The following is a 72,089-nucleotide window of genomic DNA, read 5'->3' as shown; positions in this document are numbered from 1 at the left end:
ACTTTTAGTATACACACACTAATTCTCAATTAATTGCTCTCTTCTTAATTTACTTCCTTACATTCATATATATTATCATATTACTCTTTTATTTTTCCCTTCTTGAGAAGCTGATTATTGTATAATCTGTATTTGAAGCAAGAGATCAAACTTATACAGTTAACTTTCCCTCTTTTTTCTAGTCAAGATAACTTCAAAATGTACAAAAGAACAACCAGGAAATCATGAGGAAAATATGTGAAAGAGAGAGAGATTTATGAAGGAGATGAGATAATTAAATAAATTTTGAGGTTAGAAACTGAAAGAATCAAAATACTGAGTGTAGTAGAGAAATGGAGAGAAGTATGAGCTGACCACATTAGTTCTGATATTTTTCTTTAGAAATCAGGTATTTAAATATGACCTTTGACATGAAATGATATTCACAGTGTCCTGGATGGCCAGACCCAAAGAGGTAGATAATATCTTCATATTGGTGCCTTCAGCATGAATGGTAAAAGGAATGACATCACTTCTCAAAGCAAAGTCTACATCCTAATTTCTAGAGACTTTAAACATGACCTTGTCTTAGAGGAGGAAAAGAGGGCTTTGATAATGGAATTAAGACTTGTATCTTGAGATGAAAACATGTCTTTGTGAGTCCTAAATGCAGTGATAAACATACTTAAATGAGAACAATGGCTGGGCAGTGGTGGCACACGCCTTTAATCCCAGCACAGGAGGATCTCTGTGAGTTCGAGACCAGCTTGGCCTACAGAGCAAGATCCAGGCCAGGCACCAAAACTACACAGGGAAATCCTGTTTCGAAAAAACCAAAAGATAAAAAAGATAGAGAATAATGAACAGAAAGAAGGTGTGCAGTGAGAAGGCCACATGGAGATGAGAACAGAGGCTGCTTCCAAAGAGCCACAAGTCAAGAGTTGCATCATCTGCCAAAGCCTAGAAGAAGGGAGAAATCTAAACCAACAGCCTTTGATTGGAGCAAGGCCGTTCTTATAAACAGAATTTTGGATTTCAAGTCTTCAAAACTGTGAAAGAATGTCTTTTTGTTGTTTTAAGCTTTAATATCATGGTAATTTTAATGGCATCCTTAACAAATGTATACATTACTTAATTCTGCAGTGTTGTTACAAAATAAAATCAAAAGAACATGAAAGTAGACTAATAATACTAACAATAACAATATTTTCTTCCTGCTTGCTTTTGTATTGAAAACGTTCCCAATTTTTGGAGGTTTCATTTGCTAATACATGCAAAAGAAGAGATACATGAATTCATTTGAGTGCATTCAATGTAAATAAAGTCTCACAACAACTGAAAATAATGCAAATTCAGGAGATATGTATAATATAACATGTAGATATCCCTATATCATTATGGACCCTTTGCAATGGATACCATTTCAAAATCATAAGAGTACAGCATAAGTTCAGGAAACACTGAAGTCATTTCATTTATTTCTATCACCCAATATACAGGAACAGCATCAATGTTATAAAAATATGATGATTAATAATGATTGAAATTATCTGATTCATTAACTATTTTGAGAAAAAATTAAATATTACTTGATAAATCTGGCATGAGCCTGACAAAATACATAGTAGATTGTATTTTTGATGATATAAAATTGGAGTCATTTCTTGTCCCTTTAATAGTCCATGCAGTTCTATCCATATTCAGCTTGCTACAGCTGGAGGGAATTAGGAATATGAAGAAAGAATTGAGAACCTGGGAGGTTGTTTTTATCACCAGTAGACAGCAATGGTGTTGAATTGTCAGTTTGTTGTAGGAGAAAATGTGCCAATATGGCATTACTGAATTTGTTTTTCAGTTTGGGAAAGGGATCTCATTAGTCCTAAATTTTACCTTATTATTAGTCCAAGTAGTCAAATAGTAAATAGCATTGCTTATAATGAATTGATTTTTTACTGCCATTTTAATAAAAAAATACACAATAACTTCAGCAAATAGTTTTAGACATATTCTCAAAACCAATGGCAGATGTGAGAAAAGCAAACTGTCTCACTTATATCTCCTGACCATGGAATCATGCTAGAATCATATTGCAGAAAATAGAACTGAGTTATTGTGTTCAGGCTACTATCATGCCTCTAAGGCCCAAATACCTGCCTTAGTTCTTCAGCAGAAAGAAAAATCTGATTTGAATACTGATATCTGGAGATGTCTAATTAATTCTGAGTTTGCAAAATAAACACATTTTCTTTCAAATAGAAGGAAGATGTTTCATGTATTATTCAGCACAATTTCTTCATTTAACCAGAAGAAAAGCTCCTATGCTTAAGAGCTGAATAGATGTCTCAAAACTCATGTTGCAAAGTATAATCAGTCTCATCTACCTTAACATCAAACTATAAATTCCTCATGAGGTAGAGTAAAGTAACATTTTCTATGGCTGTAAATGATAAAATCATATGTTTCTAAAATAGAACTACCTACTTACAAATGTATGTCAGGACAAAAAACTTCAAGAAGAGCAAAAAATATAAAAAAATCCAAAAATAAGTAATCACAAAACCCCACAAGAGACAAAACCATAAGAACACACACACACACACACACACACACACACACACACACACACACACACACACAAAACTACTCACACACTCACACACTCATACACACACACTCACACAACCATACATATAATGTTATTCTGGTCCTTCAACAAAGTTTATACTGCTTTTGGTTTTGGCTATGTTCCTGGGATCTAATTTGGTTCTGTTACTTTCCCCATGGAAATGATGCTCCCTTTGCCTTTAAGAAAAGGAAAGCACAGAAGATGATAGAAAGAGGTAATTTTATAAATAGAAATATAGAAATGATGCTATAATAGATTAACAGACAAGACAGTCCATTCTGGGCAGTTGAGAAAATACAGTCTAGAGTAGAAGACTATGATGTTGAGATTCATGAATAGATGTTAAGTTGGGAAAGAATAATAGGAAAGTAAATGTGTAAAAATAGATTTTACAAATTTCTTAAAATTGGTGTGAATATAGCCAATGACATAGGAAACAGTGTCAGGGAAGTAAGTGGACACCTGGCTCACACATCCTCATGATGAAGTCATGCTGAAAGCATACTCAGAGAGAGAGCTGAGGAAACTGACCCTTACAAGTTGTGTTAGGAAGCATAGTCATGTAATTAGCCATGGACATTGAAGTATTTCTAGTAAGACAGAAAAACTGTCAAATTATGTTTTAGAGAATTATTCTGAAAGTAGCAATCAAAATACTATGGTGGTATTTTATTTGTACTGAAATGTGATTTTAATTGTATGTTAATAAATAAAGTTGCCCGGGGGTCAGAGCTAATAGCAAGCCATAGCAGAGCTGGGTGTTCGTGGCGCATGCCTTTAATCCCAGCACTTGGTAGGCAGAGCTAGGTAGATCTCTGTGTGTTCAAGGATACAGCCAGCATTGGAGACACACTGGAGACACATGCTCCAATGTGTGTCTGGAGGTCTGTACAGACAGGCAGTGATGAGGCAGTCACGTGGTTGGGTTTACAACCAATGAGAAGGCAGAATAGAAAGTCTATATAAAAACAAACAGACAGAAAGTAGGTCTCTTTTGGAGAGGTCTCTTGGCTGAAGAGGATAGCTGCAGCAGGCGGGTAAGACTCTTAGCTCTGATCTCTTGGCTTTCTTCTTTGCATTGGTTCTGTGTTTCTTATTTAATAAGACAGTCGGTTACATCTACAAAATACACTTAAAGAGAAAGACACATGGTGAGGAAGACTTAAGCAACAGAGAAAAGAAAATAGGTTTAAACCTAAGAAAAAATAAGAAATAAGTTAAAGGTCAACCAATTTGGTGAGAGGAGTAGGAAAAGGAAAATTCATAAATATTTTACTTTTTGATAGCATGTAATTCAAAGGAGAGTAGCAACTACTGAGATGAAGGATTTGAGAAGGAAAGACATTTATTATGTGGAGGGATAAGTCCTTTTAACCTCTAATTTAAGGTGCTGCTGGGACATTTAAACTGGGATGTTTTGCAAAATTGAAATAGCACATAAGCAGGTGACTGATTATGAAAGTCAGATAATAAGTCTGGTTTGAAGATTCAAATTTGTGGACTCTCCATCATAATGGTCCCAGTGTAAAAGGTAAAGAACTGGGATTGATGATGGTGAGATGTAGAATGGAATTCACAGATATTCAAGGAAGTAATTAAGTTTCTGTCAAAGACTATGAGGACAGGAAAGAAACTTGAGAAAAGAGAAAGATTATGCAGATGATTATGGAGAAAACTTTGTTACTGAGAAATTGTTAGGGAATGCTTGTTATTTAAAAGAAAAGGGATGGATGGCTGCCAGAAAACCAGTTAGGCTGCCTGCAGACCTTCCCCCATATCTCTGCTCCCCCAGACCCAAGTCTCACTCTAGCACTGCAGCAGAATACCAGCTGTAGCTTTCCCTCAGCCCTGCCCACCTCTCCTGTGGATCCCACAGATCATCACCTCCTAACATCCTTCACCCACTAACTGCTGTAACCCAGACCCCAACTACAGCAGGCACCCCATGCTAACCCAAGGACTGCCCCTTCCAGGGTGCCAAGTAGGCTGAAGAGAGACCTCTGCCTGTCTTACTGCTCTTGAGATCCAGTCCTCTCGGTCTTATTCAGCTCTGTACCTGAAAACTAGCAATGGTCTCCATTTCTTCTCTGATCCTACCCCCAAGGGATCAAAACAACCTTCTCTTCCAATGTTCTTTCCCCCAACTCATTCCTAATAACCCAGCCCCCAACACTATTCCCCAGAAACACATCAGATGGACAGGCCAGGAAAATAGGTAATACATACTAATCACAGTCTCTGAAAATCAAGAGAGGAAACAGAAACCAATGAACAAAACACCCATGCAACAAAGACAAATCTAGAAATCAAAACTTTGACCTTTAATCATTTCAAACCCAGATGTCGAGGTGCCAGCATATTAACACAATTAATGGTAGCCAAAGCAATGTCTCCACTAGAGTCCATCCATCCCATGACAGCAGGCCATGATTATTCCAACATGCCTGAAGCACAAGAAAAAGACCCTTCACAAGCAGCATTTGTGGATATGATAGAGGTATTCAAAGAGAAAATGAATAAATCCCTTAAAGAAATCCAGGAAAACAAAATGTAAGGAAATAAATAAAACTATTCATGATCTGAAATTGGAAACAGAAACAATAAAGAAAACCCAAATTGAGGGAATTATGGAAATAAAATTTAGGAATTAGAATAGGAACTACAGAGGAAAGCTTCACTAACAGAAAATAAGAGAGAGAAGACAGAATCTCAGGCACTGAAGATACAATAGAAGAAATGAATACATTAGTCAAAATGTTAGATCTGAAAAACTGACACAAAATTTTCAGGAAATCTGGAATAGTATAAAAAGACCAAACCTAAAATAATAGTTATAGAGGAAGGATAAGAAACCCAGCTCAAAAGCCCAGAAAATATTTTCTATAAAATAGAACAAAATTGTCCTAACCTAGAGAAGAAGATGCCAATAAAGGTACTAGAAGCATAGAGAACAGCAAATAGATTGACCCCAAAAGAAAGTCCCCTCACCATGTAATAATCAAAACACTAAACATATGGAACAAAAAACAAGTTAAAATCTGCAACAGGAAAAGACTTAGTAACATATAAGGCAGACTGCAGATTTCCTAATGGAGATGATAAAATTCAGAAGTACCTGGATGGATGTGTTGCAGACTCTATGAGACCACAGATGCCAGTCCACACTACTTGATCAAGCAAAAATTTCAATCACCATAGATGGAGAGAATAAGATATTCCATGATAAGATCAAATTCAAACAATATATATCTAAAAATCCAGCCCTATAGAAGTTGCTAGAAGGAAAACTCCAACCTAAGGAGAATAACAACACATATGAAAACATAGAAAATAAATAATCTCACACCAGCAAAATCAAAAGAAGGTAAGCAGACACACATGCACTACCACCACCACTACCAAAACCATGAAAAAATAAAATAAGAGGAATCAACAATCACTGATCATTGATATCTCTCAATATCAATGACCTGAATTCCCCAATAAAAAGACACAGACTAACAGAATGAATGTGAAAACAGGATCCATCCTTACGCTGTAGGCAAGAAACAAAGCATACCATCAAGGAAAGACTTTTACCTCAGGGTAAAGCTGTGGACAGTGGTCTTCCAAGCAAATGAAAATAAACTGGTATAGCCATTTTATTAGCTGACAAAATAAACCAAACCAAAACTAATCAAAAGAGATGGGGAAGGACACCACATACTCATCAATGGTAAAATCCACTAAGATGACATTTCAGTTCTTAGCATCTGTGCCCAAACATAAAGGCTCCCAGGTTTGTAAAAGGTATAAAAGGAACACTGTTGTTGTTTTGTTTTGTTTTTTGTTTTTCTTTTGACAGCGTTTCTCTATGTATCTTTGGAGGCTGTCTTGAAATTCACTTTGTAGACCAGACTTGCCTCAAAATCACAGAGATCCGCATGCCTCTGCCTCCCAAGTACAGGGATTAAAGGCATGTGCCACTACCACCCGGCCTAAAAGGAACACTGTTACAGCTCAAATCATATATTGACTCTCATACACTGAGAAGTGGGGCTTCAATACTCCACTCTTATCAATGGATAGATCACTCAAACAAAAACTGAACTGAGAAATACTGGAGCCAACATAAACTATAAACCAAATGAACCTAACATATATTTATAGAATATTTCACCCAAACAAAAAGAATACACCTTCTACTCTGCATCCCATAGAACTTTCTCCAAAGTCAACTACATACACTGACTCAAAGCAAGTCTCAACAGATATAAGAAAATTGAAGTATCCCCTTGTATCTTATCAGACCATCAGGGATTAAAGTTGAGTATCAACAACAACAGAAAGAACAGACAGCTTACAAACTCACGAAACCTGAAAAAAAAATCTCTACTGCATGAAAAATGGATCAAGACAGAAGTAAAGGCTGAAATTAAAGACTTTCTAGAATTCAATGAAATGAATAGAAGACATTCCCAAACTTAGAGGACACAATGAAATCAGTGCTAAGAAGAAAGTTCATAGTACTAAGTGTCTGCATAAATGCTATTTGGAGAGATCTCATACTCGCAACTTAACAGCACACCTGAAAGCTCTAGAACAGAAAGAAGTGATCACATCTAAGAGGAGTAGAGGGCAGTAAGTAATCACATTGAGGGCTGAATTCAATAAACAGAAACTAAGATAACACTACAAAGAATCAATGAAACAAAGACTTGGTTCTTTGAGAAAATCAACAGTAATAAAAGGGAGAGTGAGAATATCCAAATTAACAAAATCAAAAATGAAAAGAGGAACATAACTGAGGATATCCAGAGAAACATGAGGACACACTAAAATCTATATGCCACAAAATTAAAATATCTTTAAAAATGTGGTTAATTTTCTGGATAGGTACCACTTACAAAATTAAATCAAGGTCAATAAACAATTTAAATAGACTTATAAACTCTAGTGAAATAGAAGCAGTCATTAAATATCTCTGAGCCAAAAATAGCCCAGGATCAGATGGTTTCAGCACAGAATTATACCAGTTTGCAAAGAAGAGTTAACTTCAATAATTCTCAAAGTATTCCGCAAAGTAAAAACAGAAAGAACACTGCCAAATTCATTTTATGAGACCACAGTCACCCCGATACCCAAACCACATAAAGACACAACAAAGAAAAAGTAGTACACAGCAATTTCATTTATGAACATATATGTAGAAATTCTCAATAAAGTACTTGCAAACTGAATCTAAGAACATATCAAAAAGCCATCTACCCACCATAACCCAGTAGGCTTCATCCCAGAGATGCTGAGATGTTTCAGTATGAAAATTGGTACAGGTAATCTCCCATAAAAACAAACTTAAAGGAAAAAAACACATGATCATCTCATTAGATGCAGAAAAGACCTGTGACAAAATCCAACAAAAATTCATTATAATAGTGCTAGAGAAATTAGGGGCAAAAGAAGCACACCTAAACTTAATAAAGGCAATATATAGCAAGCGTATAGCCAATATCAACTTAAAGAGAGAGAAATTCAAAGCAATTCCACTAAGGTCAGGAGCAAGACAAGGTTGTCTACTCTCTCTGTAGCTATTAAAAATAGTACTTGAAATTTTAGTAGAGCAATAAACAACTGTAGGACATTAAGGGGATACAATTTGGAAAAGAAGAAGTCTAAGTATCATTATTTGCAGATGATATAATAGTATACAAAAGTGACCCCAAAAACTCTACCAAGGAACTTCTACTGCTGATGAATAATTTCAGCAAAGTGGCTAAATACAAGATTGACTAAAAAAAAAAAATCAGTAGCCCTCCTATATACAAATGACAAATGGACTGAGAAAGAAATGAGGGAAAGAACACCTTTCACAATATCTTCAAAAAATATAAAAAATCTTGGGGTAATTCTAACCAAGTAAGTGTATGATAAAATCTTCAAGTCTTTGAAGAAAGAAATTGAAGAAGAAATCAGAAGATGGAAAGATCTCCCATGCTCATCGATTGGTAAGATTAACATAGTAAAAATTACTATCCTATCAAAAGCAATCTATAGATTCTATTCAATCCCCATCAAATTCCAATGCAATTCTTTACAGAACATAAAAGGACAATTATTAAATTCCTATGAAAATCAAGGCAAACAAATAAAAACAAAAACAAAAAATCCAGGATATATGATTAAAACAATTCTGAACAATAAAAGAACTGATGGAGGAATCACTATCCCTGATTTCAAGTTGAACTATAGAGCTATAGTAATAAAAACTGAATGATATTGGAATAAAAACAGACACATTGATCAATGTTACCAAACTGAAGCCCCAGACATAAATCTACACACCTATGGACACCTGATTTTTTTTTTTTAATAAAGAAGCCAAAAATACACATTGGAAAAATGACAGCATCTTCAACAAATGCTGCTGGTCAAATTGTATGTCTGCATATAGAAGAATGCAAATAGATCCATACTTATCACATTGCATAAAACTCAGGTACAAGTGAATCAAAAACCTCAACATAAAATCAGATACACTGAATCTGATAGAAGAGAATGTGGGAAATAGCTTTGAACACTGTCATGGGAGATGACTTTCTGAGCAAAATACTGATAGCACCAGCACTAAGATCAGTGATTAATATATGGGACCTCATGAAACTGAAAAGCTCTTGTAAGGCAACTGAACAAGGCAGCAGCCTACAGTATGTGAAAAGATTTTTATCAACTCTTTAATACAAATTGCTAATCTGTCTTATTAATGAAAATCCCAGAGCAAGATATTGGGGTAAAAGCTGAAAGATCAGAGAGCAGAGTAAGCCAGCCAGTACTTCTTACCTCTATGAAGTGAGTTAAGTCTAAAGATCCTCAGTCTAAAGATCATGAGTTCTTGTTTCCTCATGCCTTATATACCTTTCTGTGTCCTGCCATATTACTTCCTGGGATTAAAGGAAAGACATAAAGTCTCAAGTGCTGGAATTAAAGGTGTGTGCCACCACACCTGGCTCTGTTCCCAGTGTGGCCTGGAACTCACAGAGATCCACATGGATCTCTGCCTCCTGAGTGGTAGGATTAAGGGTGTGTGCTATCACTGCCTGATCTCTATATCTAATTTGGTGGCTGGCTCAGTCCTCTGATCCCCAGATAAGTTTATTAGGATATACAATATATCGCCACACAACTCCCTATCTGATAGAGGAATAATATCCAAAATACAGATAGAACTCAAGAAACTAGGTATCAAAAAATCAAATAATCCAATTAAAAGGGGGATATCTTAACAGAATTCTCAACAGAGCACTCACTTGACTGAGAAGCATATGAAGAAATATTTAACCTTGCTAGCCATCAGGGCAACAGATTCTATCTTACACCTGTCAGAGTGGCTAAGATCGGTAACACCAGTGACAATTCTTGCTGGTGAGGATGTGGAGCAAGTGAACACTCCTCCATTGCTAATAGGAATATAAACATGAACAAGAACTATGGAAATCAATATGACAGTTCCTCAGAAGGTTAGGAATCAGTCTATATCAAGACCCAGCTATATCACTCTTGGGCATATACCCAAAGAATAATCCATCCTATCACAAGGACACTTATTCAGCCATGTTCATTGTAGCATTATTTATAATAGCCAGAAACTGGAAACAATCTAGATGGCCTTCAACAGAAGAATGCATAAATAAATTTGGTATATTTACATAATGGATTATTACTCAGCTGTTAAAAAAATGACATCATGAAATTTGTGGGCAAAATGATAAAACTAGAAAAAGTCATCCTGAGTGAGGTATGCTCAGACCCAGAAAGATAAATATGGTACGTATTTACTTTTAAGGGAATATTAGCTCTTAAGTAAATGGTGCAAACCAAGCTACTGTAGACTCAGAAAGGTTAGGTAAAGAGGAGGGTCTAGGGGATGAAAAGATCTCCCTGGGATGGGAAAATAAAATAGATTTTAGGCTCAGACTTGGGTTGGGTGGGGATAGGAGCAGAGTATCAGATGAGGAGGGAGAGGGGGTGGGGGAGGGAGTGTCTGGAGAGATGGCTAGGATGGGGGGCATTGGGGAGTAATATGGAAATCTAGTGCAGTGGAAATTTCTTGGAATCTATGAAGTGTCCCATTGCCTAGGATAACACTAGAGAACTCATTGAACATGGAGAAATCAAGTTGTTGCCTATGTGGAGTCCTTACCCCAGTGTTCTAGTCTCATTAATTTAGTGTGAAAACATACTATGTTGGCTACCTCAAGAGAAATGTGGACAAGAACCCAGCTCCCAAACCTTTTAACTACAGTCCGCCCTGACTGCACAATATGCTAGGTCAGTGGTGGCACAGAACTTTTAGGTGTAGTCAAACAATGTCTGATTTAACTTAAGACCCATGTCGTGAGAAGGAATCCATGACACTGCTTTGGGATCCAAGAACTAGGGATGAGAAAGCCCAGAGACCTAGTTTAAAACATCACTAGTCTAAAAAAAACAAAAATCAATAAAATTATTCCTAATGATATTCTGCTACACTCATAGTTCACTGCCTTACTAATTATCAGTGAGGTTTCATCTTGCAGTAGATGTGAACAGATGCAGAGACCCACTGATGGGTGATGTCATTCTGTATGCTGTGAAAATGTGTTGCTCTGATTGGTTGATAAATAAAGCTGTTTGGCCAATGGTGACGCAGAATAAGGTTAGGTGGGACATTCTAAAGAGAGAGGGGAAAGGAAAAAGACAGAACAGGGGAGACACAGCTAGTCACCGCCAGAAGAAGCAAGATGTAAAGGTAGCAGTAGGCCATGAGCCATGTGGCAAAGTATAGATTTATAGAAATGGGTTAATTTAAGATATAAGATCTAGATAACAAGAAGCCTGCCATGGCCATAGTTTAAAAATAATAGTAGCCTGTGTGTGTTTATTTTGGTTTGAGCAGCTGTAGGACCAGTGGGTGAGAGAGATTTGTCCTGACTGTGGGCCAGGTAGGACACAGGAAAACTTTCAGCTACAGACCCAAAGCCAGATATTAGGTAGAAATAGTCTAAATCACAGGTAGTTATCAAATCTCTCACTTCAGAGTTCAGGGAATTCTGTGTTAGATGAGGCAGAAAGAATGTAAGAGATAGAGGGGATAGAGATCACCAGGAAAACAAGGCCACCGGAATCAACTATGTAAGGTGCATATGAGCTCACAGAGATGGAAGCTGCAAGGATAGGGCCTACATGGGTCTGCATCAGGTCCTCTGCAAATATATTACAGCTATTTACTTAGTACTTTTATGGGACTCCTGACTGTGAGAACTAGTGGGTCTCTGACTCTTGTACATTCACTTGGAACTTTTTGTTCTCCTGATGGGTTGTTGAATTCAATTTTGATAAGGTAGTTTTTGCTTCATCTTATTCTATTTTATTTTGTCATGTTTGGTTGTTATCTATTAGAAACCTGTTCTTTTTTTCTCAACATAATATTTTTATTGATTATTTGGGAATTTCACAAAATGTACTCTAATCACACTCACTTCTCTTTCCTACCAGGTCTACCCCTACCCTTGTGACCTCTTATAGAAGAAGGAGGAGGATGATGATGATGATGATGAGGAGGAGGAGGAGGAGGAGGTGGATGAGGATGATGATGATGATGATGAGGAGGAGGAGGAGGAGGAGGAGGAGGAGGAGGAGGAGGAGGAGAAGAAGAAGAAGAAGAAGAAGAAGAAGAAGAAGAAGAAGAAGAAGAAGAAGACCACAAGTGCAATTTGTGTTGCCCTTATATTCACTTGGGCATGGTCAAACTCCCAGTAGCTAGCCCCTTAAAAAAAGCAGTCTTTCTCCACCCATACCCCTGCCAGAAGCCCTCAATTATGGAAAGCTACACTTCTGCATCTTTACCACAATTTATAAGAGTTTTCTTTGATAGTTTCCAATCTAGATTGTTTTCTAAGGAGAAACACACACAAAAAGAAGTGGATCTGGAAGGAAGGGGAAATGGAAAGCAGTGGGAGGAGAAGAAAGAGGTGGCACAGCCATATCTGATGGAAACAACAAAAGTCATAAAGCCAGAACAGCTGCTTGACACAAATTCAGCAAACTTGAGCCACATGATGGCTGTCTTGCTACCTTTGGTTTTCATCTTCACCTGTTACATACTTTTAATATTTGCATAATTTGGGAATATTGGATTGATGTCAAATTTCTTATGACTCATTTATGCCTTCTCCAAGGAGCACTACTTCTAAGCTTCCTTAGGACAGTCCTGAACATACTACCCCTCCCGCTTTCAGGGAGATATCCTTATCTACTTGAAGGTCTTCCTTATGCCTTGGAAGCTGTGACACACATAAAGAAGTCAGACGTCTCTTTATGAGGCTCTGATGTATTCTTGAAAAAATCTGTCCCTGTACTTACTCAGAAATAAGATAATCAAAACAAAGTAAACTTAAAAAGGTCAACAAGATTCAGTGGGTGAGAGGAATTGGCCACAGATCAGATAGATTACAAGCCTCTTCCCACTATACACTCAGGCAATTATGTAACAAATATAGCTACAAAGTTAGGCTAGCTGAAGTTACCTCTTCCATACACAGAGACTTACATTGTTGGACAAGAAATGATGTAAAAAGAAGATAAAAGAATGAGATGTCAGGACCTCCCTTACTTAGAAAATTTAGCACATATAAAGCCACTGTGGTGTCATATGACCAAGGAACAACAGACTGCCAGGATTAGATATACAAACAAATTTTATAAATATATAAAATGTAAACATTGTATTATGCCTGAGTTTGAATAATGACTACAGCAGCCTTGGCCTGAGGATATTTCTTGGGCATTCTGACCATTAAGAGTTAATAATATGGGCTGGAGAGATGACTCACTGATTAATAGCACTGATTGCTCTTCCAGAGGTCCTGAGTTCAATTCATAGCAATCACATGGTGGCTCACAACCACCTGCAATGAGATCTGGTGCCATGTTCTGGTTTGCAGGGACACATGCACTCAGAACACTGTGTACATAATAAGTAAATATTTTTAAAAAAGAATTAATAGTACACTGCTTGAGACATGGCAATCTGCCCAACTGGCTTGGAGATTTTGTTTTGATCTAGTGTCCTTGTAACAATGAAGTCTACTAGCCTGAGAAAAAGTAGTCAGATGCCTCTAGATTCTTAAAAATTGGGTTATAGGGTTAATGAGTAGAAATTATTGTAAAAGATAACTTTGTTTTGTCATGGTTTATCAATGATGACTAAAAAATAGATGAGAGGAAGTGAAATACATGTCCAAAAACAAAAATGATATGATCTATATTTAGAACAACATGAATCTATCTCTGCTTTCTGAATTCTGTATAAATAAAGTAGCACTCTGGCTGCTAGTCAGTCAGTCTGCAGATTCTCTGGACTGTCATGCCTGTCTCACTCCTTCCCTTGCCAACTCTTTACCTCCTCTCTGGGACCTGTCCACTGCTGGGGCTGGTGCCTGACAAGAAGAGAAACTTATAATCAGGATACACTGTATGAGAAAAGAATTTATTTTCAATAAAAGGGGAAAAAAGTAAAAATAAAGTAAAAAAAAGAACATAAAATGATAAGAGAGAAACAGTGCTTTGTGGGTATCAAGGTTAATGTCAGTGGGAAGATGTTGTGGATATTGCTTTGTACGCTGTGAATGTGTTGTTCTGATTGGTTAATAAATAAAGTGCTGATTGGCCACTAGCCAGGCAGGAAGTATAGTATAGGAGGGATGAGCAAAGAGGAGAATTCTGGGAAGAGGAAGACTGAGTCATGAGTCAGCAGCCAGACACAGAGGAAGCAAGATGTAAAAGTACCAGTAAGCTACAAGCCACGTGGCAACTCATAGATTAATAGAAATGGGTTAATTTAAGATATAAGAACTAGATAGCAAGAAGCCTGCCATCGACATACAGTTTATAAGTAATATAAGTCTCTGTGTGTTTACTTGGGTCTGAGCACCTGCAGGAGCTGGGTGGACACAAGAAAACTTCAGCTATAGGAAGATTCAGTTGTAAGTTAAAAATACAGTTATTGCTATTTTCAGGAACACTTTAATGTAGTAAAACACATATATAAAACAAGTGAACATTTCTGTTATAAATGCTGAATAAATATCATTCTTGTCTGAGGGCTCTGGAAACAAATAAAATGAAATCAACTGTTTTAAAAATGTATATGAAAATGACAAAAGGAAGGTAGTGATAGCTCAATAGTACATTAATTTTTAAATATGAGACTCACCATTATGAAAACTACCTAAGTATACTTGCAAAATACAGAAAATGACTACCTAAACATGTCAATCAAAACAATCATCATTTGCCCTGGAGATACAGTAACTGTTTCAATAGAAGAGTGCAAGATATTCTGAAGGTCCCAGTTTGAAATAAACTTGAATGTCAAAGATTTATGGAGAGTATGTTTTCTATAGTTATGCTACCTCCACAATTTTCACCTCAAATCTGAATAACTGGAGATCGGAACTTACTCTGCCTTTCAAGGCTGTCAGTTACTTTCCATATTCATCAAGTTACCAAATTTATGAATTTGATACAAGTTGGATAGATGAGGTCAAATGTTGAGCATCTTCCTGAATGCCAGAGAATGAGGCAATGGATGATATACCAAATATATACTGTCATACATAATGCTACCCAAGTCTTCCTTCATCCCTTATTCTGTGACTCTATGGGCAGATAACCAAAGAAAATTTTAAATTGTAAACTAACTTATGGAAGTGTAATAGAGAATCACTATTTCAACTCAGAACTGTTTCCCTATATTAAACAAAATAATGTGAGGCTCAAGTTTGAATGCAGAATTCTGATGTAAGTACACTTTCCTCCAGAATTTTACAGCCTGGTTCATAATGTGAGTGACAGTCAAAGACCACCAGACATTTGTAGGGAACCCTAAAGCAATGAATGCACCAAAAAATGAACTAAACAAGCAAATCATGAGAAGGGTTAAATTAAAATTTCATATGAAATGACAGATCTCATTTTCAAGTTTAAAAAACAAATGACACTATAAACATGAAGCCAACATTTAGAGAATAAGGAAGAACATAGAACCAGGAACAATAATAAATATAATAACAGAAATTTTGTAAATCATGCTGAAAAAACTTAAAACAAAAGTTAATATATTTCTAAGCAACAGGAAACAAGATTGTTAATACTCAATTCGAAAAATGAATGAAAAGGAAATGAAAAACAAAGGTCTATAAGAAGCAACTAAAAGATCAAACATCATGGGATGAAAATAAAATGTCATCAATTACCACAACTTAGAAGTTGAAAAAGATCAAAACACTGTCTTCAATTTGTGAGGGAAACCCTTACCTACCAATAAATCTCAGAATGAAAGACAGTATTAATTAACTTCAGAGGTAAAGTTATTTTTAAATGACCAAGGACTCAAATTAATTTTTCTCCATGCACCTTTTCTGGATGCTACTGGATAACTGTGAAAAGTAATTGAAGTATATATTTTCTGGAAATGAAAAAGTAACTTTTAAAAAAGTGTCATTACTGAGTGAAGGGCTCACTAAGCCCCACCCCTAGCTGAGAAGCTATTGGTAACTGGTGGTTCTTAGGGAGGAAAGTCAATTTAAGTCTAAGGCTGTGGCCCTTGATAGGATTTTAATGCTCTAGGAGATCATCCTTCATCCATGCATGTTATAGCAGTACTAATTGGACTCAATGAGTTAACAAAGGGAACACGAAGTTGGGGGAATGACTTGGTAGAAAAGAGTGTCTATGACAGGTTGGGAGCACAGAAATGATCAAATACATTGTACATATGTACAAAATTCTCAACATATAATTAAAATATTATTAAATTACACAACATTAAAGGAAGAAAAAGAAAAGTCTCATAGAATCAAGACTTTGAACACAAAAATTTATGACAAGAGGATGAGGAAAATTCAAATTTCTCTAGGAGTAAAAAGAATAAAGATGCCAGGAGAGATGTTTGAAGTACACCACTGAATGCATAAGCACACACACACACACACACACACACACACACACACACACACACGCACACACACACTCACACACGTACATGCACATACACACAACTTCTCCCTATAGGCAGATATATGGTATAATGAATTAGTTCCTATTTTGTATGCTTTTATAGCAGTAGACAGACTTGAAAGGGAGCCATATTTTCTGCTTTCTGATAAGAAATTAACAGATAATGCCTAACACAATTCACATTGAAAATGAGGAAAATGTATTTAAAATTTGAAATGAAGTGGTTTAGAGGGATGTCCAACATTTTGACATCACAACATGTTTTGTCATCTACAAAGTTCATGCTCAAAAGCCATGAAATGGAATTATAAAAAAGTACACACACACACACACACACACACACACACACACACACACACACACACACATATATACAAATTTCATTAAAAAAACCCTCAAATTTTGTGTCAGTCCACATTTATAGCTATCCCAGGGTACATGTAGCCCCATGGGTCTCAGCTTAGCTAGCATTGTTGGGAGTGTCACAATTACTTCCAAAGTGTCACTCTCCAATGCTTTCACAATTTTTCAAAATAAAGAATTACAGTGAACTATCCAAAACTTAATTGCTTAGTTAAACACCTCTTTAGGTTCATTGTTAATTTAATCTTGCTTATTATGTCTCAAATGATAACACTTCTTTTCAAAAATTAATTTTCAAATTGTTTGTAAAAAGACTTATTCTAAAGTCCACAAATCAGAATATTAGTAATTGATAAAAATTCTCTTGCTAACCTAAAAATCACCTTCCATATTTCAGAGAGTTAGATCCAGCTAACTTCAGCTTTTACCCTTTAGTGCCAGTTGTCTCCAGAGGCAGAGAAGTGTAACTGGGATCCACAGATATCTTCATTCTATAACAATAGAAGTTGTGAGTTTCATGTGTGCACATACTTTCCCAAGATGCAGATTAAATTTAAAGTTTCTTCCTTAATAATTTCTGGCTAATAGACATATCAGAAGCACATTTCTTCAACATTTCTTTGTGTTTTGTTTGAGATAGCTCCTGACTATATAAGCCAGGGTTATCCTTGTACATGCCACATTGTCTACTTTGCCTTTCAATTACAAATAACCATTCTACCTCAACATCTGGAGAGGTAGAAAGACAGGAATGGACTGCCATGCCTGCTTCACGTGTGCCATTTGTTCATTACTGTTTAGTTTGACTGGGTTATGGGTGGCTATATTGCTTAAATATCATGAGTGTGTCTATGAAGGGATTTATAAATGGTATCAACATTTGAATTTGTAGTTTAAGAAAGATTTCCCTCTTTAATGTAAGTCTACTTCATTCAAGCTGTTGACATCTTGGAGTCAGCAAAAATCTGAACAAGAAAGAATTCACATTTTATTCCTGAAGTTCTTTGATTTAAGGCATTGGTCCTCACTTGATTTTGGATTCAGACTAGATGTTACACAAATTGGCTGTTCTGTTTCTTAGGTCTTTGGACTCAGCCTTTATATACTGTGAAGCAAGATTAAGGAGCTGATGTTTCTACATGTGATCAGCCTAGATGTCAGACATGAATTGTATTTATTGTTGCACAAATCCTAAATGGTCTTATAATAAAAACTTGGAGCCAGATATTGGGGTAAATGCTGAAAGATCAGAGGAAACAAAGGAAAAGTTCACAGCTACTTTTCACCTCTCCAACTCCACAAATCCTGTGACTGAAAGCCTCTGAGTCCTCAGCCAAAAGTCTCTAGTTCCTGTCTCCTCACACCTTATATGCCTTTCTCTGCCCAAGCATTTCACTTCTTTCCTGGTTATGGTGATATTTTATTTGTATTAAAATGTTATTTGTATGTTAATAAATAAAGTTGCCCAGGGGTCAGAGCTATTAGCAAGCCATAAGAAAGCAGGGCAGTGGTGGCGTATGGTTGTAATCCCAGCACTTGGTAGACAGAGCTGGGTAAGTCTCTGTGTGTTCAGGGATACAGCCATTATTGGATACACATGCCTTTAATCTCAATACCAATCATGGAAAACCTGGAGGCCTACACAGACAGGCCGTGAGGAGGCGGTCATGTGGTTGGGTTTACAACCAATGAAAAGGCAGGGCAGGAACTCTATATAAAGACTTTAACACAGGGGTAGCTCTGGTTCGGAGAGGTAGGACCACTGCAGGAGGAAGGGTAAGGTTTTAGCTTTTAGCTCTGACCTCTTGGCTTTCTTCTTTGCATTGGTTCTGTATTTCTTATTTAATAAGAAGGTTGGTTACATCTACATTTGGCACCCAATGTGACAAGAATCCATTAAAAACCACTTGGCTTGGCTTGGCAGCAGGTCTGGTTTCCAGCCGGGGCAGCCCAGCTGCCTAGCTCGGGCCCAGGCCTGACTGACTGGCAGCTGGAGCTACTTGCAACTGCTACAAACAACTCAGGCCTGCCCTGCCAAACAGGGCCCCTGCCTGTAAAGCCAAAGCTTGACTCTGCTCAAGCGGCTACGCTTTCTCTCTCTCTCTCTCTCTCTCTCTCTCTCTCTCTCTCTCTCTCTCTGGATTCATACCTCGAATACCAGGTGGCTGTTTTGAAATTCCCTGGGATTCTATTGTTCTACCCAGACTTGGTAAGTCAATTAACATATCTATTTAAAAGAGAATTTTTCTGTACATTAAAAAATGGGCTTTATGTGTACATTGGAAGAAAATTGGGCTTTGTTTGAAATTTTAGGCACTCTGACAATGGAACAACTATATGAAAAGATTAATATTGATCGAATTATTCAGTTTATTACTTTTCTTATCCTCATTTTACTATTTAAAAAGATAGTCAATTTAAGTGCCAGGATAACAGTCTTAGAAAAACCTGTTAAACCGGTAAAAATGAATTATAGAGAAATTCAAATTCAGACAGAAGAAATAAATAGTGAAGTTTCAAAATTGGATCATAAGGTTACAGAAAGGAAGCCAGTTTTCACACAATCACCCTTAATTTATCTGGTAGCCATACAGCAGCTACCTGATGAAGAGAATGAACAAAATACTTGGGTTCCAGTTAAAATGTTAGACTTACAAAGATTTAAGGAGGCAATAGCATCTTATGGCATGCACTCCCCATATGTAAAGCAAATGTTAAACACCTGGTCAACTTTTAATAGGATTCTACCAAAGGACTGGTGGGATTTGGCACAGGCTGTTCTTGAACCCAGACAAAATCTCCAGTGGAAAATGTGGTTCAATAATGAGACTAAAAATAAAGAAAAACAATGGAGGGATAGTGGAATACAAGTCTGCCAGGACCAGCTTATTGGAGAAGGCCAATATGCTTCAGTAGAAACACAATGTTCATATGATGTCCAAACCCTAGTTCTATGTCGAACGGCAGCTTTGAATGCATGGGACAGAGTTGAAGAACCAGGAAAAAAAAAACTGAGTCATTTACAAAGGTTATACAGGGCCCCAAAGAATCTTTCACAGATTTCTTACAAAGATTGACTTCAGCAGTACAGAAAATGGTCCCGAATTCAGAGGCTAGTCAGATAATAATTAAATCTTTGGCCTTTGAGAATGCAAATGCAGCATGCAAAAGAATAATCAGGCCGTTAAAGGCAAGATCTGCACCTTTGGAAGATTGGATTAGAGACACAGTTAATGTTGAGGCTTATGATCATGATGATATGTGGGTAGGAAAAGCAATTTCAAAAGGTTTGAGAAATGTTAGATGTTTTGGATGTGGAAAGCAAGGACATTTGAAAAGGGATTGTAAACAGGTCATTCCTAGAAATAATGTTTCTTCAAGGAACACTGGCAACAGAATGCCCCTTCCTTCTGGAGTATGCAGAAGGTGTGGTAAGGGAAAACACTGGACCAATGAATGTAGATCAACAAGGGACAAACAGGGTAATCCTCTGCCTCGAGCTTCGGGAAACTCCCAGAGGGGCCTCAGGCAGGCCCCCACAGTAAATCCAGTTCAAACCTTTCCTGCAACTGTAGAGGAAACCCCTACTCAAAGCAGCTAAATAACCAAATGTCTATTGGAATAAATCATGTTTGGTCGAGATGATGAAACAGAGAAAATAGGAAATTCAGGAAAAAACATAAAGAAAATTTTTTGGCAAACTTCTATTAATGAACAAAGACCAAAACTAACAATAAAGATAAATGGTGTTTTGTTGTCTGGTCTGGTAGACACAGGTGCAGACATTACCATAATTGTACCAGAATTTTGGCATCCAACTTGGCCTCTTCAAGAGGTAAACGTACAACTGTTAGGAATTGGGACATTATCTCGAGTGAAACAAAGTGCAAGATGGCTTGAATGTATAGGTCCAGAAGGACAGAAAGGAAAATTAAAACCATACATGGCTAACATAGCTATGAACCTGTGGGGTCGAGACTTGTTACAACAATGGAATACTCAGATTAATATCCCTCCAATGTCAGAAACAAATCATAAATTAGTACATGTTTCTGAGAGAAATATTAAAAGATATTGTTCTAATGAGTGCTCACTAGCCATCCATGTCATACAAGAACAGGGCACAACAACTGATAATTTTCCAAAAGCACAAACAGCTCTACCTTTAAAATGGTCAACAGACAAGCCTGTATGGGTTCAGCAATGGCCTTTAACAACAGAGAAACTCCAGGCTTTAGAAGAGCTGGTACAAAAACAGTTAAATGCTCATCATATTGAAGAATCAACCAGCCCTTGGAATTCTCCTGTATTTGTTATTAAAAAGAAATCTGGTAAATGGAGAATGGTAACAGACCTTAGAGCAATTAACAAAGTAATTCAGCCAATGGGCTCTTTACAATCTGGAATTCCTTTGCCTACTCTGTTACCAAAAGGATGGCCTCTCATAGTTATTGATTTAAAAGACTGTTTCTTTTCAGTACCTTTACAAGAAAAAGACAGAGAAAGATTTGCTTTCACAGTGCCTACTTATAATAATTCTCAACTGGTTAAAAGATTTCAATGGAGGGTTCTCCCACAGGGAATGTTAAATAGCCCAACTTTGTGCCAATATTTTGTAAAACAGCCATTAGAAGTGGTACGTAAAAAATTTCCTAAATCTATAATTTATCATTATATGGATGATATTTTATTAGCTGACTCAAATGCAGATACTTTAGAAAGAATGTTTGAAGAAGTAAAGAAAATTTTGCCTTGCTGGGGATTACAAATTGCTCCCAAAAAGATACAAAGAGGAGATTCTATTAATTATTTAGGATATGAAATAGAACTTCAAAAAATTAGACCTCAAAAGGTGCAAATTAGGAGAGCTCGACTACAGACTTTTAATGACTTTCAAAAATTATTTGGAGACATTTCTCATCTAAGAACTATTGTTGGGGTAAAAAATGATGAACTAAATAATTTGTTTAAAACCTTAGAAGGTGAAAAGGACTTGAATAGTCCAAGAGAATTATCACCTGAAGCTGAGAAAGAATTGGCCTTGATAGAAAAGAAAGTACATGAAGGGCACGTAGATCGTATTGATCCAAAGCTGGATTGCATTTTGGTTATTTTACCTTCTAGGCATTCCCCAACAGGAATATTAATGCAAAGGGAAGATATTATATTGGAATGGATATTTTTACCAAATAAACCAAATAAAAAATTAAAAACTTAAGTGGAAAAAATCTCTGACTTGATTTGGAAAGGAAAATTGAGACTTCGTCAATTAGCAGGAATAGACCTAGCAGAAATTGTTGTACCTTTAACTAAGGAGGACATTGAAAAATTATGGATAGAAAATGAAGCTTGGCAAAAAGCTTGTAGTAATTTTTTGGGAGAAATCAACAGCAAATATCCCAAAAGCAATAGAATTGATCTTATAAAGAGAGCTGATTGGATCTTGCCTCGAATTGTGAGGAAAAAACCCATATCTGGAGTTTGCACATTTTATACAGATGCCAACAAACAAGAAAGGCAGGTTACAAATCAGAAAATTTAAGTACAGTGGTTCAAAGTCCTTATAATTCAGTTCAAAAATCAGAATTGTATGGTATTCTGTTGGTATTGATGGATTTTTCAGAACCTCTCAACATAGTAACTGACTCTCAGTTTGCTGAAAGAGTAGTATTACGTATTGAGACTGCAGAATTTATCCCTGATGCTTCAGAATTAACTTCACTATTTATTCAATTATAAGATACAATCAGGAAAAGGAGTCATCCTTTATATATAACTCACATTCGATCCCATACTGGTCTGCCAGGCCCTCTAGCACAAGGCAATGATGAGATTGATAAGTTATTGATAGGAAATGTGCAGGAGGACTCAGAATTTCATAAAAAACATCATGTCAATAGTAAAGGTTTAAAAAAGGATTTTTCCATAACCTGGCAACAAGCCAAAGAAATAGTAAAGAAATGTCCTACTTGTTCCTTCTATAATCAAACACCATTACCACCAGGATGTAACCCAAAGGGTACTCAGAGGAATGAAATCTGGCAGATGGACGTGTTTCACTTTGCAGAATTTGGAAAATTGAAATATGTACACCACACTATTGATACTTATTCAGGATTTCAATGGGCAACTCCTTTGAGTTCTGAAAAAGCTGATTCTGTAATCACTCATTTGCTATAAGTTATGGCCATCATGGGTATACCTGCACAAATCAAAACTGATAATGCTCCATCATATGACTCTGTTAAAATGAAACAGTTTTTTGCTTATTATAATATAAACCATATTACAAGTATACCACATAATCCTACAGGTCAAGCAGTTATAGAAAGATGAAACAGAACTCTAAAGGATATGCTAAATAAACAAAAAGGAGTAACAAAAACCCCCAGAAATAGACTACACAATGCTCTATTAACTTTGAATTTTCTCAATGCCAATGAGAAAGGAACAACAGCTGCAGAGAGACATTGAATAATAGAAAAAACTACAGAATTAAATCATCCTATATACTTTAAGGATATGCTGACCTCAGAATGGAAACCAGGATATGTGTTACATTGGGGAAGAGGTTTTGCTTTCATTTCTACAGGAGAAGATAAGCTGTGGGTACCATCAAAATTGATAAAGGTTCGATTTGAACAAGAGAGACCTCTTAATTAGAGGAGGTGATAGTTCATCAACTATCATGAACATCCAATTTAAACTAACTTTTACCAGTAACACATGCCTTTTCATTTAATCAGATAAGAACTTGCCAAAAAGGAACATCCCCAAAGCTAGGCTTGGGGAAAGGTTTTTGTTTTTGTCTTTTAGGAGATTGAAGGTTAAGGAATTTGAAGAACACTAGACAAATGAGACAACTGAAGAAAAGGGACAAATCGTCTATCCTAAGAAACAGAGTGAAATGGCATATGGGTATATTATCTAAAAAATTTTATGTCTTCCTAAATGTTTGTTTCTGCTTTTCTTTAAAGATTTAACACTATTGGTCTTCTAATAGTCCCAGTTCAATTAAAATTTAAAGCTGACTTTGGAGTTGGAGAATGGCTCTCTCCTTTAAACTCAAGCATGTTGTTAAAAGGAAAATGCAAACTCCCTGTATCATGACAGAAGAAAAGAGCCATCTTCTGCTATGGGACAGGAGAAAAGCCAAATTAATTAAGGGACTATTCTATTACTAATCTCAACTCTTTGATTCTATTCTGATTCTTTAAACTTTTCTTAAAGTATGAATTTTATATCAAAATTTACAAGATTAATATATATAGCAATATATACATTTTAATCTTTGTTAAGATATAAATGGTCATATAGAGTGCTAACTAATTCTAAAAAGCCGCATATATAGTCTTTGTGTTCGAGTCTCTTACCAGTTTTTTGCAGAAAATCACGGTCAGGACTAACATCAACTGAAGCCTCCAGGAAGAAGATGGGGCCCCACAACAACAATTCCATGTGGACAATAATAACATCACTAAGCTGACAAACATCATCTACAGATCAGCTTTGAACTACAAAGTGCTCAGAGCAATTTTGAGAGAGCTAGCTGAGATGATCCAGTCTCAAAGACTACTTGAATAAGGATTTGAGATAAACCCGGAACTTTGGCATTATACACAGACTGGATAATGAAGGATATATTTACCTTTCCTAGAATTTGACAATTAACCTAAAATTTTTCTTTCAGGATAAAGATACATTTGCCCATACCCAGCAGGAAGCAATTTCAAGAATACGACGCCCACATTCCCAAAGAGGTGGTGTGGGGCGGGTGGTTTTTTTGGTCTTTTAATGGGTTTTGGGTCTGGAATAATTTTCATTGATTAGGGGGGTTGGTTACAAGTTGTCAAGGGATAGGAAAAGGGCTAAGCAAAGGAGATTAGATGTAAAGTTCTTATTAAAAAAAAGAAAGAAAGAAAGAAAGAAAGAAAGAAAGAAAGAAAGAAAGAAAGAAAGAAAGAAAGAAAGAAAAGAAAAATGTAAATACTTTACATTGGATTGGATCGTTTTATATTGTATACAAATTATATATATTGAAATTGATATTGTTAAAAAATGCTATATGTATATTTCTAATTGTACCGTTCATTTAACAATGTAATGCAATTTTCTGATCCTTGAATGTTGTTATTACCAACTATTAGGATATAAAGAAATGAAAGTTAGTAGTTAGACATTATAATAGTACTTGTAGTTATATTAGGTATGTTTTCAAGATTGAGTAGATATATTTTAGATAGACAGGTTATCTTCAAACCCTTCAGATATCTACAGAATATGGCATTTAAAATGTTTTAATAACTTAGAAAATTTTTCTTTTTTGTTATGACTATGAGACATGTCCGCTCCTGGCAGTACCAATCTATGTCAGAGAAAATATGGGCATTGAAAAAACTGCAATTGGAGTTAACTTTCATTGTGGCAAAAGTTAGCCACTGAACAACAAAGTATCCTCAAATCAACTGCTGACAAACAGGACAGACAGGATACGAAACAAAGGACTACTGATTCTTGTCAAAACAAGTGTGGTTATGGCTTTATCAAAAGGCATCTTCTGAGGCCAGGACAATATGGCACCATCCCTGAAGTGGCCTTCGCAATTCGGGAAAGGTACAGTGCCTTTTTCTTCGAAGGGAGCTGAACAGGCAGTGGGCCGATGGCTTCTGATGTGCAATGGGAAGGTAGCTGAAACAGTTATTCTTGAAGAGTAATTAAGCTCACACCTCTCAACAGTAGAATGGCATTTAATAGAGGGATGTGGAGAAGAATGGGATGCTGAAATGAAGCCACATACACACATAGCCAAGAAGAATGGACAGCTGAATTCAAAAAACATCAACAATTTCCAGAATTTAAAATCCTGAATCATGACATGACACTAATGGAGTTCAGGTGTTTCTGGTATATAGACTGCTCTCACCCAATGTGAGGTTGAACTGTTGACCTTGTGTACATACTACTTCACAAATGAGTCTGTCAGATACGCTATGCCTATAGGCTGAAGATGATGCCCCAACACTGTGGAGAAACCTCAGATGATTTTCCAGGAAGCTGACTATTTCTGTCAACTCACAATTTTTTGGAAGTTGCTTGCATATACTTCCTGTTTTTATTTTTTTGTTAGCTAATATTATTTCCTTCTTGGGTCTCTGAGGGAGTTGAAGATTAGTTAGTTATAGTTGAAGATTAATTAGGATAGAAAGTGAATTAGATACAATAGAATAGATAATGGAGTTATTTTCTCTGAATTTGTCAAATACAAATGAACTAGACATTGTTTAGGTATTTATTACTTGTATATATTGTATGTAGTTATTGTACTTTTGTATATAGTTTTTCTTATGTTAGTTATAAGCTTTTTCTTTTTTTCCTTTTTATTAAAATAGAAAAGGGGAAATATGGTGATATTTTATTTGTATTAAAATGTTATTTGTATGTTAATAAATAAAGTTGCCCGGGGGTCAGAGCTATTAGCAAGCCATAGGAAAGCAGGGCAGTGGTGGCGTACACTTGTAATCCCAGCACTTGGTAGGCAGAGCTGGGTAAGTCTCTGTGTGTTCAGGGATACAGCCATTATTGGATACACATGCCTTTAATCTCAATACCAATCATGGAAAACCTGGAGGCCTATACAGACAGGCCGTGAGGAGGCGGTCATGTGGTTGGGTTTACAACCAATGAGAAGGCAGGGCAGGAACTCTATATAAAGACTTTAACACAGGGGTAGCTCTGGTTCGGAGAGGTAGGACCACTGCAGGAGGAAGGGTAAGGTTTTAGCTTTTAGCTCTGACCTCTTGGCTTTCTTCTTTGCATTGGTTCTGTATTTCTTATTTAATAAGAAGGTTGGTTACATCTACACCTGGTGCTGGGATTAATGGTATGTGTACTTCCCAAATACTGGTAGCATGAGACCTCAAGTGCTGGGATTAAAGGTGTGTGCCACCACTGCCTGCCTCTGTTTCTCTCCTAGACTGAATCAATCTCATGTATTCCAGGGTGGCTTTGAACTCACAGAGATTCAGACAGATCTCTGCTTCCCAAGTGCTAGGTTTAAAGGTGTGTGCCACCACCACCTGGCTTCTATTTTTAATCTAGTGGCTGGCTCTGTCCTCTGATCCTCAGGCAACCTTTATGATACATGATATATCACCACATTTCTCCTTGTTTCTCTAAAATAATAAAATGTTATAACTAATATAAGTAAAACTATATACAGTAAGTACAGTAAGTATATACAATATATACAGTCAAGAATTACATTAACAATGCTCAGTCCATTAACATTTGACATATTCAGAGAAAATATTTCATTACTTATTTTGGTGAGTCCAAAATGTTGTACCTAATTCATGTTCTATCATAACTTGTATTACCAACTGAATACTATTTTTTGATGCCTTTCAAAGTTTTATACTTTATACCGCTTTAGTGAGTTTCTTTTCTGAATTTGTTCGCAAGGAAAACTATAACTATAACTACCTAGTCTTCAATTTCATCAGAGACCCAAGAAGGAAATAATATTACTTAAGTAAACAGGAAGTGCATGCAAGTGACTTCCAAAAAATGTGAAAAATGATGGAAACATTTGGCTACCTGGACAGTCACCCAAAGTTCCTCTGCAATGTTGGAGCATCCATCTTTGGCTTACAGGCCTAGCATACCTGACAGACTTTTCTGTGAAGCAGAATTTTCTGAAGGGCCTTCCTATCGTGTCTTGGCAAGGTTCAGTAGTCCTTTCTTTTGCATCCTACTTGTCCTTTTGGACAGCATACTGTCAGTAATTGAGGCAAGGACACTTTCTTGCTCAGTGGCTAACTTTTACTACAAAAAAATAAGATCCATAAGGAGTTTCATCAATGCCCATCATCTTCTCTGAAGTGGATTGGTGCTGCCAGGAGCAGACATGTCTCATTGTCATAAGAAAAAAAAAAACAAAAAAGCAAAAAACTATGTCATTAAAACATCTTAAATGCCATAATCTGTAGATCTCTGAAGTGTTTGAAGATGACTTATTTATCTAAAATATGTCTGTTTGACCTTGAAAACACACCTAACCTGACAAGTTCCATTGTAATAGGTGACTAACAGATAACCTGCATTTCTTTATCATCCTAAATAGTTGCTAATAATAACTTTCAAGGACTAGCAACATGCATTACATTGTTAAATGAACTGTGCAGGTACAATATCTTGAAGAAGATTAGAAGTGTATGTACAGTATGTTCTAACAAAATTAATCTCAACTTCATATAATTATACAATTTGCATATGATATACAAAAATCTAAGCCAATATAAAACATTTAAAACTAGTAGTTGCTTTTTAAAAAGTAGATTCAATAATCCCCCTTTTTATTTTATTATATCCATATTCTCTCTTTTTTCTTTTCAGAGTAGATCTGATAATCTACCCTTTTATCCTATCATTTCTATATCTTTTCTTCAGAGTAGATTCAATAATCTAATTTTATTATATCTATATCCTCTTTTTCTCTTTTTCTTTCATTTTTCAAATGAGAATCCTGAATCTGATCTCCTTTGTTTAGCTTTTTTTCTGACTATTTTCAATAACAGCTTATAATCAACCACCAAAACAATTACAAATATTCATATCTCATTGAACAACCAGAAAACACCCACCCTACCTTTGGAAATATGGGTGTTGTGTTCTTAAATTTATTTCCTACTGTCTGGGGGCAAAGGCATCTTTAAGGGATCCTAAAAAGAAAATTTTTGGTTAATTGTCAAGTCCTGGGAGAGATAGCTGTGTCATTTGTTGTCCAATCTGTGCATAATAGGAAAATGCGGGGCTTGTCTCAAGTCCTGGCTATAGCAGTCTGTGGGGCTGGATCATCTCAGCTAGCCATCTTGAGATTGTGCTAAGCAGTTTGTAGTCCAAAGCTGATATTTGGGTGGTGTTTGTCAGCTTAATGGTGTTATCATAGTCCATGTGTAACCATCATTATGGGATTGCATCATCTTTTCAAAGACTTCAGAGGTTGCTCTTCTGTATGTTCATGGTTCACTGCAGAAAATCTTTTTCATGGAACATTTTTTTCTGGATGATTTATCCTTTTCCTTCAGATGTCTCACATGTCTAATGTTCGTCAGATTCCTTAACCTTCATTCTCCTGAAAGACAAAAACAAAACCCTTTTGCAACCCTGACTGTGTGTGTGGGGGTTCAAATCTAATATTTATCACTTTTGATTTATAGTTTCAACCTATTTTTTGTTCTCTTTTCTATCACTGTTCTATCATCCAGAGTAGCATTGTTTCTTACAATAGGCATTAGGTTCTTTAATTGCTCTGGGAAGGAGTTTCTTCCACAATGACAGGAAAGAATTGAACAGAATTTGTCAAGGGGGCCTGAGAGAAGCCCCTTAGGGAGTTTTCTGATGGCAAAGGCAAGGTATTATCTTGTCTGTCTCTTGTTGACCTACATTCATTAGTCCAATGTCTGTCTTTGCCACATCTTCTGCATAATCCAGAAGGGCAGGGCATTCTATTGGAATTATTCCTTAAAAAAAAAAAAACATTGTTTCTATGAATGCCATGTTTATAATCCCTTTTTAGGTGACCTTATTTACTGATACTGACATTACAATTTTTCTTCAAATCTTTGGAAATCACCTCTTCTATCCAATCATTATTATGATCATGAGATTCAATATTGATTGTATCTCAGATTCATTTCTCCAAGAGTGCTGATCTTGCCTTTAATGGTCTAATTACCCTTTTGCATTGTGAATTAGCATTTTCAAAATTCAGAGAGTCAATTATTATTTGTCTAGCTTCTCAATTTGGTATCATCCTATTTACTGCTGAAGTCAGTCTTTGTAAGAAATCAGTGAAGGTTTCTTTTGGGTCCTGTACAACTTTTGTAAATGACTCAGTTTTCTTTCTTACTTCTTCAATTCTGTCCCAAGCATTCAAGGCTGCCATTTGGCATAAAGTCAGGGTGTGGTAATCATATAAAGATTGTCTTTGTAATCAGCATAATTGCTCTCTCCAAGAAGTTGATCTTGGGAGATTTCAAGACCTCTAGCCCTACAGCGTTGTTCGGTAGTGGTAGCTTCATCCATCCACCATTGTAATTGGGGACCAGCCTCTAAAACTGCCATAACCAAATCTCTACAGTTTTGAGGGATAATTCTATTACAAGATAACCATGAGTTTAAAATCTGCTTCATGAAAGGTGAATGCATACCATATGAGATTATAACTTTCTTGAATCACCTCAATTCTAAAATTTGCACAGGAGTCCAATCAGCTCACACACAGTCTTGGGGATATCTCTCATTTGGTAGTTCCTGTAAGGTTACTGGATAAATTAAGGTTGGCTGTTTGAAAGCCTTACTCTATTTCTCTGTAATCTTATAATGCAATGCTGAAATTGGTTTACCTTTAAATTTCTCTGTCTGGGTCTGAATATCTCTATGATCTGTTTTAACAAGTTTTTCTAAAACTTTTATCTCGGTACTCATATTAACCAACTTTTTAAATGATAAAACTGAAATGACCCAACAAATAATATTTATAATGGACATTATATAAATCCCATTAACATTAATTATTCTCCCATTTAATTGTTACATTTTCAGAACATCAATTGTATTATCAAACAGAGACCAAACTCCCTCCATTGTAAAAATATTTCCCATTTTTATATGTGGGAAGAAAACTTTCTTTTAACTAATTTCTCCCTTTAAGAAATCCCAATTGACTCACCAAATCTGCTGACAGTGACAATTCAGATGACAATGTGGCAGCAGCCTGAGGAGGGGGCTCAAGAAAAGCCAAGAAGAAGAAACCAAAGAGCCAGCTGTCTGAAAGGGGGGATGTGTGAAAACAGCTAATTTCAGCATGTTTGAAGCCTGGGCCTGGAACTAGGCTTGCAATTCCTGAGCCTGAGCCTGAGCCTGAGCCTGAGCCTGAGCCTGAGCCTGAGCCTGGGTATTCAGCTGTCTGCACAGGGAAGTGTGTGAAAGTGACTAACTCCTGCAGTTTTTGGATCCTGAAAGCCTATGGAGTTTGCTGCAGAGAGGCTGCAACAAAAACTTAGCTGGTAGTGTAAGGGACTCCAGCCCAGGTCACTTGGCTGCAAAGCCAAGGCAAGCAGCTTTTTCATGAATTCATGCCCCATAATTTGACCACCAGATATTTCACAAATTCTAAATGATCTTATAATAAAAACCCAGAGCCAGTTTGGGGGTAAATGCTGAAAGATAAGAGGAAACAAAGGAAAAAAGCCAAAGCCACTTCTCACCTCTCCAACTCCATGAAGCCTCTGATTGAAGGTCTCTGAGTCCTCAACCAAAAGGCTTTAGTTCCAGGCTCCAAAAAGCCAGCTCATGCACTAAGGACAGCTGAATCTCCAGGGGAGTCCTTCCCCTGGAGGAGATGGGAATGGGGGGTGGGCTGGAGGGAAGGCAAGAGTAGGGGGTGGAAAGAGGGAGGACAGGGGAATCCATGGCTGATATGTAAAATTAAATTAATTATAAAATTAAAAAAAAGGTTTTAGTTCCTGCCTCCTCATACCTTATATGCCTTTCTCTGCCCAAGCATTTCACTTCCTTTCTAGTGCTGGGATTAATGGTGTATGTGCTTCCCAAATATTGTTAGCAAAGGCATGAGACCTCAAGTACTGGGATTAAAGGTGTGTGCCACCACTGCCTGCCTCTGTTTCTCTCCTAGACTGAATCAATCTCATGTATTCCAGGGTGGCTTTGAACTCACAGAGATTCAGACAGATCTCTGCCTCCCAAGTGCTAGGTTTAAAGGTGTGTGCCACCACCACCTGGCTTCTATTTTTAATCTAGTGGCTGGCTCTGTCCTCTGATCCTCAGGCAAGCTTTATCTGATACATGATATATCACCACAATTTATTGGTTATGGGACTGTGGAAACAAATCTTTTCAAGAGGATTTTTTGTCCTTCTTTGTGTTAAATATGAATGTGAAGGGTGTAGCTAAAAGAAAATACTTACCAGTGTCAGTGAAGTTGAGTCCAAGGTGAACTAGAAGGATGCTGGACATGTCACTACTGAGTTTACACACTGAAATACCTGTTTTGGAATCCTTTTATATAGGACAATATAACATTTCAGTTCATGTCATTTCAATGGACAATTTTACCTTCCACAATTTAGCTTCATTCTAATAATACATTCTATTTAATTTTATAACATCTCATATTTTAATACTTAGGAAGATTGAACAAGAGTAAATGTAAACATATTCTTTCATGCTGAAACGTCTTTGTCCTCAGACTCCTGGAGGCAGAGATATTTCCCATTATAAAAGTCAGCATTAGCAATGTTGCATATTTGTTATCAGCACAGGCTATTCATTTATATCAGTAAGATGTCTTGAAACTAATAGTGAAGTAAGAATGAGGGCATAAGCATGCTTGTGATGTCTGTACAGGTGTGACCAAAAGTAAAGAGGAAATCTAGAGTCAGATGGGAAATCCATCTACCCCAGAAGTCAGCAGATGATAACAAAAGAAATACCCCAGAGCATCATAATATCACAGAATACAAATAGCTGAAGAACAGCATAGGACATCATTAACACTAGTAAGCTATCTTCTGGAGTCCCAGTTTGGAGGGAAAGAACAGCTAGCTTACTAAAGAAAGCAATCAGCACCTAAACAACAGAGCTGGGTGTATGATTAAGATCCAGGAAAGATGAGTTTGAGATAAACAAGTCCTCACAGATAGAAAGATGGGAGTCCAGGTATGATGAGAATACCAATCAGTGTCATTCAGGAGAACATGAAGACAGGACCAAAACCAAATGCCCCTGATAAGTCACACACAAAATCTCTCATTCAAAAGCCTCCAGAAAGCAAATGAATTTTTTCTTCATGATTAAATTCTGTTACATAGACAAGGACTGCAGAAATTCAAGGAAGTGAGGAAATTTTCAAAACATTACAGAAACATACAAAGATGAATTAGAAGGTGGTTTAATGTACTTTCTACTGTTCAATTCTAAGACAATTTGAACATTGATACAACTTTGATAGCAATTGAAAGAGAACTTGCAAGCTCATACTGCTATTACAAAGAATAGTGAAGAAAAAAACATATTTCTGACAGTAGAAAACTAAGTAATAAACACATCAGGAATGAGAGAAAAATGTAAATGAATGTTAAAACTGGTGAGAATAGGAAATTTATATGATCTAAAATAACTCTCACAACACGCTAAATTCCAAATTTTAAAAAGGTTCAACCTTACTGTAAAAATATCCTTGAAGGCCTAGTGGCATGTGAGTATCTATCTCAGACGTCAGAATGTGCCAGCATCACTTCAAGTGGGTCTGATGCACTAAGAGCACATGTTGTCACTTTGGTGATGTTCTTATAAAAATACTCTTTGAAGAAATAAGAGACAGACTCAAGACAGGAAAAGTTAGACAAGCCGGGCGGTGGTGGCGCACGCCTTTAATCCCAGCACTCGGGAGGCAGAGCCAGGCGGATCTCTGTGAGTTCGAGGCCAGCCTGGACTACCAAGTGAGTTCCAGGAAAGGCGCAAAGCTACACAGAGAAGCCCTGTCTCGAAAAAAAACCAAAAAAAAAAAAAAAAGTTAGACAAAATAACTTGATTTGGTTACTCAAAAGAGAAAAAAAATGTCTAAGGAACTGACCCTCATGTGAGAGCACATATATACCCAATAAAATAAAATAGTTGCTATTATCAATGTTATTAAATAAATAAACCCAACCAAAGATGTTGGATTACATAATAGCATGGAATCCATACCAGGTTCACCTACCTTCATTTATAAACTTATTTTTTCAGAATTAATCCCTGAAGGGTTTGGGGATAAAAGAGAAATAACAGGCATAATTGAATACCAATTTAAAATTAGCTTTTTTTCTTTAAAAATAATCTGTATGTTTGTATATGCCTATGTATTTGTGTAAGATAAAAAAACCAAATCATAAAATGGGAAAAATATGTTGGTTTCATACATAAAATGAACTTTGAAAGAATTTCAGCTTCCCTCATGGGTAAGCATAAACCTTCAAGTCTGTCTGCTGTGCAAGTTATATACAAAAAGGCCTAATGAGAAAGAATTCCCAACAATCACTAAGCTCTGCTGTTGGTTCAGACACCAGATTCAAATCATGCAATCATACTCTAAACCTCAGAAAAGCCAATCATCTGAACAAATCTCTTAAATTCTGAAAATCTATTGTCAAGGTACAAACTGGGGCTGTAGTAATGTTCATTCCAGCTTACCTGTCTAAGGAAAGTCCCTTCAGATGAATAAAGAAGCACAGACTTAGAGCATGGGGAACAGCCAGTCACTGGGGTCATCATCAGTGACAGGACACAGGGCATACATAAAGATTGGCAAGGAGGACTAGTTTTTTTTTTTGTTTGTTTGTTTTAAGTATGTACTTAATAACCATGAACTTTAAAATATGATTTGCTCATCAGCCTTCCCTCATCAATGAAGCCTGTGGAAACATGTTTCTCCGAGGACCAGGAGGAGAAGGAAGGAGAGAATAGAAGTGTAACTCTGAGAGATGAGGCTTGGGATCACAGAGCAGTGCCTATCATAGGATCATCACTCAAGACAGCAGCCAAGGATGGTGCTGGGAGTTTGTGGTCTTAAATGAGGAGTTTAAGCTGAGTCAGCACATACTGGGCTTTCCCACGACACTGACCTGCAAAATTTGAGATTTCCTATGCCACTTGGCCTTTGCTGAATTTGAATACTGTTTTGGAGGAAGGGATGAACACCTGCTCTGGAGACAAGGACCAAGGAACATTTCACCTGTGTGTGAACAGTAAAGGCAGCAACCAAATACCCTCTGACACCTTGAAAATGCACCCTGCATTCAGTAATGGTTTTCACCATTCTTTTCTATTTTATTAATACAAAGACATTATCATTTACCTCCAAAGTATGGAAGAAACAAAGTATTAGTCTTAAAATCAGAATTGATGGTGACATTATGGAATTTTACTAGTTGTTTCCCTTTGTACATACTAGTGATGTCTTTTATTCAAGTTTGCCTACACATACTCACAGCAAAATCTTTTATATTCTGCATTCATAAACAGTTACTTCATGACAGTCCTCTGGAAGGTTTCTCCAGTCCTGCTCAGGCCCTGTGGTCAGGAGGAACCTCTCCCACCCATGTCCCACAGCTGCTTGGTCCCAAATAAACACACAGAGGCTTATATTATTTTCAAAATATATGCTCTAATGGCTCAGTCTTCTCACCAGCCAGCTCTTAATATCTTAAATTAACCCATTTCTATAAGTCTATATTTTGTCATGTGGCTTGTGGATTACCAGTACTTTTACATCTTTCTTCTCCTGTCTGTGGCTCACAGTGTTTCCCCACTCTCCTTTCTTCTCTCACTACCTCTCTTGGATTTTCCCATTTGGCTCCATCCTGCCCTGCCTGCTAATGCAGCTTCATTTATCAACCAATCAGAGCAACACATATTCACACCATACAGAAAGACATCCCACAACAGTCCTCCTGAATATGAGCAGATCCCATTACAGAGAATACAGATCAACCTATTCCCACACTCTTCCATATACCACCAAATATCTCAGGAGAAAGAAAAACAGATCAACTGAATTACAGTTTGGGAGTCTAATTGTTAGCCCATCTCTGCTTGTGTAAATTGAGATTTGCCTGGGCATTTTGCCATGATTTAATTCAGTTTCCTGTCCTTGTATTTAATTCTAACACCCCATTTCTGTCATTCAATAATGGTAATTTTTTTGCTCCAGCTAGGCAAAAAGCTTTCATGTGTTTCATTGTTTCAGAAAAATGAATATGATATTTTTCTCTAGGGAAAGAGAATAAGAAACAATACATTTATATAGTTTTTCTTCTGCTAATAACTTGGGACCAAAAGTACTGACCTTGCAAAGGATATAGATTTTTAAAATAATATTTACTATTATCTTTCAAACAATATAACTCAGCTATGCCTTATAACTTGCTTAGTAGATGTTGTCACATTCCATAAATGTTTGTCCTAAAGCTTCTAATAGAAACAAAATATTCGTGACTTTAGGCCAGGATTCCAAGATTTCTAAGATGAATGCTTGGAAATGTTTTATTCTCCCAGGAATTGACATAGCACAGTTCTTAAATGTAGGGGGAAAAGTAAAAAAAAAAAAATCAACTGTTTTGAAGTAGATAAGAACACTGTCAGACACTTAGCTTGCATAATATAATTAAACTATTCATAATGTGACTGAAATACAGAGTAAAAAGCTTAACTACTCAAGTGAGAAGTCAAAGAAATGATCTAGGAAAAGGTAATGTCTGGGGTATTTTCAGAAGCTAAATGAGAAAATCAAACATTAAAGGTTATAGAAGACTGTTATGCAATCAGTAATAACACATATAGGAGGCTGGGTCTTAGAGCAGGTTTTTCTGCCATATCATAAATTTGTCTAGGGAGTGAGTGCAAAGGTAAGGCTTCAGAGAAGGATGTGTCAGCCAAAGAAAGATAACCATCTTTTCAAAAGGCCCTACCTGGGTGGCTTGTATTACCATGGTAACACTGCAGCTCTTATTTTGGACAGCATGATGGGGGAGAGCTTAGCTTCTCAGACACTGCTTCCTCAGTAACCACAGTAAAATCTAACAACAACAAAAATGCAAACATAAAATTCAGTATTTAACTTATGAAAAATAGATCTTATGTTGACATCTCTAATGGAAGTGTGAACACCATACAATGTTTTATGCACTTCTATTCAAAATAAATATTGCACTTCTTGCAAATTGAAAGGTTACAACATGGTATTGGACAGATTCCATGGTTATACTTCCAACATGTGCTCGTTTGTGTTGCCTGCTATCCTTTTGCAATTCTCAAGAAGTCAACATTTGTATTGTATTATAGGTCTTATGACTGACTTCTGAGAACTGTTCTTCGATGTTATTATTGCCATTGTTTGGGGCAAGCCCTGACCTTATAACAAAGTGATGAACTTGATAAATGATGTTATAAAAGATTCAGGTTCCTTGACCATTCACCTACACATCTGTGCCTCTTCCCTTGAACCTCCTAATTCCATTAGACCTGCCAATAGTGAAATAGGCCAGTTAATAATCCTACATAGGCCTGTAATTATCCAAATTAAAGGAAGATTCTTCTGCCTATCCTAAAAGTGGGTAAGCATTTAGGTAAGTAAGGCATGTCATAATCTCAAGCCAATATTCTTGCTTCCAGGACTGAATAGGTATGTTGTGATATTTGGGAACATTCTTGAAGGAAATTAAAGTTGTCATTACAGTGAACAAATGACTAAAAAAATGAAACAGTATCATTGAATATTTGCAGATTTTTTTCTTACTCTGAATTGAAGATCAGGCAAACCATAACCAAAGCCTAAAACAGAGCAATCCTACTACTTGTCATATGAATTTTCAGAAAGGTGGATGGGGTCACAGCACAAAAGGTTGAAATTGGCTGATGGGGCTGAATGAAAGAAGTCATTTCTACAACAGGAAAGTACAGCTGAGTGCTGACAGAGAAGCCATTCAGGCTTCTCTGAAGGTCTACCACCATGCATGGGTGAAGGTGCCCACAACAACCAACAGACTTTCACTGTGGACAAACTATCCTTGTGTTCAAAGAAGATGATATCTGCAGCTCTCACAGCTAAAGAAAAGAAATAATTGTCTGAACTTAGGGGTTGATGCAGATGCTGGCTGAATGTTGAACCCAATGTCCCATTGCCACTCTTAAAATCCTAAAGTTATTTTAAACGGCATTAAAAAGTTGTACTTAAAATCTAGATTTTCTGTGCTCCAGGAACTGATTAACAAAGCCTGAGTGATGTGATCTATTTACTATAGTGTTTACTGAAAATATATAGGCTTGTTGTAGGATTTTAAGTCACAAATTTGTTATGCTCATCAATAACATCCTTGGTCACTCAACAGGTCTATGACATGTGTAATGAGAGTTAACATTGTCCTCATGTCTTGGAGTACAAATGCCATTCTGTGTTACATGGATCAAGGAGTAATTCTGAAATTTAAGACTTATTTGAGAAATAGACTTTATGATGCCATAGCTGACATAAACAGAAATTCTTGCAATGCATCTGAGAAAGGCAGATTGTTCTTTCGGGAAAGAAGTCTTCATCTCAGTTGCCTTTAGGAAAATTTGTGACTCATGAAAGGGGTTTTTATATATCAAGATTCTCAGGGTTAGGGAAAACATAATTTCTGATCTTTATGGATGACTTTAGATTCATTCATCACCTAAGTTTGATCCTCAGATCACATGGTGAAAGAAGAGAAGCAATTCTTGAAAGTTATCCTCTTACTTGCATAAACATGTCATAGCATGTGTTAACCTGGATACACACACACACATACACACACACACACACACACACACACTCTCTCTCTCTCTCTCTCTCTCTCTCTCTCTCTCTCTCTCTCACAGAAAGAAAGAAATATTTGTAAGTTGAAGCGTAGTATAAGCTTTAGTTATATTTTAACTGGGGAACCAGAGAGTTCATGTTTCTCCTAAAGTGATGCTTACTTTCCTGTGGTATACTAATAGAGTGATCTAAAATACCTCCAAGATACAGTTGCAGTATGAAGGCAACTCATCTATATTAGGAGCATACTTGGGGAGAGTGAATCAAGTTAGGAGATCTTGGGTTTATTCTTATTTAGCTCATTAGCACTGACTTGAATATTTAACTTTTACAGATCATAACTTTTTCTCTTTCTTTTTTGTTTGGCCAGTGGAAAAAAAAATCCCTTTCATAGGCCCCACATTCCTTTTCACTTTGAGGATGCTTTGAAGGGCTTCAAGAGCCCTGGCATTTCCCCTCACCATTTGTCACACACCAGTAATGTGCTATGATATGATCTTCCCTGTTACACCACATCTGTCTCAAAAAATGGTATAATAATGAAATATTTAAGCTTCAATGGTTGAAAAATATTCTTTCATATTGGTGTATCTTTTATTTAGTTCCATGCAATTACCATAATTTGATTGACTTGGGATTGAAATCCAGCTCTGTTATTTAATGACTGTACAAACTAGTAAATGGCAGCTATTCTTTGAGCTCTCAAAAAATGATCACTATAAGACACTGTGTATTTGTACAGTGTATAAAATTGAATTTTATTGTGATAAATCAATTTAAAAGTTTATTTGCAGACTTTGTATGTATCCTGTTTTTTTCAGTTATTTTTGTGAGCATCTGTTTTAATTTGATAACTTCTTCTGTTTCTTAAATGGAGTACAATTTCCCATTTTTAGGTCTCTGGAGACAGTGTTATTGAACATTTTCACATATTGCTATTCCTACAAGAGTGAATATTAAAAATCTATAAAAAAACAAAACATTCACCTGTTCAAGGTGATGAAAATATTTTCTTAGAAAAAGTGGAACAAGGATGACTGGACTGCTACTCACATCACCAGGGAGGCTACCTGGAAAACAGGACCCCAAGAAAGACACGGGGATCACCCAATGACGGAGAAATGGATGAGCTCTACATGAACAGCCTGGACATGAGTGGGGGTAATGAAGGGCAAGGGTCGAGGGAAAGAGAGCTTGGGGGAGCAGGAGATCCCAGCTGGATCAACAACAGAGAGGGAGAACAAGGAATAGGAGACCATGGTAAATGAAGACCACATGAGAATAGGAAGAAGCAAAGTGCTAGAGAGGCCCACAGAAATCCACAAAGATACCCCCACAACAGACTGCTGGCAATGGTCAAGAGACAGTCCGAACTGACCTACTTTGGTGAAGGGATGGCCAAACACCCTAATTGTCATGCTAGAAACCTCATCCAATGACTGAGGGATCTGGATGCAGAGATCCATGGCTAGGCCCCGGGTAGAGCTCTGGGAGTCCAATTAGCAAGAAAGAGGAGGGTTTATATGAGCAAGAATTGTTGAGACCAAGGTTGGATAAAGCACAGGGACAAATAGCCAAACGAATGAAAACACATGAACTATGAACCAATGGCTGAGGAGTCCCCAACAGGCCCTCTGAATGGGTGAGACAGTTGATTGGCTTGATCTGTTTGGGAGGCATCCAGGCAGTGGGACCGGGTCCTGTGCTCATTGCATGAGTTGGCTGTTTGAAACCTGGGGCCTATGCAGGGTTGCTTGGCTCAGCCTGGGAGGAAGGGACTGGACCTGCCTGGACTGATCTCAGTCCACGGGGGAGGCTTTGCCCTGGAGGAGGTGGGAATGGGGGGTGGGCTGAGGGGAAGGTGAGGGGGGGCGGGAGGGGGGAGAACAAGGCATTCCGTGGCTAATATGTAGAACTAAATTGTATTGTGGGAAAAAAATTAAAAATGATCAGAGGAAAAAAAAAAGAAAAAGTGATTAATATTTCCCTTGACCCTTCCTAGAGTATGGATAGAAGAACCACAAATTTCTGAAGACTTTATTTTAAAAAGACTTAAAATTCCTAAAAAAAAAAAATCACGTGAAATTTTACAAACTCAACCTCAAAACTGGATTTATATATAATCTACCAAAAAAACTAAAAAATAAACAAAGTATAGCAGACTTCCTTGGGAGCAGGATAGACCCCATGGCTTATCAATTAGAGCATTGGTTGCTCTTGCAGAGGACCCAGGCTCAGTTCCCATCACCACATAGCTCACAACTATCTGTCGTTCCAGTTCCAGGGAAACCGATACCCTTATATGTAGAATTAAAATAAGGGAACATAGTTTAAGTGGTTCCTTGTAAGAGCAGTAATGCTTGTGGATGGATAATTACAATGGCCAGGGATTTAGGTGGAGCTAGTGAGCCGAATGAGACACAAAGGAGACTCAGAGACAATATAAACATCATAAACATCAGTAGAGACAATACCGTGCTTGTCTCAGTTCTCTTATTTTTGTTGCCCTTCAAAATCCAGTTCTTACTAGTTACATAGACATAACCAAGGAATCTATAAGAAGCTGTCATAATTTCACATCCATCTTGGAGCAAGTAGAACTGTGACATCATCCCCAACTGAAGTATAAATCATTCTGTGGCAGCACTGAATGTATTAAACATCTTATTGAGAAGGAAGAGATTTTTATTATTAAGTTACTGTGGTTGCACCAGATTTATAGTGGTCACACCTAGCATCAGGCAGTAAAGAAGATTTGTGCCTTCTTTATCCATATTCAAAATTTGAGATGTATTTTAAAAAGTAAGCAGATTATGTCGTCAGTGTTGATATTTGTTGACTTAGTTTTCCCAAGTTATTATATTTACTCACTCTTTAGTGATAGGTAAAGTGTGAGTCCAGAGTTTGTAGGGATGAATTCCTAAGAAAAGCATGAACTGTTTCCTGTGTGTACATGCATGAAGAAAGAAAGATACTCAGTATACAGTTGCATTTTGTTCTTTAGATTCCAAGTGAATGGAAAGGATCATTTACACTAGAAAGCTAAGCTCCCTACATGGTACACAGTGAGCATTTCTGTGCATTAATACTCTTTCAAACCCACAGTTGCATGATAATGGCATCTGTGGCCTTCTGAACACTTCTAGATATGACAGTCACTTGAGGCCAGAGCCCTTTCTTACTCGGCCTTGTGTCTCATACATGCTGCCTCTCAGAACTTTTGAGAACAGGTGAATCCTGTTAGGTTTAGTAGAACCTATAACTGAATGAGATACTAAGCACTCAGTGCTGGCATGGTTACAAAGCATGGCAGGGTATTTTCTAACGAAGGGAACCAGAAGGGCAATCAGAATGGCACACACAAAACTTGGCATAAGACTCCTCTGCTAATTTTGATACAGGCTTTCAGAGTTCCTGCACTCTGATAATGGTACTGTCAGGTCATCTCCATCACATTCTGTTATTTATTTATTTATTTATTTATTTATTTATTTATTTATTTATTTATTCATTTATTTATTTATTTTTAAGCATGTGCCTCACTAGCAATCCCTTTGTTTCCAGGTATTTTGACTGTTGCTGTAGTTTTGGGTGAACTCTAGTATGTTGCTATATTGTGTTCCCCAATATACTGTGTACCCTAATAAACTTATCTGGGGATCAGAGGACAGAGCCAGCCACTAGATGAGACATAGAGGCCAGACAGTGATGGCACATACCCTTGATCCTATCACTTGGGAGGCAGAGATCTGTCTGGATTTCTGTGAGTTCAAGGCCACACTGGGATAAGAGTCAGGCAGTGGTGGCACATTTCTTTAATCCAAGCACTTGAGATCTCATGCCTTTGCTTGGAAAGAACACACACTCTTAATCCCAGGAAGTGACATGGCTCAGTCGAGAACGGTATATAAGGAGTGAGGAGACAGGAACTAAGCAGCAGTTCAACTGAGACCCTCAGGGGTGAGGACCCAGAGGCTTTCAGTCTGAGGATTTGTGGAAACAGGACAGACTGAAAAGTTGGTGAGTTTAGGTTGGCTGTAGCTTGTTTTATTTCTCTGATCTTTCAGCTTTCACCCCAATATCTGGCTCTGGGTTTTTTGTTTGTTTGTTTTGTTTTTGTTTTTGTTTTTTTGAGACAGGGTTTCTCTGTGTAGCTTTGCGCCTTTCCTGGAACTCACTTGGTAGTCCAGGCTGGCCTCAAACTCACTGAGATCCTCCTGGCTCTGCCTCCCGAGTGCTGGGATTAAAGGCGTGCGCCACCACCGCCTGGCTGGCTCTGGGCTTTTTATTAGTAAGGCTGTTTAGCAATTCCTGTTACACTCCAGCTTTAGTGAATCATTAAACACCTGGATGATTTTCCTCTCTCACCTGAGCTTTACAGAAGAAGTTCTAGTTCCTTTTCTCAGGACAGTTGTAAATATTGTCTTCTAACCCATTTTGCAGAATTCTAAGTAAAGGCATCACAATAAAACCCCTGTATATGATAAAAGGAGCACTGCTAAATCATATTCAGTGTTATCAATGTATGTTTTCCATATAGAGACTACTGATGAAATAATTTCAACATCTTATTAAAGCAAAATCTCCTATGTGAATGAGAAAAATCAAGTTTATCTTCAATCTACAAAAAGACACAAATAAGATTGTCACAGATTACCATAATGATCTTAACTATCGTGAGTAGTGTTGACTCCTTTAAAGATTCATATTTTCAAGATGTACTTACTTTTATTTTATGTATATGGGTGGCTTTCCTACATTCATGACTGTTTACCATTTGCATGCAGTACCTTCAGAGGCCAGAAGTGGAATAACAATTGTTAGCTGATATTTGGGTGCTGGAAACTGAACCTAAGTCCTCTGTAAAAGTAGCCAGTGCTCTTAAGTCATTTCTCCTACCCTGGTTTATTTTTATGCACATATGTGTATATCTTTATTTGTATTTGCCATGTAGGTACAGGAGTCAGCAATGGCCAGAAAGGGTGTTTGTGAGTTGCTCAATATGGGTGCTGCCTGAATGCCTGCATGTACATCATGTGTGTGGAATATTTTACAAGTATTGGTGATAACTGGTGTTTAAAGGTCTGGTAGAATTTTAGTTACTCTGTCTGTCTCAAGGCTTTCTTTTTTGGGAGACTGTTTTGCTTCAGGCTCATTATTTATAATTAAGTATGTTTAGGACTTTTATAAACTCTTGGCTTAATTTTATTATTCATATGTATCTATAATTTATGGATTTTTCTATGATGTACAATATATTGAAGAGTAAAATTTCAAAATATTCCTTGGTATTTCTCTGGAAGTTAATACACATGCTATAACCCCCCTTGATCTCAAATATTATTATTATGTATTCGAACTCTTAAGTTTGATTAGTTTGTCTAAAGTTTGCTACAAAAAAAACCCCAACACTTTGTTTTGTCCATTGCCCTGTTTTATCTCTGTTTTCCTTTTCTAGTTTTAACTTACCTTATTCTTACTCCTTGATACTTTTAATTTGATTTATTCATGGCATTTTTTAAAAGTTGGGTTTTTTTACATTTTTATTTTTTTAATGTAATTAATTAATTTATTTTTGTATGGATGATTTGCCTACATGTATATCTATGCACCATTTGCATGCCTGGTGTTCTCTAAGGCCCTGGGACTAGAGTTACTGAAAGTTGTGAGCTGCATTTGGATGCTAGGAGTTGAATCCAGATCCTCTGGAAGAGCAGTGAATGCCCTTAACTGCTGACTCATTTATCCAGTCCCTTATTTATATTTGTAAATATATTTTTGTATTTTTTGAGATTACAATATAATTAAATCAATTCTGCTTTCCCTTACTATCTCTAAACCCTCACATATACCCTTCATGTCTTTTGTAATGATGACTTCTTTTTTTTCCATTAATTGTTGTTTCATACATCTAGGAATTTCAGAAGATTCACCCATGAAGTGAAGCAATAAATCCATGGAGTCTGCATAAAGGGCAAGAAATTTATTGGGGATAAAACTCACTGCAACATGGGAGATTTATCATAGAGTCCCAAGAGAAAAGCAATTATTAGGTGCTATAATTGCCATTTAGTAATTGCACAATTATGAGGGTCAAGAAGAGTTAAATAATAGCTAAAAATAATATTCCTAGCTCTAATGATGAATAATTTATCTCCTGGAGATGGTTTTTACTATATTTGATAGTCTACTGGTTTTACATTTTAAGTTTTTGTTTTTAATCATTTTTCAATATTACATGGTTATCAAACAAACTTTCATTAAATATGGTAAAATTCATTATGACATCATATCTGATTGACTTTCAGTGTTATTCTTCAAGCTTCTCTACAAGCTAATCTGGGGCATTTCCTACCATAGGGAATCATTTTGGGTAGAATTAGTAAGGCATAAAAATGCATATTTTTAGTATAGCTTTTTCTTGAGATGTATCTATCCCACAGTATTGTACATGTTGTAGTGATCCCCATAGTATTATTTGGAGGGATGCAGACTGTATGTCAAAATATCTCTGTAGGGATGGATACCTCTCTGCAGTTCCCATTTTGATTAGATTAGGTAGCTGATTGAAATCAATCATATTGGAGTTTCAAATTACACAAAAACTTCCTGGCAATTTTACAAAAATAAAATAGTTTTCTGTTATTCATGTCTAAGTAATCCCTGCCAATATAAGCAAAACTATCTTTTATTTTAAGTTATTGTTGTAAAATCCAGCTCATTATCAATTAGGGAATGTCATTAAGCTAATACAAATGACATTTTTATAACATTATTAGTTAGTATTTTATTTTAACTATATATGATATAAAAGCATAAGTAAGGAAGAACAGGACAATTGAGAAGAGAAGAGAAGAGAAGAGAAGAGAAGAGAAGAGAAGAGAAGAGAAGAGAGGAGAGGAGAGAAGAGGAGAGGAGAGGAGAGGAGAGGAGAAGAGGATGGGGAGGGGAGGTGGGAGAGGATAGTAGTGCTAGATGCAAATATAAGCAAGGTAATTATTTACAAATATATGTATGTATATTTACAAAATATCATAATGAAGCTAATTATTTTATATGTCAACTAAATTATTTTCTTCAAATATGATAAATGAGTTCTCCTAGGAATTTGCAGAAGTTTTTTTTCCCTATAAAATAGAATGAAAAATTGTTCCTAGCTTTACTTTATTTGGCTAAGATATCTTGACTGGAGAAAAGCATGACTGATACCTGTGAAAGTTACTTGTGGCTCAGTGGGGAAAGAATTTATTTCTCAAATGAGAGGCCCTGAGTTTAGAATAGGACACAGAGCAAATACCTTTATTCCTAGCAGTCCTACAGGGAGACATTAGATGTGGGCAAAATGGGAGGTGGAGGTGAAATGGGAGGCAGAGATAGGAGAATCACCAGCATGATGATTTTACATGAGACAGCCAGCCTGATCTCTCCAGCAATAAAAAACACTAGACCTTATCCAAAACAAGGTGAAACATGGAGACTAATAAAATTATTTTCTGATCTCCACACAGACCACATAGACAGGTATCTATTTTCACATATAAAGATCACACCACATGCAAAGATATAAAACTTCATAGGTAATCTGTGACATGCACTCTTTTATTAAAGTGTTTTGCAAGGTAACTCTTATTTCCACTCATATTTTTTTCTTTTTATGTGTATAAGTTTTTCAATAATGTAACTTTATCTTCTGCTAACAAGAATATAAAAAAAAATAAAATAAAATTAAAAAAAAAAAAAAAAAGAATATAAAGTTCCCAAATCCCTTTGTATGCCACTGGTAATAATGGAAGTACATCTAGTCGCTTCATAAATCAATCATGCAATATGTTAATGAAATTAACAATTGTAGTTTATAATTGGAGATTGTGTTTCAGCACATATCAGGAAAAATCTCAGGCTCCAAAGATGGCAGGAGAAACACTAACTTGTAATGAGCAGTTATACTGTCTATGGAAGTGATGTAGAGATTACACCACACCCTTCATGATTGAGAGTTTTGAGCTACATTTACATATACCATGAACACATCTTTAAAACTAACTGAGTTACAAAAGAAAGCATGATATTTATAAAACAAAATATCACTTTATAATAATTTATGAAAATTAAACAGGTATAAATAAGATAATATTTTATGTGTAAATAGTAAATAGTAAATAATTGTAAAGGAAAAGAGAGTGATAGAGAATCATACTTGGATCTAGGCCATTGCCTAGAGAGTAAAACTGAAGGAGGAACAGATTACACTGTGAACACATGAAGAAAGAAACCTTGGAAAGATGATGGAATGGAGCGTGGGAACCATTGCAACTCTGATGACTTACATAATGAAGAAAGTTGGGCAAATTTTGGGAAGAAGTTTAAAACCGTACAAACAGAATAACTTTGAGCTGCTTGCTTCCACTTTTTGTTGTCTGGAGTTACTGTCAGTTCAACATAAAATTCATTCTGGTCCTAAAAGTCATCCTCATTGAGTCATTAGTTTACTGTCTGCTTTTCATAATAACCATGTTTTACCTATTTATAGATTACAAAAACAAACCATGAAAAATGCTTTATTTGTTCACACACATTGTAATTTTGTATTGCCAAGACATATCCTTAGGCTACATTCTGGCTCTATCTCTAAGTTTCTCTCATCCCCATTTCCCTCCTGCTGAGGGCTGGTTATTCACGAGACTAGCCTGAAACAATTGTCCCAATAAATCAAAATCAAAAGTCTCTAAATAGCATCTGATTATCAATATTCTACAGTTTATATTAATTTGTTTCCAATCAGGGTTAACACTGGCCGTGGAAGATGGAAGCACCAAGATAGATTCTTTGAAATGTTTGTGGTTTAATCACACTCTCTTTCATGGCTCATGATAATTAGGCTTAGTTAACTGTCAGATTGTTGATTGACTTCATTTCTTCTTAGCTTGAAGAATCTAAAATAGTCTGGTGGTACTCATAGCCTTAGGTTTAATGGGACTCTAATTGTGTCTGTCTACTCCCGTGGTAACCAGAAATTCTAGTTCAATATAAATATCCTAAAATATTGGGAGCAAGCTTCCAAGCTGGTCACTGAGTTAGGTCATTTCTAGTTCACTCCCTTCACTCCAGTCCATGACTCTCAAATTCTAACAATCAGAGTGAGAGGTTCATTTTACTGCAAATTCACAGATCATTACCACAAAAATGTCACCGGAGTTGTGACTATTTATATATTTTATGATTCTGGAAAAACCTAATTGCTATGATACATGGTAGAAATATAAGTTACATGATGATTTAGGTATTGTCACATTTCTTTTGTTTTACGCTCCTATCACCATAAGTAGAGTATTCTAGAAGAACTCAAGGGATCTCTGGAAGTCTCTAGACATTCTATCACATTAAATTGCCTTTCTTAGGAGAAGAGATTAGACCATTGGAATGAATTTCTCCTCCCAAAGTAGAGATGATAAAACTTACCAACTAACCATAAGTGTATCTATCTATCTATCTATCTATCTATCTATCTATCTATCTATCTATCTATCTATTATCTATCATCTATCTATCTATCATTTATCTATCTATCTTTTTTTTAAACAAAGGGTTTTTTTTGTTTGTTTGTTTTTTTTGAGACAGGGTTTCTGTGTGTGTAGCTTTGCGCCTTTCCTGGAACTCACTCTGTAGTCTTGACTGGCCTTGAATCCATAGAGATCTGCCTGCCTTTGCCCCCAAGTGCTGGGATTATAGGCATGCACCACCACCGCCCGACCTGTCTGTCTGCCTGTCTAACTGTCTGTCTATCTATCTATCTATCTATCTATCTATCTATCTATCTATCATCTATCTATCTATCTATCTTTTTTTAAAACAAAGGGTTTTTTTGTTTGTTTGTTTTTATGAGACAGGGTTTCTGTGTGTGTGTAGCTTTGCGCCTTTCCTGGAACTCACTCTGTAGCCTTGGCTGGCCTTGAACCCATAGAGATCTGTCTGCCTCTGCCCCCCAAGTGCTGGGATTATAGGCATGCACCACCACCGCCCGGCCTATCTGCCTGTCTGCCTGTCTATCTGTCTATCTATCTATCTATCTATCTATCTATCTATCTGTACATCTAACTATCTATTATCAAAATCAATCAAACTTCTTTGCTGTTATCTAGCTGCCATTTATCATATATTTGTACCTTATTTACCTATCATCTATCTGTTGTCTACCATCTATCTTTTCATCCTTTTACTATATATCTACCATCTATCCACCTTTCTATCTATCCATCATTTACCATATACCTATCTTTTACATATCTATCATTTATATACTTATCTACCATCTATCTGCTATCTATTTATTCATGCATCCGTCAATCCAGAGACTTGTTTCTTTAAAGAGCATTAGCTCTTGGTCAAGTTGTGCATTTTACATCAAGCATGTATACCTCACCTTTACTCTTGCCTATCTATCATTACTGTATTCAAAATTTACTGAGTATGGTTGTATTGACTTTTTCAGTCTTAAAAACTATTGGTCCTTGATTTTCCTATTTTCATACAATTTAACATACTTTCATCTGGTTATATTTTTCACTAACAGATACATTTGTTGCAAAAATATAATCTTGAGAAATGATTATATATTTTTGTTTGTGTCTTATATGTCTATATTAATAGCTGCTACAAGGTAGGTATTTGCTGAATCACAGTTGAGGAGTGTACATTTCTATTCCTTACACCAACAGTGAAAGTGATTGGTACAGAGTAGGTATTCAAAAACTGAACACAGTTGGTTAACATTCCTGAAGTATATTTTCCTTCCTTTTAAGACTTCTCTTATCCTCATAAAACAAGTCCAAAATTGTTTATCTTGATGTTTTACCATTGTTCAATAAAAGTCAATATACGAAATATTAAAGTGGATGGAAAACTTCATGTGCTATTGATTGGTAGTGCAATTGGATAAACACAGAGATATGGAATGTGTAATGACATGGCAAAAAGATTTAGAGTGGAAGAGTTGGAACAGCTCAGGTCCATTCTGATGTTATTGCTACCTGTTACCTTGTGACTGCAAAGTCCAATACTAATAGAACATTGTGTTTATACAGGATTATAGCCATTTTTCAAACAATATTTTAAAGTTAGACACCAAATCCTTAACTACCTACAACTTCTATGCATTTATATCCCAACTGAACTCAAGCATTCTTTGTCTGCTAGAGGGTTTTCCATAGGCTATCACATTATTTAGAGAGATTATAGACTTTTTTGATGTGTTTTATAAAAATACAAGCTTGAAGGCAAAGTCAAACTCTAAAACCACAGAAAGAACATAATAAGAATTTTACTTAAAATTAGACTAAAAGGAGAGTATCTACAACAAACACTTGGACAACATTAACTGCTGTTGGATATTGAAAATAGAATTAAATAACACTTCACATAAAATAATCAAATATGTATATCTGTATGGCATACTGAAGTTGAACAGTTGCTACTATCCCTGAATCAGACCTGATTTTGCTTTTAGTTTTTAAGAGCAATTTTCAACTATCTCAGACTGGCATCCCTCTGGAGAATGAACACAAGCTTCCTATACATTTGAAAAACATGCTAGCCATTGTGCTACATCCACAGCCCCTCAAATGTGTTGATAGTTAATCTCACTAGACCTGAGGAGCTCTTCTACAACATCTAGTCAACACCATTTTTTACCCATTTTCTTACATTTCATATTTTATTTTACATCTTTGTTTTTCTTATCTCCATGTTACTAGTTCTTATCTCCATACTTTCTCCTTCTAGTTTTTTTTGAGAACTTTGTATAGTGTGTTTTGTTCATATCCACCTCTCCTCTCTGAAAGCTTCTTCCAGCTCCATTCCAACCTTCCTACCTATCCAGATTTGTATTCTTTCTTTTATTTTTGAAATTATAAAATAACTAGAGTATTTCTCCCTTCCATTTACTCCTCTTAGCTCTCCCAGAAGCCTTCCATGTTGTTGTTCAAATTCTTGGCCTCTTTTTTTTAACTGCTATTACATGCATATAAATTACATATATATATATATATATATATATATATATATATATATATATGCACATATAAGCACCTGTATCTGTACACACACACACACACACACACACACACACACACACACACACACACACACGCACACACACACACACACACATATAAAATAGTCAGTATGCATAATGTTACTTGTACGTATATTTTATGGCTGACTATGTGATATTGGGGAAGTAATTGGTATTCTCTTCTCAAATGAGGACTATTTCTCATCTTCAGTGTTCCTTAGATTCCTGAAGTTCTCAATGTAAGGTTGAGGCCTCATAGGTTTTCACCATCCATTATAGCATGTCTATTTGTCAACCTTGTTCAGCTTATATTTGGGAAATCCTGTTGATGAGACTTTATGGGTTTAGCTTCTAACATTACTAGGAAACACAATCGTATAGCAAACTCCCTGATCTTTTGCCTCTTAGGATTTTTCTGTCCCCTTGTGTACAATGTTGCCTGAGTCTTATGCGTGTGGAAATAGGAGTGTATTGTAGACTCTCCTCTCTCTCTCTCTCTCTCTCTCTCTCTCTCTCTCTCTCTCTCTCTCTCTCTCTCTCTCTCCTATCAAGTCTAAGTTCTGTTGTCTGTGTGTTCTTTTCTGTGTGGCCTTCCACTGGCATATGATCATCCTTTCAGGGGCTACACTGTTAAAGACAACTTATCTGCTCTCTTCCAGAGGCTACCAATTGCTTATAGCTTCTCAGCTTAGCATTCTTCTATTCAGCAAAAACCATTTCATGTGATGTCCCTTTTCTTACATGTCTAGAAAAATTCTTGATGAATATTATCTTTAATGATATTCAAATCACTCTGTGGATATTAACTGCCCACACACATTAAATTCCCATTAAAAGTTGCACATACACGCACACATACATATTCCCAATATGCACATATATATGCATGTATATACACATATATATGTATATGTATGCAAACAGGCACATGGAAGCTCACTACTAAGCAATTTAGCTAATGTGACATACATTTTAATACCAATCAGAATGAAGCATTCAGATTCCTGCGTTTTTCTCAATGGATAATGCATAGATATTATTGTAAATATTTCATTGATTAGGGTAGAAAACAATCCTCAAAATGTTAAATCAATTCTTTATCCATGGTTTATGCATCTTTTACTTTGAAAATGCAAATTTCTAATCAGATGTGCAAACCTTTTAGTAAATGTTTCCATTGCAGAATGTTTTATATTGTCAGGGTCAAAACAGGAGAACAGCATATTATTGAATTTGCTATTTTATAGTACAGAAAATGTGTAATCAAATTTCAAATATATATTTTGAGTTTAATACTATATATCTACAAGCTGGTGAGCAGTGCCACAAGAATTTTAATAAAAATATAGATCATTCTCACTTCCACTCATGATCCAGTTCTGTTTGCTCCAAAAGAACCTCCATTTTTTTTTTTTATAGACAGGATCTCTTTTCAGAGCCCTGGCTATCATGGAATGCATTTTGTAAACCAGACTGGCCTTGAACTCAGAAGTCTGCCTGCCTCTGCCTTCCTAGTGCTGAGACTAAAGAAATACACCCCCACACCTGGCTTAAACAAGCACTCTTGCTTTTTCAGGTTAGTTCTCCAGAACTTCTCATTTAAATACTACTTTAGTTTTATTATTAAATTTCCCATATAACTATGGTATGACAGCATAAACATATGTAATTTATAATGTGTACATATTGGGGACACCTTTTAGTGGGAATTAACATTTAAAAGTAAAACTTAAAGATGGTTATGATTCAGACTACAAATGTCATTTCCTAATTACAGCTGCCCACCAGGTGTTCATCCAGGAGACTTTCAGGAGTTGAAAGAAAATTCAGTTCTTCAAAACAGCCCTATGTTAAAAGGGACCCAGCAAAGTGGTCTATCTCTCTTTGTTTAGAATTTCACACAATTTATCTGGTATTTTTTATGGAATATAAACAGCATGAATGTGAAACAGGCACCTAAGTTTGCAATGAAATCTGTAGCAAATAATCTTCCTTTAACACCAAATGAGCTTTGATACTCAATGACACCCACAGGCTTCCATTTATCCTTAATGAAGTCTCTTTCACAAACTCAGAGCGGTGAGGTTGGATTATGAATGGGATTTGGCAGAAACAGTGCAGGCACAGGGGAGTAAGCAGTTACTAATAGCCTAAATACCCATAAATTTATGTCTTACATGTACGATGCCTGCAGCAATTTTTCCCCAAGCCTATTGAACTAGAATCACTTTATCATGTGGAAGTTTCTGCAATGCAATTTTTTACTCAAAGGCTAGTGTTGAAGAAGCATCATTCTTGTGAAAGTACATTAATTCCTTCAATAAAAAGTGCTAAAGAATATTCACATGTTTTAGTACTTCCTCCTTCCTCTAAATTAAATTGTGCTTGTTTATACTTAAAATTTCTTTAAAAGCACACTAATGCTGAGTCATCCATATGGTCAATGCATATTAATCTGTTTCTGGTAAGTTATTTGTGGGTACTGATAAAGTGATAGAAAAATTTATTTTGAAGAGACAGAAGACCCAGAATAACCTACTTAATGCTGGGGTTGTGGAGCAAAATGTTGGAGGAATATAACATCCAAAGTCAAAATTCCCTAGAAATTTATAGGAATCGAGATAGTGTGGCATTGGTTGGATAAGAGAGGGGAACAAATATCAATGGAACCAGATAGGAGAGACCAGGAATGCATTCACAGAGATGTGGAAAATTGATGCTTAGTGAAGGAACAAAGACAACATAAAATACCAATGAAAGCTATATCAACTAATGGTATAGGAGGAAATGAACAAATCTATAAAGTTAATATAAAGAAACAGGAAAAGACAAAATATGAAACCCATAACTAATAATATCACTAAGATATGAAAAACCTGCATAATTATTTGGAAATAAAAAAATTGCTCTCAAGCCATCACATAGCACAAAGGAAAGTCAAAACATCAAACCAAATCCAGGCTGTGGTGGTGCACATCTTTAATCTCAGAATTTGGAAGGCAGAGGCAAGTAGATCTCTGTGAATTTGAGGCCATCCTGGTCTACAGAGCAAGTTTCAGGACAGAGGATTAATTAGAATGACTTATAGGCCATGGCCCATCTAGTCCAACAATGGCTGCCTATAAGTGGAAGTTTCAAGAACCCAGTAATTGTTCAGTTCATAAAGCTGGATGTCTCAGCTGGTCTACAGTATATGACAGAATCTTGAAGAAGCAGGTTCCAAATGCCAGTGAGGGATTGGAGTTGCTATCGAGGGCAAGAGCAAACCAGGGGGAAAAAAAAGGAAGCTTTCTTCTTCTGTGTCCTTTATTTAGACTGCCAGCAGAAGGTGGATATTTTTACCTCAAAAGATCTAGATGAACCATTTATCTTCCTACCTCAAAGATTTGGATTAGAAGTTAGTCTTTCCACTTCAACTAACTAAATAAGGAAAAAAATTCCTCACAGGTGTGCACAATTTCGGGTTTTTGTTAATTCCAGGTGTTGTCACATTGACAACCAAAAATAACGATCCTGCCAGACTTCACTCATTCAAATTTAGCAGTTTATACCTGAACCTAGGTGTATGTGACTGACCTCACTATCGGTTTCATAATCTCTCTCTTCCTCCCCTCACCTTTAAATATATTTCCGGCTTTAGAACATAACCATCTAAATCTTCAACATGTGTAGCATATTGCAATTGCAGCACTGCACAAGAGGGCCACTCTCAGTCAACAAATGGCACCACGTCTACAATGTTTCATTTATTCAGTGTCTCTGGGCTTTAAAGCATGATACTGGGAGCCTAGGGGTTTGTGATGCTAAGAATATAGCAGTAGTTTGCATTAGGAGCATTCTCAATGTTTTTATGGTTGTAGCATATGCTTATCTAACCATCTGTTTAATTTAGTATTCATTTAGCATCTAGTGTAAGGGTATTGAACATGTTCTATCTTGAATGAACTCACTGATAAGTTGATTCATTTAGTTCTTGTCCTTGTGAAGTGGAGGAATTCCTAGATGGGCAGTAATTATACAAGTTTACAAATAGCTTATCTTCTGCATTGTTACAAGAACTAAATAAATATAAAACTAGTGGTTATGGATAACAATACAGGCTTGGAATTCAATATTCTTAACCACAAAACATCACTGCTACTAATGGTATTAAACGTAATTTCTAATCTTAGTTTTCCCTCCTATAATCTGGCCACTGCAGTTAACAAAAATCCATCATTCAAATGGTCAGCACATCAGCCCTGTTTATTCAATTCACTGTATCAAAAATAGTGTTAGATGTAATCCCATTTACATATTAGGGCTTTGATTTATATGCATTTCCGGATACACCTAGAACATAGTTGACTATACCAATGTCTTGAAATGTTCCCTAAAGTTTCTTTTAGTAATTTCATAACTCCAAACTTTACTTTTAAATATGTGGTCAATTTTTTTGTACAATGTTCATAAGTGTGTGTGGAGGAAAAGGAAGGAGTATAGATCTGATCAGTGCACACTGTATGCATGTGTAAATAGCATACTGAATTCCAATTATATGGATGTTAACATAGATTAATAAAGTAAATTTGAAAAATAGAATTTTGATGATTTATGGAACAGAATGTTTAAAAAGGTAAAATTATTATTTCAAATAGCATTCAACAAAAATAATGTGGAAAAACATGGTATCTCATCATTTTCTCTGAATCATGAGAGGTATGTGTGTATTTGTAGTGTTCACAGATGTCTTCCAAGCACAAAGATAAGGATTCAGATCATTACAGACACTAAAACAGGATATGGGAATAAATAAATTAATAGAGGGTATGCATCTGTTGGATTTAAAATTGAACTATCATATGAAACAGAGAAAAACAAATATGTCTAAGTATAGCCAATATGAAAAGCTACATGAAGAGGGAGGCATTGATCTAGACTAGTAAGCGAAAGGGATGTTTGGGGATAAAATGTACAAAGTGAATAGGAAGCATTCTAGACTAGAGAACTAGGCAGCTCTGGGATGATTTATCCTAAGTGGATCAAGACCCAATAATGATTTATTACTACTCAGCAATGAACATCATATGTACATATTTTATTTTTGTGTATGTATATGTGTGTGGTATGTATGTGAATGCATATAGACATTGGTATGTCTTGGAGGTACTGTCTGTGTGTGTGTGTGTGTGTGTGTGTGTGTGTGTGTGTGTGTGTGTGTGTGAGAGAGAGAGAGAGAGAGAGAGAGAGAGAGAGAGAGAGAGAGAGAAAGAGAGAGAGCAGAAGTTGATATGAGCTATCCTTCTTGGTTGCTTCTCTTCATTTATTGAGGCAGACTCTTATGTTGAACCTAGAACTCCACAATTCCAGCCAGCCAATCTAGTTATCTTGGGCTGGTGATCCCTTGTCTCTGGTTCCTGAGTGCTAGGAATGCAGGTGACTGCCATGCTTGCTAATTTTTATGTGAGTTCTGGGGATCTAATCTCTGGTCCTCATGCTTACACAACATTCTGTTAATGAGGCATTAAACAGAGCAAAAAGTCAAAGAGTAGAATGTATCATATGGACCATGAGTGACTGTATCCAGATACTAATGAGTTATTATGGAGCCAAGGGATTGGGTGAGGTATTTGGTAGCCTTAAAGCGGTTCAGTCTGATTGCTACCTTTCAGTATCAGTGTGCCTTGGACAATCTCTCCACAAGGCACCTATGGTTTAGTCTGGAAAATGAGATCTTTAGGTATAATTTAAAGGTTTTTTTTTTTTTTTTAAACTGTTGTGGGCATTGCTTGCTCAGTGCTTAGGAAAAGGCGAGGTCCATGGCCTATTATCAATAAATGGTAGCCTGGCTTTTCTTCATAGTGAAATTTTGATGATTTAATAGGCTATCAGTCCATTTGCACAGTATTGTCAGTATACTAAACACACTACACAAACACATTTTTCCATATCTTATCATGTAAAACCTCTCTAAAGTTTTCTTCCACTGTCAGAATCAATATAATCTAAACATAGCAGGTTTTGTTTTCTTTAAAATTCTTCAATTCTTCTCCTCCTCCCTCCCCACCTAACTTTAAGTTCTTTCTCCAAAACAAACAAAAGCAAAACAAAACAACAAAACCTAGAAAACAAAATACAACACTCTCACCAAGAAAACCCACCAAACTGTAGCAAAATAAAAGCACAACTGTAGCAGGAAGCTTCTCAGTTCCACCCCTTCCTGAGGTCCCACAGCCCCTTATAAAAATAATCACTTGGAGGCTTATATTAATTACAAACTGTATGGCCTATGGCTTTATCTTCTTGCTAGCTAGCTCTTTCATCTTAAATTAACCCATTCCTACTAATCTATGCATTGCCATGTGGCCTTGGCATTACCAGGAGGTACCTTGTTGCTCCTTTGGTGGCTGGCAGGCTGGTGGTATCTCCTCAACCTGCCCTTCTTTTCTCACTGTCTCCTGTGGATTTTCCCACCTGGCTCCATCCTGCTTTGCCATAGGCCAATGCAGCTTTATTTATTATCCAATGGGAGCCACACATATTCACAGCATCCAGAAAGACATCTCAAAGCACACAACAAAAAGAACTGAAGGACTTAGGGGCAGGGAAGAATATGATTGAAATATATTTAAATTTAAAAATTGTCTTAATAAAAAAATATGAATTCTTCAAATGTTTAATTCTTATAGTTATCCATTTAGTCAACTGTTTTAGAACATCTATGATATATTAACTAATTTCTATGAAACTTGTCCTAGCACATAAAGATGAAATGACTAATACTCTAACTCAGAGATAACGTAGAAAAGTATAGTACAGCCTAGTCTGTAGGGAGCTACCTTCTCTAACATTAGCATGCATGAATCTAAGTGGAAAAGAAAAACAATGATTCTAGAGTGCTGTACAGTTTCAACACTGATGACTAGGTTGGGTTCACAGGTGGGTGACCTGCACTACCACACAGCAGCCTGCATGTAGCAAGACTCAAGGCTTGGTTTAATGCTCTTTTGTAACTTAAAATTTTAAGTATTTTGACTTTTGAGTGTCATAAGTAAAACCCAGTTGAGAACATGTAAGTTTTGTATGAGCAAATAAGATACCTGCAATGTGGGTTCTGATTGTTCTTTGATATCTTACTCACATGGAACATTGAATATTTCCCATAAACAGAGATCCAGGTTTCAGCAATCTGTAGGTATTCAATGTCGCTCCAAAGGAGAGCACATTAAAAACGCTATACCTGTGATTGATTGGAAACTTGAACGGCCACATTCTCCACTGAAACAAGAACTTGCTACCATTTGGAGAGAAAGTTCAATGCAATTTTAACACTTAACTCTGTTAAAATTTTTATTTCTATATTAAAGTTATATATATTACATAATATATTAAGATGTTATATATATGTTATATATATTATATATGTATTAAAATTACATGTGGTATGCCACAATTATGTACAGGTTTTAATGTGCAAATTAACTTTTTAAATTCTTTTTTAAGAAATTATTTATTCATTTTAAATAACAACCACAGAATCTCTTCTGATCTCTCCTCCTGCTCCCTGCCCAGCCTTTCTCCTTAACCTATCCCCCATCCCCTCCTCCATAAAGGCAAGGTCCCCATGGGGAGTCAGTAAAACCTGGTACATGCAGTTGAGGCAGGTCTACACCCTTCTCCCCTGCATCAAGGCTGTGCAAGGTGTCCCACCATAGGTAATGGGCTCCAAAATGCCAGCTCATGCACCAAGGATAGATCCTGATTCCACTGCCAGGGGTCCCTTAAACAAATCAAGCTACACAATTGTCTCACTTATAAAGAGAGCCTAGTCCAGTACCATGCAGGATCCACAGCTGTTCGTGACATCCTATGACCTTGGTACAGTTGTCTCTGTAGATTTCCCCATCATAATCTTGATGCCCCTTGCTCATAGAACCCCTCTTCCCTCTCTTCGACTAGACTCCTGGAATTCAGCCTCGTGCTTGGTTGCGGATCTCCGCATCTACTTCCATCAGTTACTGGATGAAGGCTCTATGATGACAGTTAGGGTATTCACCAATCTGATCACCAGGGTAGGCCAGCTCAAGTACCCTCTCCACTACTGCTAGTAATATAAGCTGGGATCATCCTTTTGGATTCCTGGGAACTTCCCTAGAACCAGGTTTCTCCCTATCCCCACGATCCCTCTATCAAGGTATCCCTTTCATTGTTCTCCCATTCCACCTCATTCCAGCTAGACCATCCTATTCACTTATATTCTCATCCCCCATCTCCTACCCTCTATTGTCTTCTCACGCACAGTTTACTCAGGAGATCTCATCTGTTTCCCCTTACTAGGGGGAACCATGCATCTCTCTTTGGGTCTCCTTGTTACCTAGCTTCTCTGGAGCTGTGGGTTGTAGTCTGGTTATCCTTTGCTTTACATCTATTGTCCACTTATGAGTGAGTACATACCGTATTTGTCTTTCTGAGTTTGGGTTACCTCACTCAGGACGATATTTTCTAGTTCCATCCATTTGCCCACAAATTTCATGATGTCATTGTTTTTTATTGCTGAATAGTACTCCATTGTGTATATGTACCACATTTTCTTTACCATTCTTCAGTTGAGGGGCATCTAGGTTTTTTCCATGTTCTGGATATTACAAATAGTGTTGCTATGAACATAGTTGAGCAAGTGTCCTTGTGGTATGATTGAGCATCCCTTGAGTATATATGACCAAGATTGGTATCATTGTGTCTTGAGGTAGGTTGATTCCCAATTTTCTTAGAAGTTTCCATACTGATTTCCAGAGTGGCTGTACAAGTTTGCACTCCCACAAACAGGGGAGAAGTGTTCCCCTTGTTGCACATCCTCTCCAACACAAGCTGTCAGCAGTGTTTTTGCTCTTAGCCATTCTGACAGATGTAAGATGTAAAATGGTACCTAAGAGTCATTTTGATTTGCAATTCCCTGATGACTAAGGATGTTGAGCAATTCCTTAATTGTCTTTCAGCCATTTGAGATTCTTCTGTTGAGAATTCTCTGTTTAGGTCTGTAGCCCATTTTTTTAATTGGATTGTTTGGTATTTTGATGTCTAGTTTTTGAATTCTTTATATATTTTAGACATCAGCCCTTTGTCTGATGTGGGGTTGGTAAAGATCTTTTCCCATTCTGAAGACTGTCGTTTTGTCTTGTTTACAATGTTCTTTGCCTTACAGAAGTGTCTCAGTTTCAGGAAGTCCCATTTATTAATTGTTCCTTTCAGTGACTGTGATATTGGTGCTATATGTAGGAAGTGGTCTCCTGTGCCAATGTATTCAAGACTACTTCCTACTTACTCTTCTGTCAGGTTCATTGTAACTGGATTTATGTTAAGGTCTTTGATCCACTTGGATTTGAGTTTTTTCATGGCAACAGATATGGAACTATTTACAATCTTCTACATATTGACATACAGTTACACCAGCACCATTTGTTGAAGATGCTTTCTTTTTCTCCATTGTAAAGTTTTGGCTTCTTTGTAAAAAATCAGGTGTTCATAGGTATGCAGATTAATGTCAGGATCTTCAGTTCAATTCCATTGTTCTATATGTCAGTTTTTATGCCAATACCAAGCTGTTTTTCTTACTATGGCTCTATAGTAGAGCTTTAGGTCAGGGATGGTGATGCCTCCAGAAGTTGCTTTATTGTACAGAATTGTTTTAGCTATCTTAAGTTTTTTTTTTTCATATGAAGTTGAGTATTGTTTTTTGAGGTCTGTAAAGAATTGTGTTGGAATTTTGATGGGGATTGCTTTTGGTGAGATTGTTATTTTTATTATGTTGGTTCTACCAATCTATGGTTATGGGAGATCTTTTGATTTTCTGATGTCTTCTTCAATTTCTTTCCTCAGAGCCTCACAGTTATTGTCATACGGGTCTTTCACTTGCTTAGTTAGAGTTACACCAAGGTATTTTTTTTATAATATTTGTGGCTATTGAAAAGGGTGATGTTTCTCTGATTTTTTTTCTTGTCCCACTTATCATTTATATATAGGAGAGCTACTGATTTTTTCTTTTTTTAGTTAATCTTGTATCCTGACATATTACTCAAGGTGTTTATCAGCTGTAAAAGTTCCCTAGTAGAATTTTTTGGGTCGCTTATATTTACTATCATATCATCTGCAAATAGAGAAAGTTTAACTTTTTCCTTTCCAATTTGTATCCTATTGATCTCCTATTGTTGTCTTTTTGCTCTAGCTAGAACTTCAAGTACTATATTGAATAGATACGGGAAGAGTGGGCAGCCTTGTCTTGTTCCTGATTTTATTGGAATCATTTGAGTTTCTTTCCATTTAATTTGATGTTGGCTGTTGACTTGCTATAAATTGCCTTTATTATGCTGAGGTATGTTCTTTGTATTCCTGATCTTTCCAAGACCTTTATCATGAAGGTGTGTTGGATTTTGTTGGAGATTTTTTCAGCATCTAATGAGATGATCTTTTTTTTTTCATTTCAGTTTGTTTACATGGTGTATTACATTAACAGATTTTCATAAGCTGAGCCATCCTTGTGTCTCTTGGATGAAACTTACTTCATGGTGGATGATTTTTTTGATGTGTTCTTGGAAATGTTTTACCAGTATTTTATTGAGTATTTTTGCTTTAATGTTCATGAGGGAGATTGGTCTGTAATTCTCTCTTTGTTGTATCTTTGTGTGGTTTGGTTATCAGAGTGACTGTAGCCTCATAGAAAGAGTTTGGCAATGTTTCTTCTGTTTCTATTGTATGGAACAATTTGAAGAATATCAATATTAACTCTTCTTAAGAATTCTGCACTGACACTATCTGGTCCTCGGCTTTTTTTGGTTGGGAGAATTTAATGACTGTTTCTATTTCTTAATGATTATAGGAGTATTTAAATTGTTCATCTGGTCTTGATTTAATTTGGGTATATGGTACCTATTCAGAAAATTTTCCATTTCTTGTAGATTTTCCAATTTCATAGATCACAGGTTTTTGAAGTATGACCTGATGATTCTCTGGATTTCCTTATTATCTGTTATTATGTCTCTTTTTTCACTTCTGATTTTGTTAATTTGAATGGTCTCTCTGCCTTTTGGTTAGTTTGGATAAGGGTTTGTCTATCCTTTTGATTTTATCAAAGAACCAACTGTTTATTCATTGTTTCTTTGCATTGTTCTCTCTGTTTCTATTTTATTGATTTCAGCTATCAGTTTGATTATTGCCTGTCATCTACTCCTCCTGGGTGAGTTTGCTTCTTTTTGTTCTAGAGCTTTCAGGTGTAATGTTAAGTTGCTAGTATGAAATTTCTCCAACTTCTTTATATAGGCATTTAGTGCTATGAATTTTCCTCTTAGCACTGCTTCTATAGTGTTCAATAAGTTTGGGTATGTCATACATTCATTTTAATTTTAATCTAAGCAGTCTTTAATTTCTTTATTTCTTCCTTGATCCATCGGTGATTCAGTTGAACATTATTCAGTTTCCGTTAGTTTGTAGTCTTTCTGTAATTTTTGTTGTTGAAATCTAACTTTAAGCCATCTTAGTCTAATAGAATACAGAAGGTTATTCCAATTTTTTTTTTAGCTGTTGTGATTTGCTCTGTGACTGAGTATGTGGTCAATTTTAGAGAAGGTTCCACAGGGCACTGAAAAGAAGGTATATATATATATATTCCTTTGTGTTATGATGGAATGTGCTTTAGATAGCTATTAAGTCCATTTGAGTCATAACATCTATTAGATCTCTTAATTCTCTGTTAAATTTCTGTCTGGCAGAACTGTCCTTTGGTGAGAGTGGGGTGTTGAAGTCTGCCACTATTAATGTGTGGGGTTTAATGTTCAGTTTAAACTTTACTAATGTTTCTTATACATATGCAGGTGCCCTTGTATTTGGGGCATAAATGATCAGAATTGAAACTTCATTTTGATGGATTTTTCCTGTGATGAATATGTAATGTCCATCCTGATCTCATTTGATTGATTTTAGTTTGAAGTCTATTTTGTTAGACATTAGGATAGCTATAACAGCTTGCTTCTTAAGTACATTTGATTTAAAAGACTTCCCAACCTTTTTCTCTGAGGTAGTGTCTGTCTTTGAAGTCGAGGTGTGTTTCTTGTATGCAGCAGAAGGATGGATCCTGACATTGTATCCATTATGGTAGCCTTTATCTGTTTATAGGCTAGTTGAGTCCATTGATATTAATGACCAGTGATTGTTAATTCCTGTTATATTTGGTGGTAATATGTGTCTATTTCCTATCTTTGGTATTTGCTCCTATGGGTTATCTATTGCCTGTGTCTTTGTGAGTGCATCTAAGTTCCTTTCTTTGGATTTTTCTTTCTAGTGCTCTCTATAATGTTGAATTTGTTGATAGGTATTGTTTAAATTTGGTTTTGTCTTGGAATATCTTAGAATATCTATGGTGATTGAAAGTTTTGCTGGCTATAGCAGGCAGGGGTGGTATCCATGATCTCTTAGTGTCTGCATAATATCTGTTCAGAACTTTGTGGCTTTCAGAGTCTCCATTGAGAAGTCAAGTGTTTTCTGATGTGTTGCCTTTTATAACTAACTCACTTGGCATTTTCCCTTTGCAGTTCTTAACATTTTTCTTTGTTCTTTAGGTTTAGTGGTATATTATGTGGCAAGGATATTTATTTTTGGTGTCCAGTCTACTTGGTGTTCTGTATCTTCAAAGGCATTTCTTTCTTTAGGTTGGGAAAGTTTTCTTCTATCATCTTGTTTAATGTATTTTCTGTGCCTTTGAGCTGGTATTCTTCCCTTTCTATCCCTATTATTATCAGTTTTGGCCTTTTCATGGTGTTCCGGATTTCCTGTACATTTTGTGTCATGATTTTTTTGGCTTCAATATTTTCTTTTTCTGATGAATCTATTTCCTCTATTGTATCCTCCATGCCAGAGATTCTTTCTTCCATCTATTGTGTTCTGTTGGTTATGTTTGTATATGTACTTCTTGTTCATTTACTCAGATTTTCCATTTCCAGCATTCCTTCTGTTTGTGTCTTCTTAATTGCTTCTATTTCAATCTTCAGTTCTTCAACTATTTCCTTCACCTGTTTGATTGGTTTATTTTCTTTCTTTTAGGGATTTGTTGTTTTTTTCCAATTTTTTCTTAGTCTTTTCCTAAATTTCTTTAAAGGAATTTTTCATTTCCTCTTTAAAACATTCTATTATCTTCATGGAGTTATTTTTTATGATCATTTTTTTCTTTTTCTTCTACATTGTGATGTTCAGGTCTTACTGTTGTAGAACAACTAGGTTTTGGTGGTGCCATATTGCTCTTTTGTTGTTCTGTGTATTCTTACATTGGCATCTACCCATCTCTTCCCCCAATTGGTGCAAATGCAAATTAATTTTTAAGGGATTAGATACTAGTGATAGTGAGTGGAATATGTTCTTAATATTTTGAGTAAGATATGAGCCTACTTAATAAAAAATAGAATAGAAGCAAGACAATTTTGTGTGACATTTTCACAATTCTTTTAAGAGTAAATACATGTATAAGCCACAAAGTACAAATTGCATAGTTTCAATGATTTCACATCAAGTGTTTGTTTGTTTGAATTTGTTTGAATAAGGAAAAACTTATTAAATGAGGGGCAGGAATATGATCTAATTGATAGAGTACCATACCTGCCTTTCTGGAGTGCTAAGTTTGATCTCCAGCACCACCTCTCAAAAGTAAAAAAAAAAATGCATTGTATGTCAAATATAAAAATTTAAGAAATCCAGAGAGAAATTGCCCAAGAAAGAAGGCCTGGAATATTATTGCCTACAGCTATATGTGTTTCTTAACCTCATTTTTTTAAAGTCAGTGACCTCATCATTTCTTCTTTCATTTGATCCCTAATTTGTATAAATTATTCTAGTAATAGAATATAATAAGCCAAATGTTCATAGCACCAGTTATCAGAAATGAGGTGTATAAATGCTGTGCTTCTAGATCAGCCAGAAAAGGTGGAGAAGGGCAGGGCTCTGAGGCCTCTGAAGTTATAGACTTTTCATTGCTGCTTAGGGCTTTAATTCTAGGAATTAAATTTCAATATCAGATGTCAGCAAGAGTTTATTTTTCTCAGTCTGAGACAAATCTCTCAATGTCTTTTGAAGGAAGTATAAAGGATGTCACTGTATTATACTGGAATTCTCTGCTACCTGTCTCTTTGTTATCTGTTTATTAGACATTTAATGATGGAAGAGAGAGAGAAAGACAGAGTGAGAGGGGAAAGGGAATGGAGAGAAAGGAGAAAGAGAGGAGAAAGAAGCAATTGTAAGAGTGAAACCCTGTATGGGTAAAGAGTTCAAATTTATCATCTCTGAGTTAATATCTCTGAGACCCTCCCCTAAAGAGAAGGAATCACCCTCTTATGCCCACTATGGAACCCAGCAGAAAGAACTTCAGTGTCCTTCTGTGCTCAAACGAACCATGCAACTTTACCCTAGCATTGCCCAAGAGAGTACATGACATTTGGACTAGGGTCAAAATAAAAAAACAAAACACGAAAAGAAATATAATTCCATATCTATTTAATGTACTATTGAAGTCATAGGATAGCTATTGCTATGTGAGTTTTAGATTAAGCCATGTTTCTGAATCTTTTATCTCCTGAGGTTTGTTTCCTGTTCTAAGAAAATAATTTTGTCCCTTCTAGAATTGAAAAACTGCTAAATTGCCCTTGTTTTTATGTAGTGTCTTTCAGAATAATTTCTTTTCTGCTTAAGAATTTTAGGGTTTTTTCTTTTAACTGGGGTTTATTATTATTTTAAAAGAGAGAACAAAATCTCAGCATTACTTTTCCTTTGAAATGGACTGGTTGTGACAACCCAACAGATATTGAATGATAATTTATCATATGCTTAATCTCTGTATGATCATGGATCTGTTTTTTGGCTTTCAATTCTGTCCCATTGAGATTCTATCCCTGGCATGTCACATGCTGTTTTTATTCCTATAATTCCTTTATTTATTTAAATAGATGACAGAGCTAATCTTTCAGTATTATCTAGGCATATTCTGAAAATGTGTCCTCTTTACATGATTGCCTTTTGCATTTGGACAGCATGACAATTTATCTAATACTAAATATTATCTAAAACTCCACCTGCTCCTTTAAGCACTGATGACTGTTACATTGAGCCCCAAAATCTTTTAAGCTCCTGTATCAACATGTATCTTGTTGGGAACTGCATCATTGTTTCAGAATTTATTTTCTAATGATTACTGGTACACTGCTTTCTCCTCATTTAGAAAAAGCCAATTATTTTATACAAGATAAATACATTTCACTCTGTGTGCTGGCTGAGGAGAATAGGAACAGGGAAGAATTAAAAATTCCTGTAAAAGGAACTCATGGCAATATACTTTAGGTTTTGCAGTCAACTCCTTTCCACTTCCCTTTCAGCAGTGAATAAAGAAAAGGAACTGAAGTTTTGCTTAGTTCCAAATAGTTGGCATGAAAATGACAGCAAGTATAGATTAAGCTTTTTACTAAAAATATGTATTGTTTCCATATTTGCCCCAGAGGATTTGGAGTCTCTGGTAGCTTAGCAAGCCCATCCATCATCAACACTCATCTTTACAAGGAGGAGAAACTAAAATGACTTCATAATTTCAAAATTCCCTTTTTATGTTGCATGTGAGCCATAGAATAAGTGCACATACTAGACACAGCAGGAAACCACACATGTTCAGGAGGCAGTCAGGGATCAAATGAAGTGAGTACAGATGGCTTGAGGGGTTGCTGACTGCTCAAAGTTTCTGAGTTCTTACTTCTGTCTTGTCTGAGTTTATATTAAACTAAGCCCTTTTCTTTCCATTCATCTATTTTAATCAGCCAATTCTAACCAAGATGTATTATAGATAGTGCACTCTAGGTGTGCCTAGGTAGTTGTTTGATCGATAATTTTTCAGGCTTGGGTTAAAGTCCCAAACTATGATTTCATCAAATTACCCATTCAATTTTTAAGTCTCTTCAACAGTAAGGTGAGAATTAAAGACCTTTATTATTATTAGAAGATTGTAAAAGAAATATCACTATCTTGTGTGTTGAAGTAGGCTTCTATGAGCCTTTATAAGCCAAGGGTAAATTTTCTCAGTTTACTGAGCTTGTTGTTAATATTGGTAATAGTTTCATATTGCTGTGGGATGTTCTGTATGGCAAATGTGTTGCTAATTGGTCAATAAATAAAACACTGATTGGTCATTGGCTAGGCAGGAAGTGTAGGCGGGACAAGGAGGAGAATAAAACTGGGAAGTGGAAGGCTGAGTCAGAGAGACACTGCCAGCTGCCACGATGACAAACAGCATGTGAAGATGCCAGTAAGCCACGAGCCATGTGGCAAGGTATAGATTAATGGAAATGGATTAATTTAAGCTGTAAGAACAGTTAGCAAGAAGCCTGCCACGGCCATACAGTTTGTAACCAATATAAGTCTCTGTGTTTACTTGGTCGGGTTTGAGCGGCTGTGGGACTGGCAGGTGAGAGAGTTTGTCCTGACTGTGGGCCAGGCAGGAAAACTTTAGCAACATCATATTCTCTGTAGTACAAATGTATACAGAAAAAAATGGCAAGTACTATTAAAATGTGTTTTTAAAGCCTTCCTTAATTTCATTAGCACACAACTAATTATAATAATGTATGTAAACACTAAGCATTCTTGGCCCTTCATAAACTTTCAGTAAAATGATATTATCATAAAATTAGACTGTATATTCCATATCAACTGGGTGTAGCAATCTAATCATTTGTATTATGAGAACATATACTAGCTATTAGTAAATAGGGAAACTGTGGTTATCCTGGCTTATTCAATCTACAAAGAACAGAACTTTCATAAGAAGCAAATGCAAAGTAAGTAAGAAATAAATAAACAAAGGCTCTTGTATCTTGAATTTTTCCAGTATCCTGCCTGGTGCTGTGGCTGCTTTGTCCCAAGTAAATACACAGAGCCTTATATTAATTACCAACTGTATAGCCTATGGCTCAGGCTCATTATTAACTAGCTCATAACTTAATTCAACCCATTTCTATTAATTTATGTTTTGCCACGTGGCTTTGTGGCTTACCAGTACTTTCACATTTTCCTTCTTGGATGGTTTGATCATGTCTCCCCTGATTCCATCCTTCTTCATCTCTGTCTTCAGTTTGAATGCACTGCCTAACCTTATTCTGCCTTGCCATTGGCCAAAGGGCTTTACTTATTTACCAATGAGAGCAACATATATTCATAGCATACATACAGAAAGACGTCCTGCAGCACTTCCTCTTTTCTGTATAATCAAAAAGGAAGATTTTTAACTTTAACATAGTAAAATTATATATAATAAAACAGTTATCAAGCAAGAATTACAGTTACAATATATAGTCTATTTGTATTTGGTAAAATTAAAGAAAATATTCTATCATCTATCCTGTACTTCTGAGTCTAAAGTTTTATATCTAATTTACCTTTTATCATAATTAAGGAAAGCTATAATTATAACTATCTAGTCTTCAACTCCGTCAAAGACCCCAGAAGTATATAACTGCTGTGGGATGGTCTGTATGTCAAATGTGTTGCTCTGATTGGTCAATAAATAAAACACTGATTGGCCAGTGGCCAGGCAGGAAGTATAGGCAGGACTACAGAGAGGAGAATTGAGAGAACAGGAAGGTGGAGGGAGACACTGCCAGCCACCGCCATGACAAGCAGCATGTGAAGATGCCAGTAAGCCACGAGCCACATGGCAAGGTATAGATTTATAGAAATGGATTAATTTAAGATGTAAGAACTTGATAGCTAGAAGTCTGAGCCATTAGGTCAAACAGTTTAAATAATATAAGCATCTGTGTGTTTATTTTATAAGTGGGCTGTCGGACTGCTGCGACTTGGTGGGACCCGGAGAGAAAACTCTCCAGCTACATATAACATTACCTAAGTAAACAAGAAGTGCATTGTAAGCAACTTCCACAATTCTAGAAATGAAAAAGACAGCTGGCTGCCTGGACAGTCACCCAAAGTTCCTCTGTGATGTTGGGGCATCCATGTTTAGCCTACATGCCTAGAATCTTTGGCAGACATTTTAGTGAGGCAAGAAATTTGAAGGACTGTCTCACCTATTGGCAAAGTTCATCAGTTGCTTTCCTCTGTGTACTGCAGAATGTCTGGCAGTTTCTTCTGTGAATCAGGAACCTGAAGGATCCTCTCACCTTGATTTGGCAAAGTTCAGTGTTCACTTTCCTATGGGTCCTGAATGTCCAGTTTATATAGCATATTGTTAAGCAGTCCAGGTAAGAGCAGTTTCTTGCCTAAATGGCTAACTTTTGCCATTAAAAGCAAACTCAATGTGGATTTTCTTCAATGCCCATCATCTTCTCTAAAATAATTGTTGCTGCCAAGGGCAGACATGTCTCACTGTCCAGAAAAGTCTAAGGTTTTAAAACATTTAAAATCCCATATTCTGTAGGCCTTTGAAGTGTTTGAAGATTATCTACCTAATTGAAATATATCTATGTATACCTAGAAAACTTAACTAATATGACTATACATTTGATTATCATAGAAGACTAATTATTAGTATGTATTTCTTAATTATACATTACAATTTTAAATGCATTGCATAAACATAATACCTTAAACAAGAGTAGAAATATACATACAGTATGACAAAACTAATTTTAAATATGTTATCAATCAACCAAAATCCATACTAATGTAAAATATGTAAGATTAATAGATGTTTTTTGATTAAAGTAGATTCAATAATCTACCCTTTCATCTGTTCATTTCTATGTCATATATTTCTATATCATATCCCTTTTCTTCTTTTAGGAAGAGATTGACTATGACCAACAACAATTTATAACCAGCCCCATAAACAAAGACAAACATTCATAATCCATTTTTTGGGAATGTGGGTGTAGTTTTCTAGGCTATTTCCTGCTCATAGGAGGTGTTGGTAGTCTTATTGAGACTCAAAGAAAATTTAGGAAATTATGGTCAAATCCTGACTGGAGAAGTCTGTAAGCCTGGATCATCTCAGCCAGCAGCCTTGAAGCTGTTCTAGATGCTGGATCATCTCAGCCATAGATTCCATTGGAGACCTCTCAAGGGCTCTTCCTTGCCATAACCATATTAACCTAGAAGGAATACACAGCTTCTCATCTTCTATGGAAACAAAAATAGAACCTCTTTTCCAAAGAAACATATCTTCTGACTTAAACCTTGGAATCAAAATATTTCTAAAATATATAGGTTGGATTAATCTAGCAGCCTTTATAATCAAACATCTCATAGCAGTTAAAAATTCCAAAGACAACACAATGATATGCAGTATCTAGACTCTCTGTGTAATTTCCATCTTTATGTGGCTAAACTTTTATACTATTTTTACTGTCTCTTTAAAGACTTTATTTTTTAAAACTATTTCTTTATGTAACTGCCTATACTCCATTTTCTCTTTTCTAAGCCTACATATATTTTTAAACAGAGTGTAACCCATTTAGTTTCTTCCATCTGAATTTGCTTCATTGTGTTTCTGATCATTGCTTTAAACTGTGGTGTGGCTAGGACAAAAGTGGCAGCAGCCCTGGCTGCTAGCTCTGCCCTGTTTAGCTTCCAAATATGGCAACATGGTGGAGGTACATTTTTACTGCCCGCTCTGGGAGCCATGCTCACCACCAACTCTGAGAAAAAGTGGGTCTGTGCCTCCATCAAGCAGCATGTAGCCCAGAATTTTTTTTGTCTGTACTAGCAAAAGCTAAATCTGCCATGCAGCATGATACATGACTTGGAGATGGCTCTGTTTACTGTGGCAGGAATCCCCTGTGCTGTAGCTCAAGCCCACAGGCTGAAGTGTCTCTGAATCACAACTCACATGAAAGCCACAACTATCTAGCTGTTTTGAGCTCTGTTCTAGAATCTCTTCTTAAGTTCTCTCAGATTTCAGGTGGAAACTCTTGCCACCACATATGTGCACCAGACTCTGATAGAAAAATGGGTGACCAACAGGGGTTCATGAAGACAAGGAGAGCCCAATTCATAATTCTCAATACTTTACAAATGTTACCTCATGAGTCTGTGGTTCATTTGGGTAAATCTTGTCTCCTCTAAAATGCATGTGTATTTTAAGAACAAGCTCAATATTGAGTAATGCTCTCTACAGTATTCAGTGAATGCAATGTTCTCAGTATGAAGTAGGAGCAGTGGAACTGGGAAATAGCGCTAGGGGAATATTTAGGAATCTATAATGTAAGCTAAAGAATTCAAAATTTTAGAATTTGACTAGAATATTGCAAAGCTTCCATTCTAGCTAGTCAGCATAGAAAATTATAACAGAATAGTGAGTTCAAAGTGTGTAGTGGAACACATGAGTGTCTTTTTAATGCTGTGGCTTGTGCAGCTTTCTGTTGCATTACATCCTGAAGAGTTTCACTGTTCCTAGACATTCTCTAATTGCAAATCAAAAATTGTCAAGTGGGCTTTTATCTGTAATAGCTTAAAATATTTCAAAACAGTGGGCCCTTCTTTACTACCAAAGCCTACCATAACTGAATTTCTCTCAAAAGGATGGTCTTTGTTTCCATATGCAAACCATTTGTATTTTAAACATGTTGTAGAGAATTACGATCTCTCTGTGCTTACAGAAACTGTGAGACACTGTGCCAAGGGATATACAGGGAATGAAAGATGAATATTAAGATTCACAAAAAGGGTTTTTAAGTTGGGAATTTATATGTAAAAGAAAAGGGGTAGCACCTACTTGACCAGGATATTTCTTTTGAAAATGAAAACTTGACATTATTACGGCTTCATTGTGTTATCTCTATAGCTCAGGAGATAGCACCAGTGTATGTATGATAAGAGCCTCAAAGAAAGGTGAAATGAAAGTCACTAAGCATGGCTGGAAAGCAAGGAGCTCTGTGTGACTGACAGGTCTGAAACAGTGAAGACAGCTAAGTGCACTTCTGCTCATTTAATTCAGGGGACCAACTCTACAAAGGGCCTGGCAGATAACCTTCAAATATATGCAAAGGCATATTTGATATGTGAATCAGAATGGTTTTTATCTGGATTAAGCTCTCATGCAAACTCTAAATAAGGCCTTAGGATAGAGTGAGACTGCACAGTTCCTATCTTCAGCCATTACTCATTCCTCCAGGTATCCATACCTCTCCACTGGTGGTGGGTGGAGACCATCTGCAGCTTCTACAGGCTGCAGCTCTCTCTTGCTCATCCACTTCCCTTCTGTTCACTTGCAGTCTGTGATGATGTGGGCTGAGTTGCATGTTGAAATCCCTTTTCCAAAGCTGTCTATTCAGAAAGAGCAATAAGAGTGGTTGAGAAGTTTACCCTTCTGTAGTGCAAATTCTAGTTAGTCTTAATAATAAAAGCCTGAAGTCAGATATCAGGGTAAAAGCTGAAAGATCAGAGAAACAAAGTAGCCAGCCACTAAAAAGACTTCTTACCTCTAGGAATCCTCAGACTAAAAGGACCAAGCTCCTGTCTCTACCCTGCCTTATCACTTCCTCTCTCTCCTCAGCCATATCACTTCCTGTTTCCTCCTCCCAAGTACTGGGATTTGAGGTGTGAGCCTCCACTGCCTGGCCTCTAGGGTCTAGCTCTGTACTCTGATCTCCAGGAAAGCTTTATTTATT

The sequence above is a fragment of the Peromyscus californicus genome, unplaced genomic scaffold, assembly GCF_007827085.1.
Source record: "Peromyscus californicus insignis strain IS unplaced genomic scaffold, ASM782708v3 Scaffold_11__1_contigs__length_118956290, whole genome shotgun sequence".
In the NCBI taxonomy this organism is placed as follows: Eukaryota; Metazoa; Chordata; class Mammalia; order Rodentia; family Cricetidae; genus Peromyscus; species Peromyscus californicus.
Note: the sequence above shows the minus strand (reverse complement) of the source record.